This window comes from Delphinus delphis, chromosome X (assembly GCF_949987515.2).
Source record: "Delphinus delphis chromosome X, mDelDel1.2, whole genome shotgun sequence".
NCBI lineage: Eukaryota > Metazoa > Chordata > Mammalia > Artiodactyla > Delphinidae > Delphinus > Delphinus delphis.
The window spans coordinates 63,069,372-63,141,460 of NC_082704.1; the positions used below are offsets into that span (position 1 = coordinate 63,069,372).

The window sequence follows — 72,089 nt, forward strand, 5'->3', positions numbered from 1 at the left end:
TTTGTGCTTTTGGTGTCATCACAAAGAATTCATTGTTAAATACAAGGTCACAAAGAGGAGCCTCTAGGTTTTCTTCTAAGAGTTTTATACATTAGCTCTTACATATAAATCTTTGATGCATTTTGAGTTAAATTTTGTATACAGTGTGAAGTAGGAGTCCTTTGCATTTGGATAGCCATTTGACCCTGTACCATTAATTTAAAAGACTGTTCTTTTATTCATTGAATTGTCATGGCTCACTTATGGAAAATTAATTGACCATAAATATATAAATTTATCTGGAGCTTCAGTTTGTTTACATTAATCTGTGTATTTACTCTTATGCTAATACCACATAGTCTTCATTAAAGTAGCTTTCTTTATAAGTTTTGAAATATGGAAGTGTGAATCTTTTATCTTTGTTCTCCTTGTTTAAGATGGTTTTGGCTATTCTTGGTCCCTTGCATTTCCATATAAGGTTTAGAATCAGCTTGTGAATTTCTGCAAAGATGCCAGCTAGGAATTTAATAAGGACTGTAATGGATCTGTACATCACTTTTGGGAATATTATTATCTTAATAATATTGTCTTCCAATTCCATGAACATGAGTAACTTTGCATTTATTCAGGCCTTCCTTAATTTCTTTTAATAATTTTGTCATTTTGGTGTACGTGTCTTGCACTTATTTTTGTTAAATTTATTCCTAAGTATTTTATTCTTTTAAATACTATAACATATGAAATTGTTCCCTTAATTTTATTTTTAGAATGTTCATCACTATAAGTGAACAATTGTATAAATACAATTGATTTTTGTATATCAATCTTGTATCTTGCAACCTTGATCAACTCATTCATTAGCTTTAATAGTTTTTTTGGTCAATTCTTCAGGATTTTCTATACAAGAGATCACAACATATACAACTAGAGAAAGTTTTAATTTTTTCTTTCCAATATGGATGACATTAATTTTTTTCTGGCCTAATTGCCTTGGCCAGAACTTCCAGTACAATGTTAAATAGAAATAGTAAGAAAATACATTTTTGTCTTGTTCCTGATATTAGGGAGAAAGCATTCAGTCTTTCACTATTAAATATGATATTAGCTGTGGTTTTTACATTCATGCCCCTTATCAGGTTGAGGGAGTTGCCTTCTCTTAAGTTCTTGAAATTTTTTATCATAAAAGGGTGTTGCATTATTTTCAAGTGATGTTTTGACATCTAGTGAGATGATCAAGGTGTTTTTTTCCTTTATTCTATGAATATGGTGTATTACATCGATTAATATTCAGATGTTGAACCAACTTTGCATTCCTAGAATTAATCCCACTTGGTTATACTGTGTGATCTTTTTAATATATTGTTGAATTCCATTTGCTGGTATTGTGTTGAGGATTTTTACATCTATATTCACAAGGGACATTGGATTGCAGTTTTCTTGTGATGTCATTGTAAGATTTAGATAACAGGATAACACTGGCTTTATGTACTGAGTTTGAAAGTGTTCCCTCCTCTTCTATTTTTTGAAGGGTTTGTGAAGAAGTCATGTTAATTATTCTTTAAAATTTGGTAGAATTCACCGTGAGGTCAATTGGTCTTGGGCTTTTCTTTGTAGGAATATTGTTCATTACTAATTGAATCTCTTTATTTGTGATAAGTCTATGCAGATTTTCTATTTCTTCTTCATTAAGATTCAGTAGTTTTTGTGTATTTCTAGGAATTTTTCCATTTTATCTGTTATATAATTTATTGGGGTATAATTGTTCATCGTATTCCCTTATACTCCTTTTATCTCTATAAGGACAACAGTAATGGCCCCTCTTTCACTTGGTTTTAGTAATTTGAGTCTACTTTCTTTTTTGCTATGCCAGTCTAAGCAATAGTTTGTGAATTTTGTTCATCTTTCCAGAGAACCAATATTTGGTTTTGTTGGTTTTCTCTATTGTTTTTCTATTCTCCATTTCATTATTTCCACTGTAGTCTTCATTAATATTTTGGTGCTGTTTGTTGTTGGCTTAGTCTGCTCTTATTTTTCTAGTTTCTTAAGGTGGAAGGAAATTTAGGTTATTGATTTGCAATCTTTCTTCTCTTTAAATGTAGACATTTACAGTTATAAATGTCCCTCTGAGGGGCTGGTTTTGCTGCATCCCATAATTTCTGGCATGTTGTTTATTCATTTTCATTCTTCTCAAAGTAGTTTGTAATTTCATGTGATTTATTATTTGACCCATTTGTTATTTAAGATTGTGTTGTTTAATTTCCACTTATCTGTGAATTTCCCAAATTTCCTCCTGTGATTAATTTCTCATTTCATTCTATGTGGTTGGAAAATATACTTTATGTGATTTAAATCTTCCTAAATATATTGAGACTTGTTTTATGGCCTAAAATATGACCTGTCCTGGAGATTGTTCCATGTGCACCTGAGAAGAATTTATATTCTGCTGTCATTGGATGGAGTGTCCTGTACATGTCTGCTAAGACTAGTTGATTTATAATGTTGTTCAAGTCTTCTATTTCCTTGTTGATTTTATACCTAGTTATACTCTCAATTATTAAAAGTGAGTTATTAAAGTCTCCAGCTATTACTGTTGAATTGTCTATTTCTCCTTCCAATTTTTTCAGTATTCACTTCATGTGTTTTAAGGGTTTGTTGTTAGGTACATATGTGTTTCTAATTGCTATAACTTATTGATGGATTACCTATTTTTATCATTGTAAAATGCACCTATTTTGTCTCTAGTAACAATTTTTGTCTTGAAGTCTATTTTGCCAGATACCAGTATAGCTACTCCAGCTCATATTTGGTTACTATCTTCATAGTATATTTTTCATCCTTTTACTTTCAATCTATTTGTGTTTTTGAATCTAAAGTTTGTTTGTTGTTGACAGCATACAGTTAGGTCATATTTTTTATCCATTCTGCTTATCTTAGCCTTTTAATTGCAGTGTTTAATTCATTTACCTTTACTTTAGTTATTAATAAGCTAGGATTTATGTCTGCCATTTAGCTATTTGGTTTTTATATGCTTTTTTGTTTCTCTTCTCCATTACTTCTTTCTTTTGTGATAAATGGATATTTTCTGCTGTACCATTTTAATTCCCTTATTGTTTCCTTTACTATATTTTTTCAATTTGTTGTCTTAGTGATAACCCTAAGAATTACGTTGTTTTGTTTGTTGTTGTTTACTGAATTTTTGAAACTAATTTTGTAAAGTCTGTATTCTATATCTTATGTGGTCACTGAAGTCTCTGCTCAGTTAGCTTATACGTTAGCTAATGATTGGACAAAGATTTTCAAACACCTAGAACCAATAAGTCTCTCATTCGTTGCCAAGGGGCTATTTGTGTATATGTGTTATGGCCTACTTCACTTTCTGCTTGATCAGAGACTCTGCATAAGTTATAAGTATCAAGGTGATGACTTCTCAAGTCTTTTCTGAGTATGCACACCATCCTGGGAATGCACAAAGCCCAATGCATTCATGTCGTTTTCAAATTCTCAGGAATACATCAAAGCTTCTCAAAACCCCTATGGACATCTTATTCTACAGCTTTTGTTTTTAAGATTTTTTATTAGTCTAATGTTTCTTCTATCTGTTGTGTACCATCTCTGTGAAGTTAAATTATTGCCTTTGAGTCCCTTTGATTGTTTTTAACAAATGTCCCAGAGGGTAAAAAGTCTTTTCCACTGGACAAACTCTGAGTCAAGTCAAATAAAGACAAGTTTGCAAGGAGGGTTTTCCAGGAAACCTTCAAAAAGTTTAAATAGTGAAAATTATCTGGGAATGAAGCTTTGAAAGAGTTTGCTTCCCATTCTTCCACCACTGATGGCTTCCAGGCTAATAGTTTTCACCATAATTGTGATATCTTGGAGCTCAGGAACACTGCAGAGGTGGAAGCAGAGGGTGGAACTAGGGCAAGTTATAATGTCAAGAAACTGAATATTCTTACTGAGAACCAGCTGTTTTCCTTGAGTCTCTTGTATTTCCTCATTGCTTCAATATTTTGATTAATTTACAGAGTTCAGAATAAGTTGATTATGGAAAAATTCCAAGCAGCAGAAGTTGTCTGAGTGTGTCGGTCAGAGGCTGTCTGGCCAGATCCGGTACTCTGTGACTTTATATACATCAGAAATACATCTACACACGGAAAAACTCCTACAGAACACCTACTGAATGCTGGCAGAAGACCTCAGACCTCCCAAAAGGCAAGAAAGTCCCCACATACCTGAGTAGGGCAAAAGAAAATAGAATAAACACAAACAAAAGGATAGGGGCGGGACCCGCACCAGTGGGAGGGAGCTGTGAAGGAGGAAAGGTTTCCACACACTACGAAGACCCTTCGTGGGTGGAGACCGCGGGTGGCGGAGGGGGAAGCTTCAGAGCCACGGAGGAGAACACAGCAACAGAGGTGCGGAGGGCAAAGCAGAGAGATACCCACACAGAGGATCAGTGCTGACTGGCACTCACCAGCCCGAGAGTCTTGTCTGTTCACCCGCCGGGGTGGGCGGGGCTGGGAGCTGAGGCTCAGGCTTCGGTGGTCGTAGCACAGGGAGAGGACAGGGGTTGGCGGCGTGAACACAGCCTGCAGGGGGTTAGTGCACCACAGCTAGCCGGGAGTGAGTCCGGGGAAAACTCTGGACCTGCCGAAGAGGCAAGAGACTTTTTCTTCCCTCTTTGTTTCCTGGTGCACCAGGAGAGGGGATTAAGAGCACTGCTTAAAGGGGCTCCAGAGATGGGCACGAGCCACTGCTAACAGCGTGGACCACAGAGACGGGCATGAGATGCTAAGGCTGCTGCTGCTGCCACCAAGAAGCCTGTGTGCATGCACAGGTCACTATCCACACTCCTCTTCCAGGGAGGCTGTGGAGCCCGCCACTGCCAGGGTCCCGGGATACAGGAGCAATTTCCCCAGGAGAACGCACACGTGCGCCTCAGACTGGTGCAATGTCACACTAGCCTCTGCCGCCGCAGGCTCCCCCACGCTCCATGCCCCTCTGTCCCCTGACCTGTGAGCCAGAGTCCCCAAAGCAGCTGCTCCTATAACCCTGTCCTGTCTGAGTGAAAACCAGATGCCCTCCAGCGACCTACACGCAGAGGCGGGATCAAATCCAGAGCTGAACCCCTGGGAACTGTGAGAACAAAGAAGAGAAAGGGAAATCTCTCCCAGCAGCCTCAGAAGTAGTGGATTAAAGCTCCACAATCAACTTGATGTACCCTGCATCTTTGGAATACATGAATATACAATGAATCATCCCCAATTGAGGAGGAGGACTTTGAGAGCAAGATTTATAATTTTTTCCACTTTTCCTCTTTTGTGAGCGTGTATGTGTATGCTCCTGGGTGAGATTTTGTCTGTATAGTTTTGCTTCCACCATTTGTCCTAGGGTTCCATTCGTCCATTTTTTTGTTTTTTTTATTTTTGTTCCATTTTAAATTTTTTTCTTAATAATTATTTTTTAATTTAATAACTTTATTATATTTTATCTTACTTTATTTTACTTTATTGTCTTTCTTTCTTTCTTTTTTCTTTCCTTCCTTCCTTCCTTCCTTCCTTCCTCCCTCCCTCCCTCGCTCTTTTCTTTCTTTCTTTCTTTCTTTCTTTCTTTCTTTCTTTCTTTCTTTCCTTCCTTCTTTTTACTTCTACTAATTCTTTCTCTCTACTTTTTATCCCTTTTATTCTGAGCCTTGTGGATGAAAGGCTCTTGGTGCTGCAGCCAGGAGTCAGTGCTGTGCCTCTGAGGTGGGAGAGCCAACTTCAGGACACTGGTCCACAAGAGACCTCCCAGCTCCACATAATGTCAAATGGCAAAAACGTCCCAGAGATCTCCACCTCAACACCAACACCCAGGTTCACTCAATGACCAGCAAGCTATGGTGATGGACACCCTAAGCCAAACAACTAGCAAGACAGGAAAACAACCCCACCCATTAGCATAGAGGCTGCCTAACATCATAATAAGCTCACCGACAACCCAAAACAAACCACCAGATGTGGACCTGCCCACCGGAAAGACAACACACAGCCTCATCCACCAGAACACAGGCACTAGTTCCCTCCACCAGGAAGCCTACACCACCCACTGAACCAACTTTAGCCACTGGGGACAGACACCAAAAACAATGGGAACTACGAACGTGCAGCCTGCAAAATGGAGACCCCAAAACACAGTAAGATAAGCAAAATGAGAAGACAGAAAAACACACAGCAGATGAAGGAGCAAGATAAAAACCCACCAAACCTAACAAATGAAGAGGAATTAGGCAGTCCACCTGAAAAGAATTCAGAATAATGATAGTAAAGATGATCCAATATCTTGGAAACAGAATAGAGAAAATGCAAGAAAGATTTAACAAGGACCTAGAAGAACTAAAGATGAAACAAACAACGATGAACAACACAATAAAGGAAATTAAAAATACTCTAGATGAAATCAATAGCAGAATAGCTGACGCAGAAGAACGGATAAGTGACCTGAAAGATAAAATAGTGGAAATAACGACTGCAGAGCAGAATAAAGAAAAAAGAATGTAAAGAACTGAGGACAGTCTCAGAGACCTCTGGGACAACATTAAACGCACCAACATTCAAATTATAGGGGTTCCAGAAGAAGAAGAGAAAAAGAAAGGGACTGAGAAAATATTTGAAGAGATTATAGTTGAAAACTTCCCTAATATGGTAAAGGAAATATTTAATGAAGTCCAGGAAGCACAGAGAGTTCCATACAGGAAATATCAAAGAAGAAATATGCCAAGACACATATGAATCAAACTTTCAAAAATTAAGTACAAAGAAAACATATTAAAAGCAGCAAGGGTGCTTCCCTGGTGGCGCAGTGGTTGGGTGACCGCCTGCCGATGCAGGGGACATGGGTTAATGCCCCAGTCCGGGAAGATCCTACATGCCGTGGAGCAGCTGGGCCCGTGAGCCATGGCCACTGAGCCTGCGTGTCCAGAGCCTGTGCTCTGCAACGGGAGAGGCTACAACACTGAGAGGCCCGTGTACCACAAAAAAAAAAAAAAAAAAGAAGCACGGGAAAAACAACGAATAACACACAAGGGAATCCCCATAAGGTTAACAGCTGATCTTTCAGCAGAAACTCTGCAAGCCAGAAGGGACTGGCAGGACATATTTAAAGTGATGAAGGAGAAAAATCTGCAACGAAGATTTCTCTACCCCGCAAAGATATCATACACATTACAATGAGAAATTAAAACCTTTAGAGAAAAGCAAAAGCTGAGAGAGTTCAACAGCACCAAACCAGCTTTACAACAAGTGCTAAAGGAACTTCTCTAGGCAAGCAACACAAGAGAAGGAAAAGACCTACAGTACTGAACCCAAAACAATTTAGAAAATGGGAATAGGAACATACATATCGATAATTACCTTAAACGTAAATGGATTAAATGCTCCACTAAAAGATACAGATTGGCTGAAAGGATACAAAAACAAGACCCATATATATGCTGTCTACAAGAGACCCACTTCAAATATAGAGACACATACAGACTGAAAGTAAGGGATGGAAAAAGATATTCCATGCAAATGGAAACCAAGAGAAAGCTGGAGTAGCAATTCTCATATCAGACAAAATAGGCTTTAAAATAAAGATTATTAGAAGAGACAAACAAGAACACTACATAATGATCAAGGGATCGATCCCAAGAAGAAGATATAACAATCGTAAAGATTTATGCACCCAACATAGGAGCACCTCAATACATAAGGCAAATACTAACAGCCATAAAAGGGGAAATCAACAGTAACACATTCATAGTAGGGGACTTTAACACCTCACATTCACCAATGGACAGATCATGCAAAATGAAAATAAATAAGGAAACACAAGGTTTAAAAGATATATTGAACAAAATGGACTTAATTGATATTTATAGGACATTCCATCCAAAAACAACAAAATACACATTTTTGTCAAGTGCTCATGGAACATTCTCCAGGACAGATCATATCTTGGGTCATAATTCAAGCCTTGCTATATTTAAGAAAACTGAAATTGGATCAAGTATCTTTTCCAAACAGAACCCTATAAGACTAGATATAAATTGCAGGAAAAGATCGGTAAAAAATACAAGCACATGGAGGCTAAAAAATACACTACTTAATAATGAAGTGATCACTGAAGAAATCACAGAAGAAATAAAAGAATACCTACAAACAAATGACAATGGACACACGACAACCCAAAACCTATGGGATGCAGCAGAAGCAGTTCTACAAGGGAAGTTTATAGCAATACAATCCTACCTTAAGAAACTGGAAACACCTCGAATAAACAACCTAACCTTGCACCTAAAGCAATTAGAGAAAGAAGAAAAAACAAACCCAAAGTTAGCAGAAGGAAATAAATCACAAAGAACAGATCAGAAATAAATGAAAAAGAAATGCAGGAAATGATAGCAAAGATCAATAAAACTAAAAGCTGGTTCTTTGAGAAGATAAATAAAATTGATAAACCATTAGCCAGACTCATCAAGAAAAACAGGGAGAAGACTCGAATCAATAGAATTAGAAACGAAAAAGGAGAAGTAAAAACTGACAATGCAGAAATACAAAAGATCATGAGAGATTACTACACGTGACTCTATGCCAATAAAGGGGAGAACCTGGAAGAAATAGCCAGATTCTTAGAAATGCACAACCTGCCAAGGCGGAATCAGGAAGAAATAGAAAATATGAACACACCAATCATAAGCACTGAAATTGAAACTGTGATTAAAAATTTTCCAACAAACAAAACCCCAGGACCAAATGGCTTCATAGGCGAATACTATCAAACATTTAGAGAAGAGCTAACACCTATCCTTCTCAAACTCTTCCAAAATATAGCAGAGGGAGGAACACCCCAAACTCATTCTATGAGGGCACCATCACATTGATACCAAAACGAGACCAGGAGGTCACAAAGAAAGAAAACTACAGGCCAATATCACTGATGAATATAGATGCAAAAATCCTCAAGAAAATAGTAGCAAACAGAATCTAGCAGCACACTAAAATGATCATACACCATGAACTAGTGGGGTTTATCCCATGAATGCAACGATTCTTCAATATACACAAATCAATCAATGTGATAAACCATATTAATAAATTGAAGGAGATAATCCATATGGTCATCTCTTTAGATGCAGAGAAAGCTTTCAACAAAATTCAACACCCATTTATCATAAAAACCCTCCAGAAAGTAGGCGTAGAGGGAACTTTCCTCAACATAATAAAGGCCATATATGACAAACCCACAACAAACATTGTCCTCAATGGTGAAAAATTGAAAGCATTTCCACTAAGATCAGGAACAAGACAAGGTTGCCCACTCTCACCACTCTTATTCAACATAGTTTTGGAAGTTTTAGCCACAGCAATCAGAGAAGAAAAGGAAATAAAAGGAATCCAAATCGGAAAAGAAGAAGTAAAGCTGTCACTGCAGATGACATGATACTATACATAGAGAATCCTAAAGATGCTACCAGAAAACTAGTACAGCTAATCAATGAATTCAGTAAAGTAGCAGGATACAAAATTAATGCACAGATATCTCTGGCATTCCTATACACTAATGATGAAAAATCTGAAAGAGGAATAAAGAAAAAACTCCCATTTACCATTGCAACAAAAAGAATAAAACATATAAGAATAAGCCTACCTAAGGAGACAAATACCTGTTTGCAGAAAATTATAAGACACTGATGAAAGAAATTAAAGATGATACGAATAGATGTAGAGATATATCATGTTCTTGGATTGGAAGACTCAACATTGTGAAAATGACTCTACTACCCAAAGTAATCTACAGATTCAATACAATCCCTATCAAACTACCACTGACATTTTTCACAGAACTAGAACAAAAAATTCGCAATTTGTATGGAAACACAAAAGACCCCGAATAAACAAAGCAATCTTGAAAGTGAAACACAGTGCTGGAGGAATCAGGCTCCCTGACTTCAGACTATACTACAAAGCTACAGTAATCAAGACAGTATGGTACTGACACAAAAACAGAAAGATCTATCAATGGAACAGGATAGAAAGCCCAGAGATAAACCCATGCACATATGGTCACCTTATCTTTGATAAAGGAGGCAGGAATGTACAGTGGAGAAAGGACAGCCTCTTCAATAAGTGGGGCTGGGAAAACTGGACTGGTACATGTAAAAGTATGAGATTAGATCACTCCCTAACACCATACACAAAAATAAGCTCAAAATGTATTAATGACCTAAATGTAAGGGCAGAAGCTATCAAACTCTTAGAGGAAAACACAGGCAGAACACTCTATGACATAAATCACAGCAAGATCCTTTTTGACCCACCTCCAAGAGAAATGGAAATAAAAACAAAAATAAGCAAATGGGAACTAATGAAACTTCAAAGCTTTTGCACAACAAAGGAAACCATAAAAAAGACAATGCTCAGAATGGGAGAAAATATTTGCAAATGAAGCAACTGACAAAGGATTAATTTCCAAAATTTACAAGCAGCTCATGCAGCTCAATAACAAAAAAACAAACAACCCAATCATAAAATGGGCAGAAGACCGAAGTAGACATTTCTCCAAAGTAGATATACAGACTGCCAACAAACACATGAAAGAATGTTCAACATAATTAATAATTAGGGAAATGCAAATCAAAACTACAATGAGATATCATCTCATGCCAGTCAGAATGACCATCATCAAAAAATCTAGAAAAAATAAATGCTGGAGAGGGTGTGGAGAAAAGGGAACACTCTTGCACTGCTGGTGGGAATGTGAATTGGTACAGCCACTATGGAGAACAGTATGGAGGTTCCTTAAAAACTACAAATAGAACTACCATATGACCCAGCAATCCCAGTATTGGGCATATACCCTGAGAAAACCATAATTCAAAAAGAGTCATGTACCAAAATGTTCATTGCAGCTCTATTTACAATAGCCCAGAGATGGAAACAACCTAAGTGCCCATCACTGGATGAATGGATAAAGAAGGTGTGGCAATATATACAATGGAATATTACTCAGCCATAAAAAGAATCGAAATTGAGCTATTTGTAATGAGTTGAATAGACCTAGAGACTGTCACACAGAGTGAAGTAAGTCAGAAAGAGAGAAACAAATACCGTATGCTACCACATATATATGGAATTTAAGGAAAAAATCTCATGAAGAACCTAGGGGTTAGACAGGAATAAAGACACAGACCCACTGGAGAACAGACTTGAGCATATGGGGTGGGGGAAGGGTGAGCTGTGACAAAGTGAGAGAGAGTCAAGGACATATATACACTACCAAACGTCAGGTAGAGAGCTAGTGGGAAGCAGCCGCATAGCACAGGGATATCTGCTCGGTGCTTTGTGACCGCCTGGAGGGGTGGGATAGGGAGAGTGGGAGGGAGGGGGAAGCAAGAGGGAAGAGATATAGGAACATATGTATATGTATAACTGATTCACTTTGTTATAAAGCAGAAACTAACACACCATTGTAAGGCAATTATACACCAATAAAGATGTTAAACAAACAAACAAAAAAGACAGTATGGGGCTTCCCTGGTGGCGCAGTGGTTGAGAGTCCACCTGCCGATGCAGGGGACACGGGTTCGTGCCCTGGTCCAGGAAGATCCCACATGCCGCAGAGCGGCTAGGCCCATAAGCCATGGCCGCTGAGCCAGCATGTCCGGAGCCTGTGCTCCGCAACGAGAGAGGCCACGACAGTGAGAGGCCCACATAACGCAAAAAAAAAAAAAAAAAAAGACAGTATGGTACTGGCCCAAAAAACAGAAATATAGATCAATGGAACAGGATAGAAAGCCCAGACGTAAACACACGCGCATATTGTCATCTTATCTTTGATAAAGGAGGCAGGAATGTACAGTGGAGAGAGGAGAGCCTCTTCAAGAAGTGGTGCTGGGAAAACTGGACCGATACATATAAAAGTATGAGATTAGATCACTCCATAACACCATACACAAAAATAAGCTCAAAATGGATTAAAGACATAAATGTAAGGCCAGAATCTATCAAACTCTTAGAGGAAAACATAGGCAGAACACTCTATGGCATAAATCACAGCAAGATCCTTTTTGACCCACCTCCTAGATAAATGGAAATAAAAACAAAAATAAACAAATGGGACCAAATGAAACTTCAAAGCTTTTGCACAGCAAAGGAAACCATAAACAAGACCAAAAGACAACCCTCAGAATGGGAGAAAATATTTTCAAATAAAGCAACTGACAAAGGATTCATCTCCAAAATTTATAAGCAGCTCATGCAGCTCAATAACAATTAAACAAACAACCTAATCCAAAATTGTGCAGAAGACCTAAATAGACATTTCTCCAAAGAAGATATACAGACTGCCAACAAACACATGAAAGAATGCTCAACATCATTAATGATTAGAGAAATGCAAATCAAAACTACAATGAGATATCATCTCACACCAGTCAGAATGGCCATCATCAAAATATCTAGAAATAGTAAATGATGGAGAGCGTGTGGAGAAAAGGGAACACTCTTGCACTGCTGGTCGGAATGTGAATTGGTACAGCCACTATGGAGAACAGTATGGAGGTTCCTTTAAAAACTAAAAATAGAACTACCATATGACCCAGCAATCCCACTACTGAGCATATACCCTGAGAAAACCATAATTCAAAAAGAGTCATGTACCAAAACGTTCATTGCAGCTCTATTTACAATAGCCCAGAGATGGAAACAACCTAAGTGTCCATCAACAGATGAATGGATAAAGAAGATGTGGCACATATATACAATGGAATATTACTCAGTCATTAAAAGAAACGAAATTGAGCTATTAGTAATGAGGTGGGTAGACCTAGAGTCTGTCATACAGAGTGAAGTAAGTCAGAAAGAGAAAGACAAATACCGTATGCTAACACATATATATGGAATTTAAGAAAAAAAAGTCATGAAGAACCTAGGGGTATGAGAGGAATAAAGACACAGACCTACTATAGAATGGACCTGAGGATATGGTGAGGGGGAAGGGTAAGCTGTGACAAAGCGAGAAAAAGTCATGGACATATATACACTACCAAACGTAAGGTTGTTAGCTAGTGGGAAGCAGCCGCATAGCACAGGGAGATCAGCTCGGTGCTTTGTGACCACCTGGAGGAGTGGGATAGGGAGGATGGGAGGGAGGTAGATGCAAGAGGGAAGAGATATGGGAACATATGTATATGTATAACTGATTCACTTTGTTATAAAGCAGAAACTAACACACTGTTGTAAAGCAATTATACTCCGATAAAGATGTAAAAAAAATAAAAAATGAAAAATACAAGTTGTTTATGACTTTTTAAAAGATCTGTGATCTCCATTACTTTTATGGAGTAGAGAATTTTCAGAGGTTCTTTGCTCTCCCATTTTCACCAGTGTTACCTTGCTTACATTTTAAACATAGTTAATTGTGCTAAAGATGACCTGAAATTATAAAACCAGTAAATACATCAATAATTCTTATTTGAAAGACACATTTTGATAAAATTATACTATAAAATGATATAAATTAACAAATATTAAAAATTGAATGAATATTTTTGATCTTTATACCTTTGCATTTTTATACTATCTAAATTGACATCTAAGATGAATTTCAGGCAGAGGAATTAAAATTTAATCTCTTCTATTTTAAAATTTGGCACTGTGTTGTTCTTTTTCTCCATGTATTTTCCATAAATAGAAAATATTTTTCACAAATTTAATCCACAGTATTTCACACTGTTACATAAGTGCCTCTCCAATTTTTTTAAATTTAATTTATTTATCTTTCATACAGCAGGTTCATTCTAATTCTCTATTTTAAACATATTAGTGTAGATATCTCAATCTCAACATCCCAATTCATCCCACCACCACCATGTCCCCCTCCGCTTTCCCCCTTGATATCCACACGTTTGTTATCTAAATCTGTGTCTCTACTACTGCCTTGCAAACCGGTTCATCTGTACCATTTTTCTAGATTCCACATATATGCATTAATATATTATATTTGTTTTTTTCTTTCCCACATATTTCACTCTGTATGACAGTCTCTACGTTAGTCCACGTCTCTATAAATGACCCAATTTTGTTCCTTTTTATGGCTGAGTAATATTCCATTATATATATATATACCATTTCTTCTTTACCCATTCATCATTTAATGGGCATTTAGGTCACTTCCATTGACCTAGCTATTGTAAATAGTGCTGCAATGAACATTGGGGTGCATGTGTCTTTTTTTTAACATATTTATTGGAGTAACGTTGCTTTAAAAAGTTGTGTGAGTATCCGCTGTATAACAAAGTGAATCAGCTATATGTATACATATATCCCCATATCCCCTCCCTGTTGCGTCTCCCTCGCACACTCCCTATCCCACCCCTCTAGGTGGTCACAAAGCACCGAGCTGATTTCCCTGTGCTATGCAGCTACTTCCCACTAGCTATCTGGTTTACATTTGGTAGTGCATATATGTCAATGGTACCCTCTCACTTCGTCCCAGCTTACCCTTCCCCCTCACCGTATCTTCAAGTCCATTCTCTACCTATGTGTCTTCATTCCTGTCCTGCCACTTGGTTTGTCAGAACCATTTTTTGGTTTTTTTATTCCATATATATACGTTAGCATATGTTATTTGTTTTCCTCTTTCTGACTTACTTCACTCTGTATGACAGAACCTAGGTCTATCCCCCTCACCAGAAATAACTCAATTTCGTTTCTTTTTATGGCTGAGTAATATTCCATTGTATATATGTGTCACATCTTCTTTATCCATTCATCTGTCAATGGACACTTAGGTTGCTTCCATGTCCTGGATATTGTAAATGGTGCTGCAATGAACATTGTGGTACATGACTATTTTTAAATTATGGTTTTCTTGGGGTGTATGCCCAGTAGTGGGATTGCTGGGTAATATGGTAGTTCTATTTTTAGTTTTTTAAGGAACCTCCATACTCTTCTCCATAGTCACTCTATCAGGTTATATTCCCACCAACAGAGCAAGAGGGTTCCCATTTCTCCACAACCTAGCCAACATTTGTTTTTTGTAGATTTTCTGATGATGCCCATTCTGACCAGTGTGAGGTGATACCTCATTATAGTTTTGATTTGCATTTCTCTAATAATTAGTGACGTTGAGCAACTTTTCATGTGCCTCTTGGCCATCTGTATGTCTTCTTTGGAGAAATGTCTATTTAGGTCTTCTGCCCATGTTTTGATTGGGTTGTTTGTTTTTTTCAATATTGAGCAGCATGAGCTGTTTATATATTTTGGAGATTAATCCTTTGTTCGTTGATTCATTTGCAAATATTTTCTCCCATTCTGCGGGTTGTCTTTTCATCTTGTTTATAGTTTCCTCCTTTGTTGCACAAAAGCTCCTAAGTTTCATTAGTTCCCATTTGTTTAATTTTGTTTTTCTTTCCATTACTCTAGGAGGTGGGTCAAAAAAGTTCTTGCAGTGATTTATGTCAAAGAGTGTTCTGCCTATGTTTTCCTCTAAGAGTTTTATAGTGTCCTGTCTTACATTTAGGTCTTTAATCCATTTTCAGTTAATTTTTGTGTATGGTGTTACGGAGTGTTCTAATTACATGTTTTTACATGTAGCTGTCCAGATTTCCTGACACCATTTATTGAAGAGACTGTCTTTTCACCATTGTATGTCCTTGCCACCTTTGTCATAGATGACTTCACCATAGGTGTGTTGGTTTAACTCTGGGTTTTCTATCCTTTTGCATTGATCTATATTTCTGTTTTTGTGCCAGTAACATATTGTCTTGATTACTGTAGTTTTGTAGTATAGTCTAAAGTCAGGGAGTCTGATTGCTCCAGCTCAGATTTTTTCCCTCATTTGCTTTGGCTACTCAGGGTCTTTTGTGTCTCCATACAAATTTAAGATTTTTTTCTAGTTCTGTAAAAAATGTCATTGGTAATTTGATAGGGATTGCATTTAATCTGTAGATTGCTTTTGGTAGTATAGTCATTTTCACAATTGATTCTTCAAATCTAGGAGCATGGCATATCTCTCCATCTATTTGTGTCATCTTTGATTCCTTTCAACTGTGCTCTATAGTTGTCTGAGTGCAGGTCTTTTATATCCTTAGGTAGGTTTATTCCTAGGTATTTTATTATTTTTGTTGCATTGGTGAATGGGATTGTTTCAGGAATTTCTCTTTCTGAATTTTCATTGTTAGTGTGTAGCAATGGCAGAGATCTCTGTGCATTAATTTTGTATCCTGCAACTTTACCAAATTCATTGATTAGATCTAGTATTTTTCTGGTGACATCTTTCAGATTCTCTATGTATAGTGTCATATCATCTGAAAACAGTGACAGTTATATTTCTCCTTTTCTAAATTGGATTATTTTATTTCTTTTTCTTCCCTGATTGCCATGGTTAGGACTTCCAATACTATGTTGAATAATAGTGGTGAGAGTTGACATTCTTGTCTTGTTCCTGATCTTGGTAGAAATGCTTTCAGTTTTTCACCATTGAGAATGATGTTTGCTATGGGTTTATCATATATGGCCCATATTATGTTTACGTAGGTTCCTCTATGCCCACTTACTGGAGAGTTTTTATCTACATGGGTGTGGAATTTTGTCAAAAGCTTTTTCTGCATCTATTGAGTTGATGATATGTTTTTTTCTTCAATTTGTTAATATGGTGTATCACAATGATTGGTTTGCATATTTTGAAGGATGTTTGCATTCCTGGGATAAGCCCCACTTGAAAATGGTGTATGTTTTTTTAATGTGCTGTTGGATTCTCTTTGCTAGTATTTTCTTGAGGATTTTTGCATCTTTGTTCATCAGTGATATTGGTCTGTAATTTTTTTGTGTGTGATATATTTTTCTGGTTTTGGTATCAGCGTGATGGTGGCCTCATAGAATGAGTTTGGGAATGTTCCTTCCTGTCTAATTTTTTGGAAGACTTTGAGAAGGATGGGTGTTAGCTCTTCTCTAACAGTTTGATAGAATTCACCTGTGAAACCTTCTGGTCCTGGACTTTTGTTTGTTGGAAGATTTTTAATCACAGTTTCAATTTCATTACTTATGTTTGCTCTCTTCCTGTTTTCTATTTCTTCCTGTTGCTTCAGTCTTGGAAGGTTATACCTTTCTAAGAATTTGTCCATTTCTTCCAGGTTGTCAATTTTGTTGGCATAGAGTTTCTTGTAGGAGTCTCTTATGCTGCTTATTATTTCTATGGTGTGCACTGTAACTTCCCCTTTTACATTTCTAATTTTTTTATTTGAATTCCCTCCCTCTTTTTCTTGATGAGCCTGGCTAAAGGTTTATCAATTTTGTTTATCTTCTCAAAGAGCCAGCTTTTAGTTTTATTGATCTTTGTTATTGTTTTCTTTGTTTGTATTCCATTTATTTCTGCTCTGATCTTTGTGATTTCTTTCCTTCTGCTAACTTTGAGTTTTGTTTGTTCTTCTTTCTCTAGTTCTTTTAGGTGTAGGGTTAGATTGTTTATTTGAGATTTTTCTTTTTTCTTGGGTTAGGCTTGTATTGCTATAAACTTCCCTCTTAGAAGTGCTTTTGCTATATCCCATAGGTTTTGGATCATTGTGGTTTTCTTGTCATTTCTCTCTAGGTATTGTTTGATTTTCTCTTTGATTTCTTCAGCGATCTCTTGTTTATTTAGTAACATATTGTTTAGCTTCCATGTGTTTGTGTTTTTTCCCCTGTAATTTATTTCTAATCTCATAGTGTTGTGGTCGGAAAATATACTTGATATGATTTCAGTTTTCTTAAATTTACTGAGGCTTGATTTGTGATGCAAATGTGATCTATCCTGGAGAATATTCCATGCACACTTGAGAAGTGTAATGTGCTATTTTCAGATGGAATGTTCTATAAATATCAATTAAATCTATCTGGTCTATTGTGCGATTTAAATCTTGTGTTTCCTTATTAATTTTCTATCTGGATGATCTGTCCATTGGTGTAAGTGATGTGTTAAATTCCCCCACTGTTATTGTGTTACTGTCAATTTCCTCTTCTATAGCTGTTAGCACTTGTCTTATGTATAGTGGTGCTCCTATGTTGGGTGCATATATATTTGTAATTTTTATACCTTCCTCTTGGATTGATCTCTTGATCATTATGTATTGTCCTTCCTTGTCTCTTGTAATATTCTTTAAGTCTAATTTATCTTATATGGGTATTGCTACTCCAGCTTTCTTTTGATTTCTATTTGCATGGAATTTCTTTTTCCATCCCCTCACTTTAAGTCTGTATGTGTCCCTAGGTCTGCAGTGGGTCTCTTGTGGACAGCATATATACAGGTCTTGTATTTGTATTATTCACTGAGCCTGTGTCTTTTGGTTGGAATATTTAATCCATTCATATATAAGGTAATTATCAATATGTATGTTCCTATTGGTATTTTCTTAATTGTTTGGGGTTTGTTTTTCTAGGTGCTTTTCTTTTCTTGTGTTTCCCACTTAGAGAAGTTTCTTTAGCATTTGTTGTGGAACTGGTTTGGGGGTGCTGAATTCTCTTAGCTTTTGCTTATCTGTAAAGCTTTTGATTTCTCTGTCGAACCTGAATGAGATCATTGCCAGGAAGAGTAATCTTGGTTGTGGGTTCTTTCCTTTCATCAGTTTAAATATACCGTGCCACTCCCTTCTGGCTTGTACAGTTTCTGCTGAGAAATCAGCTGTTAACCTTATGGGAACTCCCTTGTATGTTATTTGTCATTTTTCCCTTGTTGCTTTTAATTATTTTCCTTTGTCATAGTTTTTTGTCAACTTGATTACTATGTGTCTTGGCATGTTTCTCCTTGGGTTTATCCTGCCTGGGACTCTCTGCACTTCCTGGACTTGGGTGGTTATTTCCTTTCCGATGTATGGGACTTTTTTTTAAAATATCATTATTGGACTATAATTGCTTTACAATGGTGTGTTAGTTTCTGCTTTATAACAAAGTAAATCAGTTATAAATATACGTATATCCTCATATCTCTTCCCTATTACATATCCCTCCCTCTCACATTCCATAACCCACCCCTCTGGTGGTCACAAAACACTGAGCTAATCTCCCTGTGCTATGTGGCTGCTTCCCAGTAGCTACCCATTTTACATTTGGTAGTGTATATATGTCCATGCCTCTCTCTCACTTTGTCTCACCTTACCCATCCCCCTCCCCTTATCCTCAAGTCCATTCTCTAGTAGGTGTGAATATTTATTCCTGTCCTGCCACTACGTTCTTCATAAACTTTTTTTTTTAGATTCCATATATATGTGTTAGCATACGGTATTTGTTTTTCTCTTTCTGACTTACTTCACTCTGTATGACAGACCCTAAGTCCACTCACCTCATGACAAATAACAATTTCGTTTCTTTTTATGCTGAGTAATATTCCATTGTATATATGTGCCGCATCTTCTTTATCCATTCATCTCTTGATGGACACATAGGTTGCTCCCATATCCTGGCTATTGTAAATGGAGTTGCAATGAACATTGTGGTACATGACTCTTTTTGAATTCTGCTTTTCTCAGAGTATATGCCCAGTCATGGGATTGCTGGGTCGTATGATAGTTCTAATTTTAGTTTTTTAAGGAACCTCCATACTGTTCTCCATAGTGGCTGTATCAATTTACATTCCCACCAACAGGGCAAGAGGGTTCCCTTTTCTCCACACCCTCTCCAGCATTTATTGTTTCTAGATTTTTTGATGATGGCCATTCTGACTGGTGTGAGATGATATCTCATTGTAATTTTGATTTGCATTTCTCTAATGATTAGTGATGTTGAGCATCCTTTCATGTGTTTGTTGGAAATCTATATATCTTCTTTGGAGAAATGTCTACTTAGGTTTCTGCCCATTTTTGGATTGGGTTGTTTGTTTTTTTCATATTAAGCTGCATGAGCTGCTTGTAAATTTTTGAGAGTAATCCTTTGTCAGTTGCTTCATTTGCAAATATTATCTCCCATTCTGAGGGTTGTCTTTTCATCTTGTTTATGGTTTTATTTGAGGTGCAAACGCTTTTAAGTTTCATTAGGTCCCATTTCTTTATTTTTGTTGTTATTTCCATTTCTCCAGGAGGTGGATCAAAAAGGATCTTGCTGTGATTTATGTCATAGAGTGTTCTTTCTATGTTTTCCTCTAAGAGTTTGACAGTGTCTGGCCTTACATTTAGGTATTTAATCCATTTTGAGCTTATTTTTGTGTATGGTGTTAGGGAGTGTTCTAACTTCACTCTTTTACATATAGCTGTCCAATTTTCCCAGCATCACTTATTGAAAAGGATGTCTTTCCTCCACTGTATATTCTTGCCTCTTTTACCAAACATAAGGTGACCATATGTGCATGTGTTTATCTCTACGTTTTCTATCCTGTTCCTTTGATCTATATTTCTGTTTTTGTGCCAGTACCACATTGTCTTGATGACTGTAGCTTTGCAGTGTAGTCTGAAGTCAGAGAGCCTGATTCTTCCAGCTCTGTTTTTCTTTCTCAAGATTGGTTTGGCTATTTGGGGTCTTTTGTGTTTCCATACAAATTGTGAAATTTTTTGTTCTAGTTATGTGAAAAATTCCAGTGGTAGTTTGATAGGTTGGTTAGGGATTGCATTGAGTCTGCAATTTGCCTTATGTATTGAGGTGCTCCTATGTTGGGGGCATAAATATTTACAATTTTTATATCTTCTTTTTTGATTGATCCTTTTATCATTATGTAGTGTCCTTCTTTGTCTCTTGTAATAGTCTTTTTTTTAAGTCTATTTCTTCTGATATGAGAGTTGCTACTCCAGCTTTCTTTTGATTTCAATTTGTATAGAATATCTTTTCCCATCCCCTAATTTTTGGGCTGTATGTGTCCCTATGTCTGCAGTGGGTGTCTTGTAGACAACATATATACGGGTCTTGTTTTTGTATCCATTCTACCAGTCTGTATCTTTTGGTTGGGGCATTTAATCCATTTACATTTAAGGTAATTATTGATATGTGTGTTCCTATTACCATTTTCTTAATTGTTTTGGGTTTATTATTGTAGGTCTTTTCCTTTTATTGTGTTGCTTGCCTACAAATGTTCCTTTTGCATTTGTTGTAAAACAGGTTTGGTGGTGCTGAATTCTCTTAGCTTTTGCTTGTCTGTAAAGTTTTTAATTTCTCCATCAAATCTGAATGAGATCCTTGCTGGGTAGAGAAATTTTGGTTGTAGGTTTTTCTCCTTCATCGCTTTAAATATGTCCTGCCTCTCCCTTCTGGCTTGCAGAGTTTCTGCTGAAAGATCAGATGTTAACCTTATGGGGATTCCCTTGTGTGTTATTTTTCCCTTGCTGCTTTTATTCTGCTTTCTTTGTATTTAATTTTTGACAGTTTTATTAATATGTGTCTTGGCATGTTTCTGCTTTGCTTTATCCTATATGGGACTCTCTATACTTCCTCTACTTGACTGTTTCCTTTCCCATATTAGGGAAATTTTCAACTATAATTTCTTCAAATATTTTCTCAGTCCCTGTCCTTTTCTCTTCTTCTGGGACCCCTATAATTCGAATGTTTGTGCATTTCATGTTGTCCCAGAGGTGTCTGAGACTGTCCTCAATACTTTTAATTCTTTTTCCTTTATTCTACTCTGCAGTAATTATTTCCACTATATTACCTTCCAGATCCCTTATCAGTTCTTCTGCCTCAGTTATTCTGCTATTGATCCCTTCTAGAGAATCTTTAATTGCATTTATTGTGTTGTTCATCACTGTTTGTTTGCTCTTTAGTTCTTCTAGGTCCTTGTTAAACGATTCTTGTATTTTCTCCATTCTATTTCCAAGACTTTGGATCATCTTTACTATCATTATTCTGAATCCTTTTTCAGGTAAACTGCGTATTTCCTCTTCATTTGTTAGGTCTGATGGGTTTTTACCTTGCTCCTTCATCTGCTGTGTGTTTCTCTGCTTCTCATTTTGCTTAACTTACTGTGTTTGGGGTCTCCTTTTTGCAGGCTGCAGGTTCATATTTCCTGTTGTTTTCGGTGTCTGCCCCAAGGCTCTAAGGTTGGTTCAGTGGGTTGTGTAAGCCTCCTGGTGGAGGAGACTAGTGCCTGTGTTCTGGTGGATGAGGCTGGATCTTGTCTTTCTGTTGGGCAAGTCCACGTCTGGTGTTGTGTTTTGGGGTGTCTGGGGCCTTATCATGATTTTAGACAGCCTCTCTTCTAATGGGTGGGGTTGTGTTCCTGTCTGACTAGTTGTTTGGCATAGGGAGTCCAGCACTGTAGCTTGTTGGTCATTAAGTGGAGCTGGTCTTGGCGTTGAGATGGAGATATCTGGGAGATTTTCACCATTTGATATTTCATGGAGCTGGGAGGTCTCTTGTGGACCAGTGTCCTGAACTTGGCTCTCCCTCCTCAGATGTACAGCCCTGACATCTGGCTGGAGCACCAAGAGCCTGTCATCCACACAGCTCAGAATAAAAGTGAGTAAAAGAAAGAAAGAAAGAACAAAAGAAAGAAGTAAATAAAATAAAATAAAACAAAGTTATTAAAATAAAAATTTATTATTTAAAAAAAATTTAAATATAATGCAAAAAAAGAATGAAAGAAAGAAAGAAGAGAGCAACCAAACCAAAAAACAAATTCACCAGTTATAATAAGCTCTAAAAACTATACTGAAAAAAGAAAAAAAAAAAAAAGGACAGAGAGAACCCTAGGACAAATGGTAAAAGCAAAGTTATACAGACAAAATCACACACAAAAGCATACACATACACACTCACAAAATGAAAAAAATGGAAGGAAATATATATATCGTTGCTCCCAAAGTCCACCTCCTCAATTTGGGATGAGTCATTGTCTATTCAGGTATTCCACAGATCCAGGCTACATCAAGTTGATTGTGGAGATTTAATCCACTGCTCCTGAGGCTGCTGGGAGAAATTTCCCTTTCTCTTCTTTCTTCGCACAGCTCCTGGGTTTCAGCTTTGGATTTGGCCCCGCCTCTGCATGTAGGTCTCCTGAGGGCGTCTGTTCTTCGCTCAGACAGGACGGGGTTAATGGAGCAGCTGATTAGGCAGGTCTCTCACTCAGGCCGTGGGGAGGGAGGGGTAAGGGATGCAGGGCAAGCCTGCGGCGGCAGAGGTCAACAAGACGTTGCAGCAGCCTGAGGTGTGCCGTGTGTTCTCCTGGAGAAGTTGTCCCTGGATCACAGGACCCTGGCAGTGGCAGGCTGCACAGGCTCCTGGGAGGGGAGGTGTGGATAGTGACCTGTGCTTGCACACAGGCTTCTTGGTGGCTGCAGCAGCAGCCTTAGCATCTCATGCCCATCTCTGGGGTCCACGCTGATAGCCGCGGCTTGCGCACGTCTCTGGAGCTCCTTTAAGTGGCACTCTTAATCCCCTCTCTTTGCAAACCAGGAAACAAAGAGGCAAGAAAAAGTGTCTTGCCTCTTCAGCAGCTCCAGACTTTTTCCCAGACTCCCTCCCAGCTAGCTGTGGCACATTAGCTCCCTTCAGGCTGTGTTCATGCCGCCAACCCCAGTCCTCTCCCTGGGATCTAAGCTCCGAAGTCTGAGCCTCAGCTCCCAGCCCTCGCCTGCCCTGGCGGGTAAGCAGAGAAGCCTCTCGGGCTGGTGTGTGCTAGTCGGCACCAATCCTCTGTGTGGGAATGTCTCTGCTTTGCCCTCCGCACCCCTGTTGCTGCTCTCTCCTCCATGGCTCCAAAGCTTCCCCCCTCCACCACCCGCAGTCTCAGCCTGCAAAGGGGCTTCCTATTGTGTGGAAACCTTTCCTCCTTCACAGTTCCCTCCCACTGGTGCAGGTCCCATCCCTATCCTTTTGTCTCTGTTTTTTCTTTTTTTTGGCCCTACCCAGGTATGTGGGGAGTTTCTTGCCTTTTGGGAGGTCTGAGGTCTTCTGCCAGCATTCAGTAGGTGTTCTGCAGGAGTTGTTCCACATGTAAATGTATTTCTGATGTATTTGTGAGGAGGAAGGTGATCTCCATGTCTTATTCTTCCACCATCTTGTTGCTCCTCCAAACGTGGTGATTTTTGTCGCATCTAAATTAGTGAGTGTTTGTTTCATCTAAAAATTAACCACCTGCTGACAGAATGGACCTCGCAGTACCGCCATGTCTGTCCTCTCCGTCCACTCAGCCTGTGCAGCCACAGTTTCCCAGGCTCCCAAGCTGTTGGCGTCTGTGTACTGATGCTCTCGTCTGCTGCTAGAGGGCACTCCTGGCCCAGGCGACCCAGACTACCAGCCTCGGAGGGTAATAATGGGGTGGGGGCGGCCACAGTGACATCTGGGATTTGTGGTCCTGGGGAAAGGATTGCAGAAGCGAAAAGTGCTAAGAGTTGCTTCTTCCCTGCCAGCTTCTCTGGATGGTTTGGACGCCCCAGATTGGCCAACCCCCTATCTTGGGAGACCTTAGGGACGTTTTTGACTGTAATCTCTTCAAATACCTTCTTGGGTCCTTTCTCTCTCTCTTCTCCTTCTCGGACCCCTATAATGTGAATGTGGGTGTGTTTAATGTTGTCACAGATGTCTCTTAGGCTGTCTTCATTTCTTTTCATTCTTTTTTCTTTATTCTGTTCTGTGGCAGTGAATTCCACCTTTCTGTCTTCCAGGTCACTTACCCATTCTTTTGCTTCAGTTATTCTGCTATTGATTCCTTCTAGTGTGTTTTTCATTTCAGTTATTGTATTGTTCATCTCTGTTTGTCAGTTCTTTAATTCTTGTAGGTGTTTGTTCTTTAATTCTTCTAGGTCTTTGTTAAACATTTCTTGCATCTTCTCAATCTTTGCCTCCATTCTTTTTCTGAGGTCCTGGATCATCTTCACTATCATTATTCTGAATTCTTTTTCTAGAAGGTTGCCTATATACACTTTATTTAGTTGTTTTTCTTGGATTTTATCTTGTTCCTTCATCTGGTACAAAGTTCTCTGCCTTTTCACTTTGTCTATCTTTCTGTGAATGTGGTTTTTGTTCCACAGGCTGCAGGATTGTAGTTCTTGCTTCTTCTGTCTGCCCTCTAGTGGATAAAGTTATCTCAGAGGCTTATGCAAGCTTCCTGATGAAAGGGACTGGTGGTGGGTAGAGCTGGTGTTGTTCTGGTGGGAAGAGCTCAATAAAACTTTAATCTTCTTGTCTTCTGATAAGTGGGGTTGAGTTCCCTCCTTGTTGGCTTTGTGGCCTGAGGCATCCCAGCACTGGAGGCTACAGGCTTTTTGGTGGGGCTAATGGTGGACTCCAGGAGGACTTATGCAAAGGAGCACTTCCCAGAGCTTCTGCTGCCTGTGTCCTTGTCCTTGCAGTAAGCCACATCCACCCCATGCCTCAGCAGGAGATCATCTCCTATGTGGTCACTGCTCCTTCCCTCTGGGTCTCATGCACCCACTACTTTGTGTGTGCCCTCCAAGAGTGGAGTCTCTGTTTCCCCCAGTCCTGTTGATGTCTTGCAATCAAATCCCACTAGCCTTCAAAGTCTGATTCTCTGGGAATTCCTCCTCCCGTTGCCAGACCCCCAGGTTGGGAAGCCTGATGTGGGGCTAAGGACCTTCACTCCAGTGGGTGGACTTCTGTGCTGTAATTGTTCTCCAGTTTGTGCATCATCCGCCCAGTGGTTACGGAATTTGATTTTATTGTGATTGAACCCCTCTTACCGTCTCATTGCGGCTTCTCCTTTGTCTTTGGTTGTGGGGTATCTTTTTTTGTGAGTTCCGGTGTCTTCCTGTCAATGATTCTTCAGTAGCTAGCTGTGATTCCAGTCCTCTTGCAAGAGGGAGTGAGTGCACGTCCTTCTACTCCACCATCTTGAACCAATTGCTCCCAGCGTCTCTCCAATTTTATTTCAGTTGTCTCATGTACAAAAATCCCTGCCTCTCACAGGACTAAAAATTGTTAAGTTTCAATCCAAATACTCAAATCTAAGTACTTTCATTTAATTTGTCTTACTCCACAGTCCCTTGGGCCCCAGAATACATAGCAGAATTCTGCATTAAGTAGATAATTGTACCTAACAGTGGCCACAGATGCAATTCTCACCTCTCCATTTGTTGGAAATACTATCAACTGTTTCCAAGGAAATGTTGTTTAACCTGCTCTGAAGTGGAAGTTTAGGGATAATGTGTACTAGGTTTTCCTTGGGAAATTGGTGGGAGGAACAGTGTAACATGGACAGAAACCCTAGAACCCTGGCAGTTTGAGATAGTCAGGTTTGCTTTGTGGAGGTTCTAGAATCCTAGAGTAGGAAATAAAAAGGGGCAATATATGAAACCTTTGAAACTATATCATAATAGGTATTGTCCTCATTCTGATCTCAATAGACATTGTTGTAACTCAATAGTCAGTCACAAACTTTTTCTTAGCTGCCCCCAGTATATTAAGAGACTTGCTGGCTTCAGTAGGGATGAACATCAGGTTAAAGCTGGAAACTAGTACTAGAATTACTACACAAATGCCCTACCAGAATGGTTCCCTAAAAGTCTTATAGCTCAAAATCCTTTTCAATTACTTAGAAAACAGAACAAAAAGAACTGAGTTTGGAGAAAGCAGATTTTTTAAGTATTACATTTATTTCAATATTTATTGAATCTCAATGCACACAGAAATATACCAGGCACAATTGTAGGGTTTAGATAGAAGAAACCGATACAGATGAAATGACGTGGAGTCTCTACCCTCCGGGAACTTACACCTAAGAAAGGGAAATTTAATACAAAAAGCAATCACACACAAGACAAAATGTGGGAATTGCCTATGAAAGGTACCAGCAGAGCACTCCAAAGAGGAAGTGAAGAGTTGAGAGACACAGGATCATTTGAAATAGACCATAAAGTATGGATAGGATTGTCAACTAAGGTGAGTATAGACATTACATGTTGGAAGAAAAAGGAATCCAGAGTGACGTGTGCATTGAGTACCTGCAGGGGAGAAGTGAATAAGACTTGGAAACTAGTTGAGGACAGATGAATAATGACCTAAAAGCAAGAATAGTTTCTATTTTATTCTGTAGGCCATGGGAAATCACTGGCTGATATTTTTAAAGAAGGGAAGTGGCATAAATGAAGTTGCACTTTAGGAAATTTAGTCTTAAGGTCACGTGCAAAAGGAATTACAAAGCTGAGTGGTAGAATGCAGGGGAGACAGCAATGAGACATCTGGTGACACACTGCAAGGGTTTGGACGATAGTAATTTAGGGCAGAGCAACACTGCAAAACAAGAAAAGTTTGGTTTTTGTTCCAGTGTGCCCTAGTCCATCACCTTCCCCAGGCCTCTACTCCTCTATATCTATTGTCATCTCATCACATAGCATCTAGTGAAACCTATCCAAGGTTTCTCTCCTTCTCCTGGAACTGATCTACTCTCAACCCCAGGGCCTTTCTTCATTCCCAGTAGCCCTGGGCCTTTCTTTCTGTTTTTAGCACCTAAACATAGTGTGTTAGACCTCAAGATCATGCAATCAGGCTAATTTGACTCTAGGCTATTTGACTCCAGGCTATTTGACTCCAACTTTTTAAGTTCTGTACACCATGATGAGGAAACTCAGATAGGAAAGTGACTTGCCCAAAGTTGCATGTATAGTTAGGGGTTGAAAAAAAAATTCTGGGGGAAAAAAGACTGAAGGAATTACAATCATTGCAATATTCCTTCCTCTGGATTACACTGTCAGGTCCTCAAGCTGTTACTCACCTCTGAGTAAACTTTAGGCAGCAGCATGTTTGGTTGGTAGCATCTGGTTAGATTCAGCCCTGTTTACCAAGTTGTAGTCAGAACTGCCTCTGCCCTCATCCCCTTCCAGAAAGACTACTCGCTCCCTAGTTAAAATTAGTCCCCAGCTGTCAGAAAGGTGGTACATAGAAACAGCCTCAGAAAGCAGCACTGTTGAGAGAAGAAGGCAAAAATGGCTGGGGTCTGGCGGAAATCAGATTACTGAAAGCAGTGAGTAAAAAGGGGGCTTTTGGAGCCTCTATCAGACATGATATAAGGGAGTAAATGAGTGCCTGGTAAAACATATATTTAAGAAAGCATGAAGGGGTTTGATGAGAGGAAGGATGGGATAGTGGACTGGATGGAAAAGTATGAAGGGCACAATTAGGTGTAGAGAGAAATATGTAGGAGTAGTGTAACTAATAGCTTATGGCAATTATTCTCAGAAGAATCGTATTACCAAACAAATTGTATGCTGAGCCCTTCCAATAAGAATACAAAAAGAGTGGCATTTTACTAATATAAATCTAATCTATAGATGCAAATCTTTAATTAATTAATATTACAAAGTTAATCAAAAGTTAAGGCATTACTGTACTCCAATATGTTAAATTTGATACATAACACCTGTATTTGAGGTTTTTGTTCATTCAAAACTTACAAATTTTTAAAACTGCAAACAAAACCTTTTTAGGTGGTGACGTGGCAGATTGTGTGCTGAGAAAGTTGGTGCAGGGTGCAAGAGAAGGGGGGTTTGCGGGCTTCCCTGGTGGCGCAGTGGTTGGGAGTCTGCCTGCCGATGCAGGGGACACGGGTTCGTGCCCCGGTCTGGGAGGATCCCACATGCCACGGAGTGGCTGGACCCGTGAGCCATGGCCGCTGAGCCTGTGCATCCGGAGCCTGTGCTCCGCAACGGGAGAGGCCACGGCGGTGAGAGGCCCACGTACCGCAAAAAAAAAGAGAAGGGGGGTTTGCACTGTTTTGACTTCATTGGAATCAAACATCAACTGTGTCTGTGGCTCCTCCTGCTCCCACCAGCTATCCTTCAGCTTCTGCTGATTCAGAAGAAAGAGGCTCTATGTTATCATGCTCAGTTGTTGAGAGAGAAAGAAAGCAACAATAATGCCAACTGATGCTGCAGCCATGTGGTTGACAGGGTCTTGGTGCCCCAGACGGGTGAGAGGACTGAGCCTCTGAGGTGGGAGGGCTGAGTTCAAGACACTGGACCACAAGAGACTTCCTGGTCCCATGTAATATCAATCGGCAAGAGCTCTCCCAGAAATCTCCATTTCAATGCTAAGACCCAGCTCCACTCAATGACCAGCAAGCTCCAGTGCTGTACAGCCCATTCCAAACAACTAGTAAGACAGGAACAAAACACCACCCATTAGCAGAGAGGCTGCCTAAAATCATAATAAGGCCACAGACACCCCAAAACGCACCACTGGATGCATTCCTGCCCAACAGAAAGACAAGATCCAGCTTCATCCACCAGAGCACAGGCACCAGTCCCTTCAACCAGGAAGCCTACAAAACCCACTGAACCAACATTACCTACTGGCGGCAGACACTAAAAACAACAGGAATAACAAATATGCAGCCTGTGAAAAGGAAACCCCAAACACAGTAAGTTAAGCAAAATGAGAAGACAGAGAATTACTCACCAGATGAAGGAGCGAGGTAAAAACCCACCAGAACAAACAAATGAGAAGGAAACAGGCAGTCTACCTGAAAAATAATTCAGAGTAATGATAGTTAAGTTGATACAAAATCTTGGAAATAGAATGGAGAAAACACAAGGAACATTTAACAAGGACCTAGAAGAACTAAAGAGGAAACAATCTATGATGAAAAACACAGTAAATGAATTAAAAATTCTCTAGAAAGAATCAATAGCAGAATAACTGAGGCAGAAGAACGAATAAGTGATCTGGAAGATAAAATAGTGGAAACAACTACCACAGTGCAGAATAAAGAGAAAAGAATGAAAAGAATTGAGGACAGTCTCAGAGACCTCTGGGACAACATTAAACGCACCAACATTCGAATTATAGGGGACCCAGAAGAAGAAGAGAAAAAGAAAAGGACTGAGAAAATGTTTGAAGAGATTATAGTTGAAAACTTCCCTAATATAGAAAAGGAAATAGTCAATCAAGCACAGGAAGTGCAGAGAGTCTATACAGGAAAATTCCAAGGAGAAACACGCCAAGATACATATTAATCAAACTATCAAAAATTAAATACAAAGAAAAAATATTAAAAGCAGCAAGGGAAAAACAACAAATAACACACAGGGAATCCCCATAACGGTAACAGCTGACCTTCCAGCAAAACCTCTGCAAGCCAGAAGGGAGTGGCAGGACATATTTAAAGTGATGAAAGGGAAAAACCTACAACCAAGATTACTCTACCCAGCAAAGATCTCATTCATGTTCAATGGAGAAATTAAAACCTTTACAGACAACCAAAAGCTAAGAGAATTCAGCACCACAAAACCAGCTTTACAACAAATGCTAAAGGAACTTCTATAGGCAAGAAACACAAGAGAAGGAAAATACCTATAATAATGAGCTCAAAACAATTAAGAAAATGGGAATAGGAACATGTATATTGATAATTACCTTAAATGTAAATCGATTAAATGCTCCCACCAAATGACATAGACTGGCTGAATGGACACAAAAACAAGATGCATATATATGCTGTCTAGATGAGACTCACTTCAAACCTAGGGACACACACAGACAGAGAGTGAAGGGATGGAAAAAGATATTCAATGCCAAAGAAATCAAAAGAGGGCTGGAGTAGCAATACTCATATCAGATAAACTAAACTTTAAAATAAAGACTATCACAAGAGACAAAGAAGGACACTAAATAATGATCAAGGGATCAAACCAAGAAGAAGATATAACAATTGTAAATATTTATGCACACAACACAGAAGCACCTCAATACATAAGAAAAATTCTAACAGTGATAAAAGGGAAATCAACAGTAACACAATCATAGTAGGGGACTTCAACATCCCATTTTCACAAATGGAAAGATCATCCAAAATGAAAATAAATAAGGAAACACAAGCTTTAAATGATACATTAAATAAGATGGACTTAATTGATATTTATAGGACATTCCATCCAAAAACAACAGAATACATATTTTTCTCAAGTGCTCATGGAACATTCTCCAGGAGAGATAATATCTTGGTCCACAAATAAAGCCTCATCAATATAAGAAAATTGAAATCATATCAAGTACCTTTTCCAACCACAGCACTGTGAGACTAGATATCAATTGCAAGAAAAATCTGTAAAAAATACAAACACATGGAACCTAAACAATATGCTACTAAATAACCAAGAAATCACTGAAAATATCAAAGAGGAAATCAAAAAATACCTAGGACCAAATGACAATGAAAACGCAATCAGCCAAAACATATGGGATGCAGCAAAAGCAGTTCTAAGGGGAAGTTTATAGCAATACAATCCTACCTCAAGAAACAAGAAACATCTCAAAAAAACAACCTACCCTTACATCAAAAACAGTTAGAGAAAGAACAAAAAACCCCCAAAGTTAGCAGAAGGAAAGAAATCATAAAGATCAGATCATAACTAAATGAAAAAGAAATGAAGGAAAGGATAGCAAAGATCAATAAAACTAAAAGCTGGCTCTTTGAGAAGATAAACAAAATTGATAAACCATTAGCCAGACTCATCAAAAAAAAAAAAAAAACAAAAGGGAGAAGACTCAAATAAATAGAATTAGAAATGAAAAGGAAGTAACAACTGACACTGCAGAAATACTAAGGATCATGAGACATTACTACAAGCACATACAGGCCAATAAAATGGACAACATGGAAGAAATGGGCAAATTATTAGAAAAGCAAAACCTTCAGAGACTAAACCAGGGAGAAATGGAAAATATGAACAGACGAATCACAAGCACTGAAATTGAAACTGTGATTAAAATCTTCCAAGAAACAAAAGCCCAAGACCAGATGGCTTCACAGGCGAATTCTATCAAACATTTAGAGAAGAGCTAACACCTATCTTTCTCAAACTCTTCCAACATGTATCAGAGGGAGGAACACTCCCAAACTCATTCTAAGAGGCCACCATCACCCTGATACCAAAACCAGACAAAGATGTCACAAAGAAAGAAAACTACAGGCCAGTATCACTGATGAACATAGATGTTAAAATCCTCAACAAAATACTAGCAAACCAAATCCAACAGCACATTAAATTGATCACACACCATGATCACATGGGGTTTATCCCATGAATGCAAGGAATCTTCACTATACACAAATCAATGTGATAAAACCATATTAAAAAATTGAAGGAGAAAAGCATATGATCTTCTCAATAGATGCAGAAAAAGCTTTTGACAATATTCAACACCCATTTATTCAAAAAGCCCTCCAGAAAAGTAGGCATAGAGGGAATTTTCGTCAACATAATAAAGGCCATATATGACAAACCCACAGCCAACATTGTTCTGAATGGTGAAAAACTGAAACCATATCCACTAAGACCAGAAACAAGACAAGGTTGCCCACTCTCACCACTATTAATCAACATAATTGTGGAAGGTTCAGCCACAGAAATCAGAGAAGAAAAAGAAATAAAAACAATCCAAATATGAAAACAAGAAGTAAAACTGTCACTGTTTGCAGATGCCATGATGCTATACATCCTAAAGATTCTACCAGAAAACTACTAGAGCTATTCAGTGAATTTGGTAAAGTAGCAGGATACAAAATGAATGCACAGAAATGTCTTGCATTCTTATACACTAAAGATGAAATATCTGAAAGAGAAATTAATGAAACACTCCCATTTACCATTTCAACAAAAAGAATAAAATACCTGGGAATAAATCTACCTAAGGAGACCAAAGACCTGTATGCAGAAATCAATAAGACAGTGATGAAGGAATTTTAGGATGATACAAAGTGATGGAGAGCTATACCATGTTCTTGGATTGGAAGAATCAACATTGAGAAAATGACTATACTTCTCAAAGAAATCTAGAGATTCAATGCAATCCCTATCAAACTACCAATGGAATTTTTCACAGAGCTAGGGCAAAAAATATCACAATTTTCATGGAAAAACAAAAGCCTCCTAATAACCAAAACAATCTTGAGAAAGAAAAACGGAGCTGGAGGAATCAGGCTCCCTGACTTCAGACTATACTCCAAAGCTACAGTAATCAAGACAGTATGGTACTGGCACAAAAACAGAACTATAGATCAATGGAACAGAACAGAAAACCAAGAGATAAATCCACACATATATGGTCATCTTATCTTTGATAAAGGAGGCAAGAATATACAATGGAGAAAAGACAGCCTCTTCAGTAAGTGGTGCTGGGAAAACTGGATAGCTACATGTAAAAGAATGAAAGTAGAACACTCCCCAACACCATACACAAAAAAAAACTCAAAATGGATTAAAGACCTAAATGTAAGGCCAGACAGTATAAAACTCTTAGAGGAAAACATAGGCAGAACTCTCTATGACATAAATCACAGCAAGATCCTTTTTGATCCACATCCTAGAAAATGGAAATAAAAACAAAAATAAAGAAACAGGACCTAATGAAAATTAAAATCTTTTGCACAGCAAAGGAAACCATAAACAAGACAAAAAGACAGCCCTCAGAATGGGAGAAAATATTTGCAAATGAAGCAAGAGACAAATGAGTAATCTCCAAAATTTATAAGCAGCTCATGCAGCTCAATATCAAAAAAACAAACAACCCAATCCAGAAATGGGCAGAAGACCTATATAGACATTTCTCCAAAGAAGATATACAGATTGCTCACAAACACATGAACGGATGCTCCACATCACTAATCCTTAGACAAATGCAAGTTAAAACTGCAATGAGGTGTCACCTCACACCAATAAGAATGGCCATCATCAAAAAATCTACAAACAATAAATGCTGGAGAGGGTGTGGAGAAAAGGGAACCCTCTTGCACTGTTAGTGGGAATGTAAATTGGTACCGCCACTATGGAGAACAGTATGGAGGTTCCTTAAAAAATTAGAAATAGAACTACCATACCACCCAGCAATCCCACTACTGGGCATATACCCTGAGAAAACCATAATTCAAAAAGTGTCATGCACCAAAATGGTCATTACAGCTCTATTTACAATAGCTAGGACATGGAAGCAACCTAAGTGTCCATCAACAGATGAATGGATAAAGAAGATGTGACACATATATACAATGGAATATTACTCATCCATAAAAAGAAACAAAATTGAGTTATTTGTAGTGAGGTGGATGGACCTAGAGTCTGTCATACAGAGTGAGATAAGTCAGAAGGAGAAAAACAAATACCGTATGCTAACACATATATATGGAATCTAAAAAAAAATGGTTATGAAGAACCTAGGGGCAAGACTGGAATAAAGAGGCAGGTGTAGAGAATGGACTTGAGGACACAGGGAGGGGGAAAGGGAAGCTGGGACGAAGTGAGAGAGTGTCATGGACTAATACATACTACAAATGTAAAATAGTTAGTGGGGGGCTTCCTTGGTGGCGCAGTGGTTGAGGGTCCGCCTGCCGATGCAGGGGACACGGGTTCATGCCCCGGTCCGGGAGGATCCCGCGTTCCACGGAGCGGCTGGGCCCATGGGCCATGGCTGCTGGGCCTGCGCGTTCGGAGCCTGTGCTCCGCATTGGGAGAGGCCACAACGGTGAGAGACCCGCGTACCGCAAAAAAAAACAATAAAATAGCTAGTAGGAAGCAGCCACATAGCACAGGGAGATCAGCTCGGTGCCCTGTGACCACCTAGAGGGATGGGATAGGGAGGGTTGGCGGGAGATGCAAGAGGGAGTCGATATGGGGATATATGTATATGTATAGCTGATTCACTTTGTTATAATGCAGAAACTAACACACCATTGTAAAACAATTATACTCCAATAAAGAATTTTTTTTTAAAAAGCAAAACCTTTTTAGGCTTTCTAGATCATTTTTATGAGACCCAAGAATCCACAGAATGTACCTTAAACCACCAGCTTAACATGTACTTTTCCTTGGGTAATTCACCATTTAATAGGGAATTCCAAAGAAAAGTCTTCAAGAATTGAATGAATAAATGTTTAAAGGAGAAATTTCAGACAGTAAGCCTCTCAGAAAGTGTCAAAGGCCCTGAGGGTAGTGTAGGTTGCCGATAATTTGATAACAAATGTCATATTAAATATTATAATTTTACATTTAAAAAATAAAATGGATCCTATTGCTTTGTAATATAGAATACAAAAATAAAGTTTGGCAAAATGTTCTTGGCTAGTGGTGTATATGAAAAAGATAGGACATAATCCTTAACATGGAGAGTAATGACCCCTTGTCAAAAAGCCATATCAAAATCCTGGTGGGCATATTAAATTTTTCTCTTTATCAACTAGAAGCATGGGATTTTTAAAGGATGAAAACACTATAGCATACAAACTTCTTAATAATAGCAAAACAATAAGAGGACATATAGACTCCAGATCTCTTTTGTGTAATACAAACTTCTTTTTTACCTAAACTGAAAGAGTTAGATGGGGCTTGGCAAGAGTTTCTACCACTAAAGCAGTTCTTAACATGAGTCGTGGCTTCAGGGCATATCTAAGCTCTTTGAAATTGTATGCAAAGTTTCATGTACATATATGTACATTTTTTTCAGGGAGGAAGGTCCACAGCTTTTGTCAAAGTCACAAAAGGATTTGTGCTCCTCCCCCGCTGAAAATACAGCTTTAGAACCACAGAACTTAAAGATCTCACCTCCAGGAAAGTTACATGTAATTCCAGGGTGTATGGTTTGTAAGAACAAAGGTGGAAGGTTATTTGGAAGGAGGTAAAATATTCTTAACGAAAAAGCATTAAATTTGATAAGGTTTCGAGAGTCCATGATTGCAACATATGACCATCCAAATTAACAGGAGGTGTTAATGTGCCCCTGAGGAAAGGGTTTATATGGAATGTAACTATGTGCAAAGCAGTATTCAGGGAACAAGGTTATGTGCTGGAGGTGAGGGCTCAGATAATAAGATAGACCTGGTACTCCAAGAGCCCACTTAAGGCAACTTTCTTAATATATACATTTTAGCTACATTGGTTTCTGAAACCAACCAAATTTTTAAAATCAGTCTTGACCCAACATTCAATTACTGATGTGCATTACTATAGCACCATCTTGTGGAATATAGTTGAAATTCATGCATGTCTTTAGGTGGCTGCTTAGTCAGTGGTTCTCAAAGTGTGTTCTGTGAACCCCTGGGGGTACTTAAGGCATATTCAGGGAGTCCATAGGGTCCATGTTATTTTCATAATAATACTAAGATGTCATTTGCCATTTTAAATGTGTTGGATTTGTGCTGATGCAAATGGTGGGTAAAACTACGTATACTTGGGCTTCCCTGGTGGCGCAGTGGTTGAGTCTGCCTGCCGATGCAGGGGACACGGGTTCGTGCCTTGGCCCGGGAAGATCCCATATGCCGCGGAGCGGCTGGGCTCGTGAGCCATGGCCACTGAGCCTGCGCATCCGGAGGCTGTGCTCCGCAGCGGGAGAGGCCACAACAGTGAGAGGCCTGCGTAACGCAAAAAAAAAAAAAAAAAAAAAAAAAAAAACTACGTATACTTTAGCATGAATCATGGCAATGGTCCCAAATTATACTATTAGTCATTGTGTTCTTCACTGCTATGCATCTGAAGGAAACCAAAAGCTTGTTATACTTATGAGTATCCTTATGAAGTAGCAAGAAAAAAACTTGGGAGTCCAGGCCAAAGGACTCAATGTACAGGAATTCACTTTGTCAATTTTGCTTGTAAGAAATCCCTCCAAGAACTGAGGAATCTCTGCAAGTAGCAGACATTTGTGAGCATCACAGATAAGAGGCTTGTGTTTTAGTATGCACTCCTCCACCCATTAGCTTAGAGTTTCAAGGGTTTTTATCTCTATAAAGAGGACATTACTAGGAGTTGCTGCACTGAGAAGTTGTGAGGACTAAAAGCTGGATATAATGGCCTGGTAAACACTGCCTCTTCTAGTGTCCTCTCTTCCTCCCTGTGCTAAAGTTTAGCAAAGAATTTAATCTTCACAGAAACCCTATGAAGTTGATATTTTCCTCCTCTTTTTCAGATGGAAAAACTGAGGCCAGGAAAGATTCAAGTCTCTCACCTGAAGTCACACAGCAATGTGAGTGGTAAAGAGGGCTTGAACCCAGGCAATTTCACTCCAGAGGAGTAAAAGTCTCCTGAAATTTCTGACTGTTAGAACATGAAGAAAGCCAGAAAGGAGGAGGAGATTGCACAGTTAGCTGGAGTCTAGAAAATGATGAAGACATGACACAAGATAGAAAGGGATAGTAACTCTTTATGAAAAATGGATATAGAGCCTTAAAACAGAATGTGGACCTAAATACTCAGAATCACACCACTTTGGAAGATTTATAACAAAAATAGTATGAATGTAGTTAATAGTTGTAATGGAGTTGTGAGCTGAAGAGCCATGTTGGTGCTAGCAAAATGGCAGAATTCCTATAGCATAAAAGTTGTCTTGCAAGAGCTTTATTGATGTCTAAGAGTTTAATGATGTCTAAAGAAAATATGATAATTCCTCAGCCACCTGAAGGACAGTGTTATAGCAACTAATCAAAAAGAAAAACCACAGCCTCTCTCCCTCAGTCTTTTTTTTTTTCTTTTTTTTTTTTTGCGCTACGCGGGCCCCTCACTGCTGTGGCCTCCCTCGCAGCGGAGCACAGTCTCCGGACGTGCAGGCCCAGCGGCCATGGCCCACAGGCCCAGCCGCTCCGTGGCATGCTGGATCCTCCTGGACCGGGGCACGAACCCGCGTCCCCCGCATCGGCAGGCGGACGAACTCCCAACCACTGTCCCACCAGGGAAGCCCCGCCTCAGTCTTTTTTTAAGATTTTTTTTATATGGACTATTTTTAAAGTCTTTATTGAATTTGTAACAATACTGCTTCTGTTTTATGTTCTGGTTTTTTGGCTGTGAGGTATGTGGGCTCTTAGCTCCCTGACCAGGGATTGAACCCTCACCCCCTGCATTGGAAGGCAAAGTCTTAATCACTGGACCGCCAGGGTAGTCCCCCACTCAGTCTCTATTTTCCACAATGGTGATTTTTTATAGATACGCTTTGTAGACCTCAAAGTACTGGAAAGGAAGCTCTCATTCAAAGGCAATTTATCTTAAAATAATGTAGATAATACCATTTTTTTGTCCATTTGAAATACATAGCATGTGCTATAACAAAGCATCCTGTCAAGTGTAACAATCAGCAGGAAGAGCCATTTCCTAGAGTGTGCCTGCAGGGCTCAGGGATCTCAGAGCTGGTGTCAGATCACTGGTGGGGTGAGGCCAGTTCCTGACACAGTTGGACATGGGGCCCAGGGTGTCCTCAAACTTGTGTTGGCCTGCTAGTTTGCAGAGCCAGGGCCTAGCTGGTCCCAGGGTAGAGTCTGGACAGCTGTGGGTGATCTGGGTCCACAGGCTACAGATTTGTGGTTTTCTTGCATCTGGTGTCTGCTCCCTAGTGGGTGAGGCTAGTCTAGAGGGTAGTGCAGGATTCCTGTGCCTGCCCATTGGTGGGTGAAGCTTGGTCTTGGCCCTCTGGTGGGAAGAGATGTGTCTAGGGTCACCTGCGGCCTCAGGAATTCTTTAAGCAGCCTATCTGCTGATGGGTGGGGCTTTTGTCCTTGCCCAGTTAGTTGTTTGGCCTGAGGCATCCCAGCACTGGTGCTTATAGGCTGTTGGGTGGGGCCAGGTCTTTGTGATAATGAGCTAGAGCGAGGATCCCATGATGGCACCTGCTGGCACTATTGTACATGTGATGGAAAGCTCCCAAATATGGCTGCTGCCAGTATCTATGTTCCCAGAGTGAGACACATCTGCCCCCTACCTCTCTGGAAGACTCTCCAAGAACAGCAGGTAGGTCTGGTCCAGGCTCCTATAAAATCACTGCTTTTGCCCTTGGTCCTGGTGAACATGAGATTTTGTGTGCGCCCTTTAAGAGTAAAGTCTATTTCCCCCAGTCCTTTGGGATTCCTAAAATTAAACCCCACTGGAGTTCAAAGCCAAATGCTCTAGGGGCTCATCTTCCTGGTGCAGGACTCGAAGGCTGGGGAGCTCTAAGTAGGGCTCAGAACTCTCACACCTGTTGAAGAATCTCTGCAATATCATTATTCTCCAGTTTGTGGGTCACCCTCCCAGGGGTATGGGACTTGATTATATCATGAATCCACTACTCCTACCTGTCATTGTAGTCCCTTCTTTATGTCTTTTCTTTTCTTTTTTTTTTTTTTTGATAGATACCTCAACCTCTCTCTCTTCCTTTTTTTTTTAATTTATTTATTTTTTATTTTTTGCTCTGTTGGGTCTTCGTTTCTGTGCATGGGCTTTCTCTAGTTGTGGCAAGTGGGGGCCACTCTTCATCGCGGTGTGCGGGCCTCTCACTATCGCGGCCTCTCTTGTTGCAGAGCACAGGCTCCAGACACGCAGGCTCAGTAGTTGTGGCTCACGGGCCTAGTTGCTCCGTGGCATGTGGGATCCTCCCAGACCAGGGCTCAAACCCGTGTCCCCTGCATTAGCAGGCAGATTCTCAACCACAGCGCCACCAGGGAAGCCCCCTTCTTTATGTCTTTAGTTATAGATATTTTCTAGTAGCATCCAGTCTTTCTCATCAATGGTAATCCTGAGGATAGTTGTGACTTTGGTGTGCTCATGGGAGGAGGTGAGCTCAGGTTCTTTCTTCTCCATTATCTTCGCAGATCCCTCTGTTTTATTCTTTAGATTCCACGTATGAGATCCAGGACTTCCCCTTTCTAGTCCAGAAGGTAAGGAGCTTGGAAGTCATTATTCTGTCCTAACAACAGGTAAAAAGCTGAAAACTGAAAAATTAAAAACTCTTCTTAGATTCATCAGAGAAGTGAGGAGTGGGAGAACTGCTGACACTAAAATTGGAAAGAAAGACAGGCAGATACAGAGAATCACAATTCACCAATACAGAAAATCATAATCATAAACCTCCATGGGAAGCAGTGCTGGGGTAGAGAAACCAGAAATATACTTAATGAATTGCTTGCGGCTCACTGTGGACAAATTTGAGAGTTAAAAACTCCTGGGGGAGACAGTCATTGTAAGACCCCCACACATTTGTGACTTTTTTTTTAACATCTTTACTGGGGTATAATTGCTTTACAATGGTGTGTTAGTTTCTGCTTTATAACAAAGTGAACCAGTTGTACATACACATATGCTCCCATATCTCTTCCCTCTAGCAATTTCCTCCCTCGCACCCTCCATATCCCACCCCTCTAGGTGGTCACAAAGCACTGAGCTGGTCTCCTTGTGCTATGCGGCTGCTTCCCACTGGCTATCTGTTTAACGTTTGGTAGTGTATATATGTCCATACCACTGTCCCACATTATCACAGCTTACCCGTCCCCCTACCCATATCATTAAGTCCATTCTCTAGTAGGTCTTTGTCTTTATTCCTATCTTACCCCTAGGTTCTTCAATACATTTTTTTTCTTAAATTCCATATATATGTGTTAGCATACGGTATTTCTTTTCTCTTTCTGACATACTTCACTCTGTATGACAGACTCTAGGTCCATCCATCTCACCACAAATAGCTCAATTTCGTTTCTTCTTATAGCTGAGTAATATTCCATTATATATATGTGCCACATCTTCTTTATCCATTCATCCAATGATGGACACTTAGGTTGTTTCCATCTCCGGGCTATTGTAAATAGAGCTGCAATGAACATTTTGGTACATGACTCTTTTTGAATTATGGTTTTCTCAGGGTATATGCCCAGTACTGGGATTGCTGGGTCATATGGTAGATCAATTTGTAGTTTTTTAAGGAACTTACATACTGTTCTCCATAGTGGCTGTACCAATTCACATACCCACCAGCCATGCAAGAGTGTTCCCTTTTCTGCATACCCTCTCCAGCATTTATTGTTTCTAGATTTATTGATGATGGCCATTCAGACTGGTGTGAGATGATATCTCATTGTAGCTTTGATTTGCATTTCTCTAATGATTAATGATGTTGAGCATTCTTTCACGTGTTTGTGGCAGTCTGTATATCTTCTTTGGAGAAATGTCTATTTAGGTCTTCTGCCCATGTTTGGATTGGGTTGTTTGTTTTTTTGTTATTGAGCTGCATGAGTTGCTGGTAAACTTTGAAGATTAATCCTTTGTCAATTGCTTCATTTGCAAATATTTTCTCCCATTCTGAGGGTTGTCTTTTCATCTTGTTTATGGTTTCCTTTGCTGTGCAAAAGCTTTGAAGTTTCATTAGGTCCCATTTGTTTATTGTTTTTTATTTTCATTTCTCTAGGAGGTGGGTCAAAAAGGATCCTGCTGTGATTTATGTCATAGAGTGTTCTGCCTATGTTTTCCTCTAAGAGTTTGATAGTTTCTGGCCTTACACCTAGGTCTCTAATCCATTATGAGCTTACTTTTGTGTATGGTGTTAGGGAGTGATCTAATCTCATACTTTTACATGTAGCTGTCCAGTTTTCCCAGCACCACTTATTGAAGAGGTTGTCCTTTCTCCACTGTACATTCCTGCCTCCTTTATCAAAGATAAGATGACCATATGTGCGTGGGTTTATCTCTGGGCTTTCTATCCTGTTCCATTGATCTATATTTCTGTTTTGGGGCCAGTACCATACTGTCTTGATTACTGTAGCTTTGTAGTATAGTCTGAAGTCAGGAAGCCTGATTCCTCCAGCTCCGTTTTTCTTTCTCAAGATTGCTTTGGCTATTCGGTGTCTTTTGCGTTTCCATACAAATTGTGAAATTTTTTGTTCTAGTTCTATGAAAAATGCCAGTGGTAGTTTGATAGGGATTGCATTGAATCTGTAGATTGCTTTGGGTAGTAGAGTCATTTCAACAATGTTGATTCTTCCAATACAAGAACATGGTATATTCCTCCACCTATTTGTATCATCTTTAATTTCTTTCATCAGTGTCTTACACTTTTCTGCATACAGGTCTTTTGTCTCCTTAGGTAGGTTTATTCCTAGATATTTTATTCTTTTTGTTGCAATGGTAAATGGGAGTTTTTTGTTGATTTCACTTTCAGGTTTTTCATCATTAGTGTATAGGAATGCCAGAGATTTCTGTGCATTATTTTTGTATCCTGCTACTTTACCAAATTCATTGATTAACTCTACTAGTTTTCTGGTAGCATCTTTAGGATTCTCTGTGTATAATATCATGTCATCTGCAAACAGTGACAGCTTTACTTCTTCTTTTCCGATTTGGATTGCTTTTATTTCCTTATCTTCTCTGATTGCTGTGGTTAAAACTTCCAAAACTATGTTGAATAAGAGTGGTGAAACTGGACAACCTTGTCTTGTTCCTGATCTTAGTGGAAATGCTTTCAGTTTTTCACCATTGAGGACCATGTTGGCTGTGGGTTTGTCATATATGTCCTTTATTATGTTGAGGAAAGTTCCCTCTATGCCTACTTTCTGGAGACTTTTTATCATAAATGGGTGTTGCATTTTGTCAAAAGCTTTCTCTGCATCTATTGAGATGATCATATGGTTTTCCTCCTTCAATTTGTTAATATGGTATATCACATTGATTGATTTGCATATACTGAAGATTCCTTGCATCCCTGGAATAAACCCTAGTGGATCATGGTGTATGATCCTTTTAATGTGCTGTTCGATTCTGTTTGCTAGTATTTTGTTGAGGATTTTTGCATCTGTGTTCATCAGTGATATTGGCCTGTAGTTTTCTTTCCTTGTCACATCCTTGTCTTGTTTTGGTATCAGGGTGATGGTGGCCTTGTAGAATGAGTTTGGGAGTGTTCCTCCCTCTGCTATATTTGGAAGAGTTTGAGAAGGATAGGTGTTAGTTCTTCTCTAAATGTTTGATAGAATTCGCCTGTGAAGCCATCTGCTCCTGGGCTTTTGTTTGTTGGAAGATTTTTAATCACAGTTTCAATTTCAGTGCTTGTGATTCAATTTCAGTGCTTGTTCATATTTTCTATTTCTTCCGATTCAGTCTTGGCAGGTTGTGCATTTCTAACAATGTGTCCATTTCTTCCAGGTTGGTCATGTTATAGGCATAGAGTTGCTTGTAGTCATCTCTCATGATCTTTTGTATTTCTGCAGTGTCAGTCGTTACTTCTCATTTTTCATTTCTAATTCTATTGATTTCAGTATTCTCCCCATTTTTCTTGATGAGTCTGGCTAATGGTTTATCAATTTTGTTTATCTTCTCAGAGATAGCTTTTAGTTTTATTGATCTTTGCTATCATTTCCTTCATTTCTTTTTCATTTATTTCGGATCTGATTTTTATGATTTCTTTCCTTCTGCTAACTTTGGGGGTTTTTGTTCTTCTTTCTCTAATTGCTTTAGGTGCAAGGTTAGGAGGTTTCTTCGAGATGTTTCCTGTTTCTTAAGGTAGGATTGTATTGTTAAACTTCTCTCTTAGAACTGCTTTTGCTGCATCTCATAGGTTTTGGGTCGTCGTGTCTCCATTGTCATTTGTTTCTAAGTATTTTTTGATTTCCTCTTTGATTTCTTCAGTGATCACTTCGCTATTAAGTAGTGTATTGTTTAGCCTCCATGTGTTTGTATTTTTTACAGATCTTTTCCTGTAATTGATACCTAGTCTCATAGCGCTGTGGTTGGAAAAGATACTTGATCCAATTTCAATTTTCTTAAATTTACCAAGGCTTGATTTGTGACCCAAGATATGATCTATCCTGGAGAATGTTCCATGAACACTTGAGAAAAATGTGTGTTCTGGTGTTTTTGGATGGAATGTCCTATAAATATCAATTAAGTCCATCTTGTTTAATGTATCATTTAAAACTTGTGTTTCTTTATTTATTTTCATTTTGGATGATCTGTCCATTGGTGAAAGTGGGGTGTTAAAGTCCCCTACTATGAATATGTTACTGTTGATTTCCCCTTTTATGGTTGTTAGTATTTGCCTTATGTATTGAGGTGCTCCTATTGAGGTGTACAAATCTTTACAACTGTTATATCTTCTTCTTGGATTGATCCCTTGATCATTATGTAGTGCCCTTCTTTGTCTTTTCTAATAGTCTTTAAAGTCTATTTTGCCTTATATGAGAATTGCTACTCCAGCTTTCTCTTGGTTTCCATTTGCATGGAATATCTTTTTCCATCCCCTTACTTTCAGTCTATATGTGTCGCTAGGTCTGAAGTGGATCTCTTGTTTAGAGCATATATATGGGTCTTGTTTTTGTATCCCTTCAGCCAGTCTGTATATTTTGGTGGGAGCATTTAATCCATTTACATTTAAGGTAATTATCAATATGTTTGTTCCTATTCCCATTTTCTTAATTGTTTTGGGTTTGTTATTATAGGTCTTTTACTTCTCTGTGTTTCTTACCTAGAGAAGTTCCTTTAGCATTTGTTGTAAAGCTGGTTTGCTGGTGCTGAACTCTCTCAGCTTTTGCTTGTCTGTTAAGTTTTTAATTTCCCCATCAAATATGAATGAGATCCTTGCTGGGTAGAGTGATCTTGGTTGTAAGTTTCTCTCCTTCATCACTTTAAATATGTCCTGCCAGTCTCTTCTGGCTTGCAGAGTTTCTTCTGAAAGATCAGCTGTTCACCTTATGGGGATTCCCTTGTGTGTTATTTCTTGTTTTTCCCTTGCTGCTTTTAATATGTTTTCTTTGTATTTAATTTTTAACAGTTGGATTATTATGTGTCTTGGCGTGTTTCTCCTTGCATTTTTCCTGTATGGCACTCTCTGTGCTTCCTGGACCTGATAAACTATTTCCTTTCCCATATTAGGGAAGTTTTCAACTATGATCTCTTCAAATATTTTCTCAGTCCCTTTATTTTTCTCTTCTTCTTCTGGAACCCCTATAATTCGAATGTTGGTGCGTTTAATGTTGTCCCAGAGGTCTCTGAGACTGTCCTCAGTTCTTTTCATTCTTTTTTCTATATTCTGCTCTGCAGTAGTTATTTCCTCTATTTTATCTTCCAGGCCACTTATTCGTTCTTCTGCTTCAGTTATTCTGCTATTGATCCCATCTATAGTATTCTTCATTTCATTTATTGTGTTGTTCATTGTTGCTTGTTTCATCTTTCATTCTTCTAGGTCCTTGTTAAATGTTTCTTGCATTTTCTCTATTCTATTTCCAAGATTTTGGATCATTTTTACTATCATTATTCTGAATTCTTTTTCAGGTAGACTGCCCATTTCCTCTTCATTTGTTAGGTCTGGTGGGTTTTTATCTTGCTCCTTCATCTGCTGTGTGTTTTTCTGTCTTCTCATTTTGCTTATCTTACTGTGTTTGGGGTCTCCTTTTTGCAGGCTGCCGGTTTGTAGTTCCCATTGTTTTTGGTGTCTGTCGCCAGTGGCTAAAGTTGGTTCAGTGGGTTGTGTATGCTTCCTGGTGGAGGGGACTAGTGCCTGTGTTCTGGTGGAGGAGGTTGGATCTTTTCTTTCTGGTGGGCAGGTCCATGTCTGGTGGTGTGTTTTGTTATGTCTGTGGACTTATTATGATTTTAGGCAGCCTGTCTGCTAATGTGTGGGTTTGTGTTCCTGTCTTGCTAATTGTTTGGCATAGGGTATCCAGTACTGTATCTTGTTGAGTGAAGCTGGGTGCTGGTGTTGAGATGGAGATCTCTGCTAGATTTCACTGTTTTATATTATGTGGATCTGGGAGCTCTCTTGTGGACCAGTGTCCTGAAGTTGGCTCTCCCACCTCAGAGGCACAGCACTAACTCCTGGCTGCAGCACCAAGAGCCTTTCATCCACAAGGCTCAGAATAAAAGGGAGAAAAAGTAGAAAGAAAGAATGAAAGAAAGAAAGAAAGAAAGAAAGAAAGAAAGAAAGAAAGAAAGAAAGGAGAGTGGGAGGGAGCGAGGGGGTGGGCAGGGATGGAGGGAGGGTGGAAGGAAGGAAGGAAGGAAGGAAGGAGGGAAGGAAGGAAGAAAAGAAAGAAGATAAAATAAAGTAAGATAAAATAAACCTATTAAAATAAAAAATAATTATTAACAAAAAAGAATTTTTAAAGAAAAAAAAAAAGGACAGATAGAACCCAAGAGAAATGGTGAAAGCAAAGCTATAAATACAAAATCTCACACAGAAGCTTACACATACACACTCACAAAAAGAGGAAAGGGGGAAAAATAATAAATCTTGCTCTCAAAGTCCACCTCCACAACTGGGGATGATTCATTGTCTATTCATGTATTCCACAGATGCAGGGTACATCAAGTTGATTGTGGAGATTTAATCCTCTTCTTCTGAGGCTGCTTGGAGAGATTTCCCTTTCTCTTCTTTGTTCGCACAGCTCCCGGGGCTCAGCTTTGGATTTGTCCCTGCCTCTGTGTGTAGGTCGCTGGAGGGCGTCTGTTCTTCGCTCAGAGAGGACGGGGTTAAAGGAGCAGCTGCTTCGGGGACTCTGGCTCACTCAATCCAGGGGGAGGAAGGGGTGCGGATGCGGGGCAAGCCTGCGGTGGCAGAGGCCAGTGGGATATTGCACCAGCCTGAGGTGCACCATGCATTCTCCCGGGGAAGTTGTCCCTGGATCCCGGGACCCTGGCAGTTGTGGTCTGCACAGTCTCCCCGGAAGGGAGGTTTGGATAGTGCCCGGTGTTCACACACAGGTTTCACATAGAGATATTTATATAAGAGGTGATTTATTATAGAAATTGGTTCATATGATTATGAAGGTCAAGAAGTCCCATGATCTGCCATCTCCAAGTGGAGGAATGAAGAAAGCCAGTGGTGTAATTCAGTCTAAGTCCAAAGGCCTGAGAATCAGGAGGCCAATGGTTAAGTCCCAGTCCAAGTCCAAAGGCCCAAGAAACAGGAGCTACAATTTAAGCTCCAACAGGAGCTGATGTCCAAGGGCAGGATAACATGGATGTCCCAGTTCCAACAAAAAGAGAGCAAATTTACTCTTCATATTTTATTCTATTCAGGCCCTCAATAGATGGGATGATGCCTACCCACACTGGTGACAGTGATCTGCTTTACTCAGTCTATTGATTCAAATGATAATCTCTTCCAGAAAACCTCTCACAAACACACCTAGAAATAATGTTTTACCAGCTATCTGGGCATCCCTTTGCTCAGTTAAGTTGATATATAAAATTAACGATCACAAGTCCATCCCTTATCAACTTGGCACACACATGATCTCCTTAAACCAAATCTAATATCCAAATAAAGACAATAACAGGGACATAATTTTGCCTAACATGAAACTACCATTATGTTAACAACTTAAATGCACTAATCCCTTCCCCTTGAGTGATGTTTACTCTTCTCCTGATATCATGTAACTTAAATATTATTGTGTAAAATTAACAATACATAAATACCATGATATAAAGTTAATATATCTTATGTTATGGAATATTGGAATAAGAGGGAAAGAAAATAAAGATACTTGCTTAATATATGTATATATACACAGATGTATTTATAACAATGAAAGAAGAAAATTATCATGACAATTACATCTTCTTTTCTATAATTGGTTATCTGATCATAGCTGGTATTTTATCTCTCTTCTTCCACCACCCATTCTGCATTCAATTTTCCTTCAGCAAGCACCTCAGCTGGTCGCGGCTCTTTACATATCAGGGTGACCCAAACCTTCATTCCTGAAGGCACTGGGCCATTAGTAGTCTTTTCTGGATTGAGTTGTAGTTTTCCACTGAGCTTAATCACAGGGCATGGCAATAATAAGATATTTCCTAAGGGATCTACTTTATTCAAGACATACTCTTTATTACCTCCATCATGGAATAGTAGTTCAATTACCCTTTGGTAAGTCAAGACTAATCACCTCAGCCAAAATTGTAACTCCATTTTTGCCTGTTGATTCAGAAGCCATGAGGAGCCCAAGGTAGTTGGATGGCAATCTTAACATCTAGTTCAATGGAATCATTGTTGTGCCTCAAGGTGGAAGTATTCATCTCTCTGGAACAAAGACTTCTAAGCCAACAGAGCAAGTCATGGGACAGAAATAAATTTTTTTGATAATGTGTCATTAAGGGTAAAAGTAAATGGTGCTGCTCCCATTTCCATCCCTTGATTCCTAGAACTGGAAATTCTGCCTATCAGAGAAAGAGCACCATATATTGGACAAAAATTCAGAGCATATATAGCCTTCTGGAGAACCATGCCTCAACTCTACAAGGAATTTCCACTTAGCTGGTGCTCTTACTGAGTCTTTGAAAGGCCATTTCACCAATCTATCAGGCCAACTGTTCAGAATGGTGGGGAACATAAGATCAGTTATTTCCATGAGCATGTGTCCATTGCTGCACTTCTTTTTTTTTTTTTTTTACATCTTTATTGGAGTATAATTGCTTTACAGTGGTGTTAGATTCTCCTTTATAACAAAGTGAATCAGTTATACATATGTTCCTCTATATCTTCCCTCTTGCGTCTCCTTCCCTCCCACCCTCCATATCCCACCCCTCTAGGTGGTCACAAAGCACCGAGCTGATATCCCTGTGCTATGCGGCTGCTTCCCACTAGTTATCTATTTTACGTTTGGTAGTATATATATGTCCATGCCACTGTCTCACTTTGGCACAGCTCACCCTTCCCCCTCCCTATATCCTCAAGTCCATTCTCTACTAGGTCTGTGTCTTTATTCCTGTCTTACGCTTAGGTTCTTCATGACATTTTTTTCTTAAATTCCATATATATATGTTAGCATACGGTATTTGTCTTTCTCTTTCTGACTTACTTCACTCTGTATGACAGACTCTAGGTCCATTCACCTCACTACAAATAGCTCAATTTTGTTTCCTTTTATGGCTGAGTAATATTCCATTGTATATATGTGCCACATCTTCTTTATCCATTCATCAAATGACGGACACTTAAGTTGTTTCCATCTCCTGGCTATGGTAAATAGACCTGCAATGAACATTTTGGTACATGACACTTTTTGAATTATGGTTTTCTCAGGGTATATGCCCAGCAGTGGGATTGCTGGGTCATATGGTAGTTCTATTTATAGTTTTTCAAGGAACCTCCATACTGTTCTCCATAGTGGCTGTACCAATGCACATTCCCACCGGCAGTGCAAGAGTGTTCCCTTTTCTCCACACCCTCTCCAGCATTTATTGTTTCTAGATTTTTTGATGATGGCCATTCTGACTGGCATGAGATGATATCTCATTGTAGTTTTGATTTGCATTTCTCTAATTATTAATGATCTTGAGCATTCTTTCACGTTTTTCATAGTAGTCTGTATATCTTCTTTGGAGAAATGTCTATTTAGGTCTTCTGCCCATTTTTGGAATGGGTTGTTTGTTTTGTTGTTATTGAGCTGATTGTAAATTTTGGCGACTAATCTTTTGTCAGTTGCTTCATTTGCAAATATTTTCTCCCATTCTAAGGGTTGTCTTTTGGTTTTGTTTATGGTTTCCTTTGCTGTGCAAAAGCTTTGAAGTTTCATTAGGTCCCATTTGTTTATTGTTTTTTATATCCATTTCACTAGGAGGTGGGTCAAAAAGGATCCTGCTGTGATTTATGTCATAGAGTGTTCTGCCTATTATTTCCTCTAAGAGTTTGATAGTTTCTGGCCTTACATTTAGGTCTTTAATCCATTTTGAGCTTATTTTTGTGTATGGTGTTATAGAGTGATCTAATCTCATACTTTTACATGTAGCTGTCCAGTTTTCCCAGCACCACTTATTGAAGAGGCTGTCCTTTCTCCACTGTACATTCCTGCCTCCTTTATCAAAGATAAGGTGACCATATGTGCTTGGGTTTATCTCTGGGCTTTCTATCCTGTTCCATTGATCTATATTTCTGTTTTGGGACCAGTGCCATACTGTCTTGATTACTGTAGCTTTGTAGTATAGTCTGAAGTCAGGGAGCCTGATTCCTCCAGCTCCGTTTTTCTTTCTCAAGATTGCTTTGGCTATTCGGGGTCTTTTGTGTTTCCATACACATTGTGAATTTTTTTGGTCTAGTTCTGTGAAAAATGCCAGTAGTAGTTTGATAGGGATTGCATTGAATCTGTAGATTGCTTTGGGTAGTAGAGTCATTTTCACAATGTTGATTCTTCCATTCCAAGAACATGGTATATCTCTCCATCTCTTTGTATCATGTTTAATTACTTTCATCAATGTCTTATAATTTTCTGCATACAGGTCTTTTGTCTCCTTAGGTTGGTTTATTCTTAGATATTTTATTCCTTTTGTTGCCATGGTAAATGGGAGTGTTTCTCGATTTCACTTTCAGATTTTCCATCATTAGTGTATAGGAATGCCAGAGATTTCTGTGCATTATTTTTGTATCCTGCTACTTTACCAAATTCATTGATTAGCTAGCATAGTTTTCTGGAGGCATCTTTAGGATTCTCTATATATAGTGTCATGTCATCTGCAAACAGTGATAGCTTTACTTCTTTTCTGATTTGGATTCCTTTTATTTCCTTTTCTTCTCTGATTGCTGTGGCTAAAATTTCCAAAACTATGTTGAACAAGAGTGGTGAGAGTGGGCAACCTTGCCTTGCTCCTGATCTTACTGGAAATGCTTTCAGTATTTCACCATTGAGAACCATGTTGGCTGTGGGTTCGTCATATATGGCCTTTATTATGCTGAGGAAAGTTCCCTCTATGCCTAATTTCTGTAGGGTTTTTATCATAAATGGGTGTTGAATTTTGTCAAAAGCTTTCTCTGCATCTATTGAGATGACCATACGGTTTTTCTCCTTCAGTTTTCTAATATGGTGTATCACACTGATTGATTTGCGTATATTGAAGAATCCTTGCATTCCTGGAATAAACCCCACTTGATCATGGTGTATGATCCTTTTAATGTGCTGTCGCTTCTTTTGCTAGTATTTTGTTGAGGATTTTTGCATCTATGTTTACCAGTGATATTGGCCTGTAGATTTCTTTCTTTGTGACAGCCTTCTCTGGTTTTGGTATCAGGATGATGGTGGACTCTTAAAATGAGTTTGGGAGTGTTCCGCCCTTGCCTATATTTTGGAAGATTTTGAAAAGAATAGGTCCTAGCCCTTCTCTAAATTTTTGATAGAATTCGCCTGTGAAGCCATCTGGTCCTGGGCTTTTGTTTGTTGGAAGATTTTTTTTTTTTAACATCTTTATTGGAGTATAATTGCTTTACAATGGTATGCTAGTTTCAGCTTCACAACAAAATGAATCAGTTATATATATACATATATTCCCATATCTCTTCCCGCTTGCGTCTCCCTCCCTCCCACCCTCCCTATCCCACCCCTCCAGGCGGTCACAAAGCACTGAGCTGATCTCCCTGTGCTATGCGGCTGCTTCCCACCAGCTATCTACCTTACGTTTGGTAGTGTATATATGTCCATGCCTCTTTATCGCTTTGTCACCGTTTACCCTTCCCCCTCCCCATAGCCTCAAGTCCATTCTCTAGTAAGTCTGTGTCTTTATTCCTGTTTCACCCCTAGGTTTTTCATGACATTTTTTTTTCTTAAATTCCATATATATGTGTTAGCATACGGTATTTGTCTCTCTCTTTCTGACTTACTTCACTCTGTATGACAGACCCTAAGTCCACTCACCTCATGACAAATAACAATTTCGTTTCTTTTTATGCTGAGTAATATTCCATTGTATATATGTGCCACATCTTCTTTATCCATTCATCTCTTGATGGACACATAGGTTGCTCCCATATTCTGGCTATTGTAAATGGAGTTGCAATGAACATTGTGGTACATGACTCTTTTTGAATTCTGCTTTTCTCAGAGTATATGCCCAGTCATGGGATTGCTGGGTCGTATGATAGTTCTAATTTTAGTTTTTTAAGGAACCTCCATACTGTTCTCCATAGTGGCTGTATCAATTTACATTCCCACCAACAGTGTAAGAGGGTTCCCTTTTCTCCACACCCTCTCCAGCATTTATTGTTTCTAGATTTTTTGATGCTGGCCATTCTGACTGGTGTGAGATGATATCTCATTGTAGTTTTGATTTGCATTTCTCTAATGATTAGTGATGTTGAGCATTCTTTCATGTGTTTGTTGGCACTCTGTATATCTTCTTTGGAGAAATGTCTTTTTAGGTCTTCTGCCCATTTTTGGATTGGGTTGTTTGTTTTTTTGTTATTAAGATGCATGAGCTGCTTATAAATTTTGGAGATTAATCCTTTGTCAGTTGCTTCATTTGCAAGTATTTTCTCCCATTCTGAGGGTTGTCTTTTGGTCTTCTTCATGGTTTCCTTTGCTGCGCAAAAGCTTTTAAGTTTCATTAGGTCCCATTTGTTTACTTTTGTTTTTATTTCCATTTGTCTAGGAGATGGGTCAAAAAGGACCTTGCTGTGATTTATGTCATAGAGTGTTCTGCCTATGTTTTCCTCTAAGAGTTTGATAGTTTCTGGCCTTACATTTAGGTCTTTAATTCATTTTGAGCTTATTTTTGTGTATGGTGTTAGGGAGTGATCTAATCTCGTACTTTTACATGTAGCTGTCCAGTTTTCCCAGCACCACTTATTGAATAGGCTGTCCTTTCTCCACTGTACATTCCTGCCTCCTTTGTCAAAGATAAGGTGACCATATGTGCGTGGGTTTATCTCTGGGCTTTCTATCCTGTTCCATTGATCTATATTTCTGTTTTTGTGCCAGTACCATACTGTCTTGATTACTGTAGCTTTGTAGTATAGTCTGACGTCAGGAAGCCTGATTCCTCCAGCTCCGTTTTTCTTTCTCAAGATTGCTTTGGCTATTCGGTGTCTTTTGTGTTTCCATACAAATTGTGAAATTTTTTGTTCTAGTTCTGTGAAAAATGCCAGTGGTAGTTTCATAGGGATTGCATTGAATCTGTAGATTGCTTTGGGTAGTAGAGTCATTTTCACAATGTTGATTCTTCCAATCCAAGAACGTGGTATATCTCTCCATCTATTTGTATCATCTTTAATTTCTTTCATCAGTGTGTTATAATTTTCTGCATACAGGTCTTTTGTCTCCGTAGATAGGTTTATTCCTAGGTATTTTATTCTTTTTGTTGCAATGGTAAATGGGAGTGTTTTCTTGATTTCACTTTCAGATTTTTCATCATTAGTATATAGGAATGCCAGAGATTTCTGTGCATTAATTTTATATCCTGCCACTTTACCAAATTCATTGATTAGCTCTAGTAGTTTTCTGGTAGCATCTTTAGGGTTCTCTATGTATAGGATCATGTCATCTGCAAACAGTGACAGCTTTACTTCTTCTTTTCCGATTTGGATTCCTTTTATGTCCTTTTCTTCTCTGATTGCTGTGGCTAAAATTTCCAAAACTATGTTGAATAAGAGTGGTGAGAGTGGGCAACCTTGTCTTGTTCCTGATCTTAGTGGAAATGCTTTCAGTTTTTCACCATTGAGGACGATGTTGGCTGTGGGTTTGTCATATATGGCCTTTATTATGTTGAGGAAAGTTCCCTCTATGCCTACTTTCTGTAGGGTTTTTATCATAAATGGGTGTTGAATTTTGTCAAAAGCTTTCTCTGCATCTATTGAGATGACCATACAGTTTTTCTCCTTCAGTTTTCTAATATGGTGTATCACACTGATTGATTTGCGTATATTGAAGAATCCTTGCATTCCTGGAATAAACCCCACTTGATCATGGTGTATGATCCTTTTAATGTGCTGTCGCTTCTTTTGCTAGTATTTTGTTGAGGATTTTTGTATCTATGTTTACCAGTGATATTGGCCTGTAGATTTCTTTCTTTGTGACAGCCTTCTCTGGTTTTGGTATCAGGATGATGGTGGACTCTTAAAATGAGTTTGGGAGTGTTCCGCCCTTGCCTATATTTTGGAAGATTTTGAAAAGGATAGGTGCTAGCCCTTCTCTAAATTTTTGATAGAATTCGCCTGTGAAGCCATCTGGTCCTGGGCTTTTGTTTGTTGGAAGATTTTTAATCACAGTTTCAATTTCAGTGCTTGTGATTGGTCTGTTCATATTTTCTATTTCTTCCTGATTCAGTCTTGGCAGGTTGTGCATTTCTAAGAATTTGTCCATTTCTTCCAGATTGTCCATTTTATTGGCACAGAGTTGCTTGTAGTAATCTCTCATGATCTTTTGTATTTCTGCAGTGTCAGTTGTTACTTCTCCTTTTTCATTTCAAATTCTATTGATTTGAGTCTTCTCCCTTTTTTTCTTGATGAGTCTGGCTAATGGTTTATCTATTTTGTTTATCTTCTCAAAGAACCAGCTTTTAGTTTTATTGATCTTTGCTATCATTTCCTTAATATCTTTTTCATTTATTTCTGATCTGATCTTTATGATTTCTTTCCTTCTGCTAACTTTGGGGTTTTTTTGTTCTTCTTTCTCTAATTGCTTTAGGTGCAAGGTTAGGTTGTTTATTCGAGATGTTTCCTGTTTCTTAAGGTAGGATTGTATTGTTATAAACTTCCCTTGTAGAACTGCTTTTGCTGCATCCCATAGGTTTTGGGTCGTCGTGTCCCCATTGTCATTTCTTTCTAGGTATTTTTGATTTCCTCTTTGATTTTTTCAGTGATAACTTCGTTATTAAGTAGTGTATTATTTAGCCTCCACGTGTTCGTTTTTTTTACAGATGTTTTCCTATAATTGATATCTAGTCTCATAGTGTTGTGGTAGGAAAGGATACTTGATAGAATTTCAATTTTCTTAAATTTACCTATGCTTGATTTGTGACCCAAGATATGATCTATCCTGGAGAATGTTTCATGAGCACTTGAGAACAATGTGTATTCTGTTTTTTTGTATGGATTGTCATATAAACATCAATTAAATCCATCTTGTTTAATGTATCACTTAAAGCTTGTGTTTCCTTATTTATTTTCATTTTGGATGATCTGTCCATGGGTGAAAGTGGGGTGTTAAAGTCCCCTACTCTGAATGTGTTACTGTCGATTTCCCCTTTTATGGCTGTTGGTATTTGCCTTATATATTGAGGTGCTGCTATGTTGTGTGCATAAATAATTACAATTGTTATATATTCTTCTTGGATCAATCCCTTGATCATTATGTAGCGCCTTTCTTTGTCTTTTCTAATAGTCTTTAAAGTCTATTTTGCCTTATATGAGAATTGCTACTCCAGCTTTCTTTTGGTTTCCATCTGCATGGAATATCTTTTTCCATCCCCTTACTTTCAGTCTGTATGTGTCTCTAGGTCTGAAGTGGGTCTCTTGTAGACAGCATATATATGGGTCTTGTTTTTGTATCCCTTCAGCCAGTCTGTGTCTTTTGGTGGGAGCATTTAATCCATTAATATTTTAGGTAATTATCGACATGTATGTTTCTATTCCCATTTTCTTAATTCTTTTGTGTTTGTTATTGTAGGTCTTTTCCTTCTCTTGTGTTTCTTGCCTAGAGAAGTTCCTTTAGCATTTGTTGTAATGCTAGTGTGCTGGGGCTGAACTCTCTAAGCTTTTTCTTGTCTGTAAAGGTTTTAATTTCTCCATCAAATCTGAATGAGATCCTTGCTGGGTAGAGTAATCTTGGTTGTAGGTTTCTCTCCTTCATCACTTTAAATATGTCCGGCCAGTCCTTTCTGGCTTGCAGAGTTTCTTCTGAAAGATCAGCTGTTCACCTTATGGGGTCCCTTGTGTGTTATTTCTTGTTTTTCCCTTGCTGCTTTTAATATGTTTTCTTTGTATTTAATTTTTGACAGTTTGATTAATATGTGTCTTGGCGTGTTTCTCCTTGCATTTTCCAGTAGGGGACTCTCTGTGCTTCCTGGACTTGATAAACTATTTCCTTTCCTATATTAGGGGAGTTTTCAACTACAATCTCTTTGAATATTTTCTCAGTCCCTTTATTTTTCTCTTCTTCTTCTGGAACCCCTATACTTCGAATGTTGGTGCATTTCATGTTGTCACAGAGGTCTCTGAGTCTGTCCTCAGTTCTTTTCATTCTTTTTTCTTTATTCTGCTCTGCAGTAGTTATTTCCACTATTTTATCATCAAGGTCACATTTCTGTTCTTCTGCCTCAGTTATTCTGCTATTGATCCCTTCTAGAGTATTTTTAATTTCATTTATTGTGTTGTTCACCATTGCTTGTTTCATCTTTCATTCTTCTAGGTCCTTGTTAAATGTTTCTTGCATTTTCTCTATTCTATTTCCAAGATTTTGGATCATTTTTACTATCATTATTCTGAATTTTTTCAGGTAAACTGCCCATTTCCTCTTCATTTGTTAGGTCTGGTGGGTTTTTATCTTGCTCCTTCACCTGCTGTGTGCTCTTCTGTCTCCTCATTTTGCTTATCTTACTGTGTTTGGGGTCTCCTTTTTGCAGGCTGTACATTCGTAGTTCCCCTTGTTTTTGGTGTCTCTACCTAGTGGCTGAAGTTGTTTCAGTGGGTTGTGTAGGGTTCCTGGTGGATGGGACTACTGCCTGTGTTCTGGTGAATGAGGCTGGATCTTGCATTTCTTGTGGGCAGGTCCATGTCTGGTGGTTTGTTTTGGGGTGTCTGTGGACTTATTATGATTTTAGGCAGCCTCTCTTCTAATGGGTGTGGTTGTCTTCCTGTCTTGCTAGTTGTTTGGCATAGGGTGTCCAGCACTGTAGCTTGCTGGTCGTTAAGTGAATCTGGGTGTTGGTGTTGAGATGGAAATTTCTGGGAGATTTTTGCCATTTGATATTACGTGGAGCTGGGAGGTCTCTTGTGGACCAGTGTCCTGAATTTGGCTCTCCCACCTCAGAGGCACAGCACTGACTCCTGGCTGTAGCACCAAGAGCCTTTCATTCACATGGCTCAGAATAAAAGGGAGAAAATGTAGAAGGAAAGAAAGAAAGAGGATAAAAGAAAATAAAATAAAGTAAGGTAAAATAAAATAAATTATTAAAATAAAAAAATAATTATTAAGAAAGAAAATTTTTAAGTAAAAAAAAAACACTCACTGATAGAACCCTAGGACAAATGGTGAAAGCAAAGCTATACAGACATAATCTTTCACAGAAGCATACACATACACACTCACAAAAAGAGGAAATGGGGAAAAATAATAAATCTTGCTCTCAAAGTCCACCTCCTCAATTTGGGATGATTCGTTATCTATTCAGGTATTCCACAGTTGCAGGGTACATCAAGTTCATTGTGGAGATTTAATCCACTGTTCCTGAGGCTGCTGGGAGAGATTTCCCTTTCCCTTCTTTGTTCACACAGCTCCCAGGTTTCAGCTTTGGATTTGTCCCCGCCTCTGCGTGTAGGTCGCAGGAGGGCATCTGCTCTTTGCTCAGACAGGACGCGCTTAAAGGAGCCACTGATTTGGAGGCTCTGTCTCACTCAGGCCAAGGGGAGGGAATGGTATGGAATGCGGCGTGAGCCTGCAGCGGCAGAAGCCGGCGTGACTTTGCACCAGCCTGAGGCACGCTGTGCGTTCTCCCGGGGAAATTGTCCCTGGATCCCGGGACCTGGCAGTGGCAGGCTGCACAGGCTCCCTGGAAGGGAGGTGTGGAGAGTGACCTGTGCTCGCACACAGGTTTCTTGGTGGTGGCAGCGGCAGCCTTAACGTCTCATGGCCTTCTCTGTATTCCGCGCTGTTAGCCACGGCTTACGCCCATCTCTGGATCTCCTTTAAACAGTGCTCTTAATCTCCTTTCCTCGTGCACCAGGAAACAAAGAGGGAAGAAAAAGTCTCTTAACTCTTCGGCAGGTCCAGACTTTTTCCCGTACTCCCTCGTGGCTAGCCGTGGTGAACTAACCCCCTGCAGGCTGTGTTCATGCTGCCAACCATCTCCCCACGCTCTGACCGAAGCCCGAGCCTCAGCACCCAGCCCCGCCCGCCCCGGCGGCTGAGCAGCCAAGCCTCTCGGGCTGGTGAGTGCTGGTCGGCACAGATCCTCTGCGGAGATTGCTCTGCTTTTCCCTCTGCACTCCTGTTGCTGTACTCTCCTCTGTGGCACCGAATCTCCCCCCTCCACCACCCACAGTCTCCACCTGCGAAGGGGCTTCCTCATGTGTGGAAACGTTTTCTCCTTCACAGCTCCCTCCCACTGGTTCAGGTCCCGTTCCTATTCTTTTGTCTCTGTTTATTCTTTTTTCTTTTGCCCTACCCAGGTACGTGGGGAGTTTCTTGCCTTTTGGAAGGTCTGAGGTCTTCTGCCAGCATTCAGTAGGTGTTCTGTAGGAGATGTTCCACGTGTGGATGTATTTCTGATGTGTCTGTGGGAAGGAAGGTGATCTCCGCGTCTTACTCTCCCACCATCTTCTGGAGTATATCTGCTGCACTTCTTTTGCTGTGAAGTGAGTTCCTTGATCAGAGGCTATGCTATGTGGAATCCCATGATGATGGATAAGGCATTTTATATGTCCACAGATGGTAGTATTGGCAGACGCATTGTGTGCATGGAAAGAAAATCCATATCTAAAGTAAGTGTCTGTTACATTTAGGACAAATTTTTACACCTTCCTTGATGGAAGTGATCCAATGTAATCAACTTACCACCAGGTAGTTGGCTGATAACACCAGGCAATGGAGCCATACTGGGGGCTCAGTATTGGTCTCTCATGCTAACATAATGTGTACTCACTGGTGGCCATAGTGAGGTAAGCCTTGGTGAATGGAAGTCTATGTTGCTTAGCCCATGCATAGATATATATCCCTGCTACCATGGCCAATTTTTTCATGAGCCTATTGAGCAATGACAGGGCTGGCTGGGGAACGAGGCTGACTAGAATGCATAGAACAAGTTATCCTATCCACTTGATTATTTAAATCTTCCTCTGCTGTGGTCACCTTTTGGTGAGCATTCAAATGGGACACAAATATCTTCACATATTTCGTGAATTCAGAGAGATCCATCCACATATCTCTTCTCCAGATTTCTTTGTCACCAATTTTCCAATAATGTTTATTCTAAATCCCTGACCATCTAGCCAAACCATTGACTACATTCCATGAATCAGTACATAGTCACATGTCTGACCACTTCTCCTTCCAAGCAAAGTGAACAAACAAATATCGTATATTAACGCATATATGTGGAACCTAGAAAATGGTACAGATGAACCAGTTTGCAGAGCAGATAATGAGACACAGATGTAGAGAACAAACGTATGGACACAAGGGGATAAAGCAGAGGGGAGTGAGGGTGGTGGTGTGATGAACTGGGAGATTGGGATTGTCATGTATACACTGATGTGTATAAAATGGATGACTGAGTAGGGGCTTCAAGATGGCGGAAGTGTGAGACCTGGAGATCACCTTCCTCCCCACAAGTACATCAGAAATACACGTACATGTGGAACAACTCCTACGGAACACCTACTGAACACTGGCAGAAAACCTCAGACCTCAGAAAAGGCAAGAAATTCCCCCACGTACCTGGGTAGGGTAAAAGAAAATAGAAAAAACTGAGACGAAAGACTAGGGATGGGACCTATACCATTGGGAGGGAGCTGTGAAGGAAGAAAATTTTCCACACACTAGAAGCTCTTTAACAGGCAGAGACAGCGGGTGGTGGAGGGGAAGTTTCAGAGCCACAGAGGAGAGTGCAGCAACAGGGTGCGGAGGGCAAAGCGGTGAGGTTGCTGCACAGAGGATCAGTGCCGAACAGCACTCACCAGCCCAAGAGGCTTGTCTGCTCACCAGCCGGGGTGTTTGGGGTCTGGGAGCTGAGGCTCATGATTCGGTCAGATACCAGGGAGAGGACTGGGGTTGGCTGCATGATCACAGCCTAAAGGGGTTAGTGCGCCACAGCTAGCAGGGAGGGAATCCGGGGAAAAGTCTGGAGCTGCCATAGAGAGCAGAATAAAGAAAAAAGAATGAAAAGATTTGAGGACAGTCTCAGAGACCTCTAGGACAACATGAAACACACCAACATTCGAATTATAGGGATCCAAGAAGAAGAAGAGCAAAAGAAAGGGACTGAGAAAATATTTGAAGAAATTATAGTTGAAAACTTCCCTAATATGGGAAAGAAAATAGATAATGAAGTCCAGGAAGCACAGAGAGTCCCATACAGGATAAACCCAAGGAGAAACTCTCCAAGAAAAATATTAATCAAACTGTCAAAAATTAAACACAAAGAAAACATATTAAAAGCAACAAGGGAAAAACAACAAATAACACACAAGGAAATCCCCATAAGGTTAAGAGCTGATCTTTCAGAAGAAACTCTGTAAGCCAGAAGGGACAGGCAGAACATATTTAAAGTGATGAAAGAGAAAAACCTACAACCAAGATGACTCTACACAGCAAGGATCTCATTCAGATTTGACGGAGAAATTAAAATATTTACAGACAAGCAAAAGCTAAGAGAATTCATCACCAAACCAGCTTTACAACAAATGCTAAAGGAACTTCTCTAGGCAAGAAACACAAGAGAAGGAAAAGACCTACAATAACGAGCCAAAAACAATTAAGAAAATGGGAATAGGAACATACATATTGATAATTACCTTAAATGTAAATGGAATAAATGCTTCCACTAAAAGACACAGATTGGTTGAAAGGATACAAAAACAAGACCCATATATATGCTGTCTACTAGAGACCAACTTCAAACTTAGAGATTCATACAGACTGAAAGTAAGGGGATGGCAAAAGATATTCCATGCAAATGGAAATCAAAAGAAAGCTGGAGTAGCAATTCTCATATCAGATAAAATAGACTTTAAAATAAAGACTATTAGAAGAGACAAAGAAGGACACTACATAATGATCAAGGGATCGATCCAAGAAGAAGATATAACAATTGTAAATATTTATGCACCCAACATAGGAGCACCTCAATACATAAGGCAAATACTAACAGCCATAAAAGGGGAAATCGACAGTAACATATTCATAGTAGGGGACTTTAACACCCCACTTTCACCAATGGACAGATCAACCAAAATGAAAATAAATAAGGAAACACAAGTTTTAAATGATACATTAAACAAGATGGACTTAATTGATATTTATAAGACATTCCATCCAAAAACAACAGAATACACATTTTTCTCAAGTGTTCATGGAACATTCTCCAGGATAGATATATCTTGGGTCACAAATCAAGCCATGGTAGATTTAAGGAAATTGCAATTGTGTCAAGTATCTTTTCCAACAACAACCCTATGACACTAGATGTCAATTAGAGAAAAAGATCTGTAAAAAATACAAATACATGTATGCTAAACAATACACTGCTTAATAACGAAGTTATCACTGAACAAATCAAAGAGGAAACCAAAAAATACCTAGAAACAAATGACAATGGGGACACGATGACCCAAAACCTATGGGATGCAGCAAAAGCAGTTCTACAAGGGAAGTTTATAGCAATACAATCCTACCTTAAGAAACAGGAAACATCTCGAATAAACAACCTAACCTTGTACCTAAAGCAATTAGAGAAAGAAGAACAAAAAAAAAAACCAAAGTTAGCAGAAGGAAAGAAACCATAAAGATCAGATCAGAAATAAATGAAAAAGAAATGGAGGAAATGATAGCAAAGGTCAATAAAACTAAAAGCTGGTTCTTTGAGAAGATAAACAAAATTGATAAACCATTAGCCAGACTCATCGAGAAAAAAAGGGAGAAGACTCAAATCAACAGAATTAGAAATGAAAAAGAAGAAGTAACAACTGACACTGCAGAAATACAAAAGATCATGAGGGATTACTACAAGCAACTCTATGCCAGTAAAATGGACAACCTGGAAAAAGTAGACAAATTCTTAGAAATGCACAACCTGCCAAGACTGAATCAGGAAGAAATAGAAAATATGAACAGACCAATCACAAGCACTGAAATTGAAACTGTGATTAAAAATCTTCCAACAAACAAAAGCCCAGGACCAGATGGCTTCACAGGCGAATTCTATCAAACATTTAGAGAAGAGCTAACACCTATCCTTCTCAAACTCTTCCAAAATATAACAGAGGGAGGAACACTCCCAAACTCATTCTACGAGGGCACCATCACCTTGATACCAAAACAAGACAAGGATGTGACAAAGAAAGAAAATTACAAGCCAATATCACTGATGAACATAGTTGCAAAAATCCTCAAGAAAATACTATCAAACAGAATCCAACAGCACATTAAAAGGATCATACACCATGATCAAGTGTGGTTTATCCCAGGAATGTGAGGATTCTTCAATATATGCAAATCAATCAATGTAATACACCATATTTACAAACTGAAGGAGGAAAACCATAAGATCGTCTCAATAGATGCAGAGAAAACTTTCAACAAAATTCAACACCCAGTTATGATAAAAACCCTGCAGAAAGTAGGCATAGAGGGAACTTTCCTCAACATAATAAAGGTGATATATGACAAACCCACAGCCAACATCGTCCCCAATGGTGAAAAACTGAAAGCATTTCCAATAAGATCAGGAGCAAGACAATGTTGCCAACTCTCACCACTCTTATTCCACATAGTTTTGGAAGTTTTAGCCACAGCAATCAGAGAAGAAAAGGAAATAAAAGGAATCCAAATCAGAAAAGAAGAAGTAAAACTGTCACTGTTTGCAGATGACATGATACTATACATAAAGAATCCTAAAGATGCTACCAAAAAACTACTAGAGCTAATCAATGAATTTGGTAAAGTAGCAAGATACAAAATTAATGCACAGAAATCTCTGGCATTCCTATACACTAATGATGAAAAATCTGAAAATGAAATTAAGAAAACTCTCCCATTTACCATTGCAAGAAAAAGAATAAAATATCTAGGAATAAACCAACCTAAGGAGACAAAAGACCTGGATGCAGAAAACTATAAGTCACGGATGAAAGAAATTAAGGATGATACAAACAGATGGGGAGATATACCATGTTTTTGGATTGGAAGAATCAACACTGTAAAAATGACTATACTACCCAAAGCAACCTACAGATTCAATGCAATCCCTATAAAACTAACACTGGTATTTTTCACAGAACTAGAACAAAAAAATTCACAATTTGTATGGAAACACAGAAGACCCCAAATAGCGATAGCAACACTGAGAACAAAAAACGGAGCTGGAGGAATCAGGCTCCCTGACTTCAGACTATACTACAAAGCTACAGTAATCAACACAGTATGGTACTGGCACAAAAACAGAAATACAGATCAATGGCACAGGATACAAAACCAGAGAAAACCGCACACACCTATGGTCACCTTATCTTTGACAAAGGAGGCAAGAATACACAGGGGGAAAAAGACAGCCTCTTCAATAAGTGGTGCTAGGAAAACTAGACTGCTACATGTACAAGAATGAAATTGGAATACTCCCTAACACCATACACAAAAATAAACTCAAAATGGATTAAAGACCTAAGTGTAAGGCCAGAAAATATCAAACTCTTAGAGGAAATCATAGGCAGAACACTCTATGACATAAATCACAGCAAGATCGTTTTTGAACCACCTCCTAGATAAATGGAAATTAAAAAAAAATAAACAATCGGGGCCTAATGAAACTTCAAAGCTTTTGTACAGCAAAGGAAACCATAAGCAAGATGAAAAGACAACCCTCAGAATGGGAGAAAATATTTGCAAATGAAGCAACTGACAAAGGATTAATCTCCAAAATGTACAAGCAGCTCATGCAGCTCAATATCAAAAAAACAAACCACCCAATCCAAAAATAGGCAGAAGACCTAAACAGACATTTCTCCAAAAAGATATACAGATTGCCAACAAACACATGAAAGAATGCTCAACATCATTAATCATTAGAGAAATGCAAATCAAAACTGCAATGAGATATCATCTCATGCCAGTTAGAATGGCCATCATCAAAAAATCTAGAAAAAATAAATGCTGGAGAGGGTGTGGAGAAAAGGGAACACTGGTGCACGGCTGGTGGTTATGTGAATTGGTACAGCCACTATGGAGAACAGTATGGAGGTTCCTTAAAAAACTACAAATAGAACTACCATATGACCCAGCAATCCCATTACTGGGCATATACCCTGAGAAAACCATAATTCAAAATAGTCATGTACCAAAATGTTCATTGCAGCTCTATTTACAATAGCCCAGAGATGGAAACAACCTAAGTGTCCATCATCGGGTGAATGGATAAAGAAGTTGTGGCACGTATATACAATGGAATATTACTCAGCCATAAAAAGGTAAGAAATTGAGCTATTTGTAATGAGTTGGATGGACATAAAGTCTGTCATACAGAGTGAAGTAAGTCAGAAAGAGAAAGACAAATACTGTATGCTAACACATATGTATGGAATTTAAGAAAAAAAATATGTCATGAAGAACCTAGGGGTAAGACAGGAATAAAGACACAGACCTAGTAGAGAATGGACTTGAGGATATGGGGAGGGGGAAGGGTAAGCTGTGACAAAGTGAGAGAGTGGCATGGACATATATACACTACCAAACGTAAAATAGATAGCTAGTGGGAATCAGCCGCATAGCACAGGGAGATCAGCTCGATGCTTTGTGACCGCCTGGAGGGGTGGGATGGGGAGGGTGGGAGGGAGGGAGACACAAGCGGGAAGAGATATGGGAACATATGTATATATATAACTGATTCATTTTGTTGTGAAGCTGAAACTAATATACCATTGTAAAGCAATTATACTCCAATAAAGATGTTTAAAAAGAAAAAAAATAAAAAATAAAATAAAATACTTTTACTGTATGATTTAGCAACTGCACTCCTCGGTATTTACCCAAACGAGGTGAACACTCATAACCACACCAAAACCTGTACACAGGTGCTTATAGCAGCTTTATTCATAGTTGCCAAAACTTGGAAGCAACCAAGATGTCCTTCAGTAAGTGAATAGATAATCTGTGGTACATCCAGACAATGGAATATTATACACTGCAAAAAGACGTGAGATATAAAGCCATAAAAAGACATAGAGAGGGCCTTCCCTGGCAGTCCAGTGGTTAAGACTTTGCCTTCCAATGCAGGGATGTGCAAGTTCAATCCCTGGTCGGGGAGCTAAGATCCCACATGCCTCCTGGCCAAAAAACAAAAGCCAAAAAAACCCAGAAGCAATATACTAACAAATTCAATAAAGACTTTAAAAAATGGTCCACATCCAAAAAATCTTTTTAAAAAAAGTCATGGAGGGACCCTAAATATATACTACTAAGTGTAGAAAGTCAATCTAAAAAGGTGATATACTGTATGAATCCAACAATACAACATTCCGGAAAGGCAACTGTGGAGACAGTAAAAGGATCAGTGGTTGCCAGGGGTTAAGGGGGAGAAGGGATAAATAGGTGGAGCACAGAGTATTTGTAGGGCAGTGAAAATTTTCTGTATGTTACCCGAGTGGCACATATATATCATTATATCTTTGTGAAGTCCCTTAGAATATACAATACCAAAAGTGAATCCTAGTGTAAACCATGGACTTTGGGTGATAAAGATATGTCAATGTAAGTTCATCAATTATAACAAATGTATCACTCTGGTGCAGGATTTTGATGATGGGGGAGGCTGTTCATATGAGGGACCAGGGGGTATATCAGAAATTTTTGTACCCTCTGTTCAATTTTGCTGTGAACCTAAAAATAGTCTAAAAGATAAAGTTAAGAAAACATTTAACAAATTCAAAAATAGAAATCATAAAATTATGTTCTTAGATCATAATAGAATTGAACTAGATTTAAATAACAGAAGGATTTATAGATTTTTAAGTGTGCCGTTCAATAACATTAAGTGCAATTACATTGTTGTTCAGCCATCACCATTATACACTTCCAGAATTTTTCATCACAAACTGAAGGTCTGTACCCATTAAATAATAACTCCCTGGCCCACACTTCCCCCAGGCCTTGGTAACCACTATACTACGTTCTGCCTCTTTGAACTTGTATATCAGTATATAATAGTAAAATCATAAAATATTTGTCCTTTTATGATTGGTTTATTTCATTTAGCACAATGCCTTTACAGTTCATATATAATGTAGCATGCATGAAAACCTCATTCAGTTTTTTAATAATAAAATTTTTTATTTTAATCATTAAATGTAAAATTCAGTGGCCTAAATACATTCACAATGTTATGCAGCCATCATCACTTTCTATTTCCAAAATTTTTTCATTACCACAGACAGAAACTCTGTAACCATTAAGCAAAACTTCTCAGTCTTTCCTTCCCCCAGCCCCTGGTAACCTCTAATCTACATTCTATGTCTATGAGTTTTCCTATTCCAGTTATTTTTTTAATATAACTTTATTGGAGTATAATTGCTTCACAATACTCTGTTAGTTTCTGTTGTACAGCAAAATGAATCAGCCATATGTATACATATATCCCCATTACCCCTCCGTCTTGAGCCTCCCTCCCACCCTCCCTATCCCACATCTCTAGGTCATCGCAAAGCACCGATCTGATTTCCCTGTGCTATGCTGCTGCTTCCCACTCACTATCTATATTACATTTGGTTGTGTATATATGTCAATGCTACTCTCACTTCACCCCAGCTTCCCCCTCCATCCCCGTGTCCTCAAGTCTGTTCTCTATGTCTAAATCTTTATTCCTGCCCTGTCACTAGGTTCACCAGTACCATTTCTTTTTTTTTAGATTCCATATATATGTGTTAGCATACGGTATTTGTTTTTCTCTTTCTGACTTACTTCACTCTGTATGACAGACTCTAGGTCCATCCACCTAACTATAAATAACTCAGTTTCACTTCTTTTTATGGCTGAGTAATATTCTATTGTATATGTGCCACATTTTCTTTATCCATTCATCTGTCGGTGGACATTTATGTTGCTTCCATGTCCTGGCTATTATAAATAGTGCTGCAAGGAACATTGTGGTACATGTCTCTGAATTATTGTTTACTCAGGGTATATGCCCAGTAGTGGGATTGCTATGTCATATGGTAGTTCTATTTCTAGTTTTTTAAGGAACCTCCATACTGTTAGAAAATATTTGCAAATGAAACAACAGACAAAGGATTAATATCTAAAATATACAAACAGCTCATGGAGCTCAATATCAAGAAAAATAAAAAACCCAATTAAAAAATGGGTAGAAGACCTAAATAGACATTTCACCAAGGAAGACATACAGATGGCCAAGAGGCACATGAAAATATGCTCAACATCACTAATTATTAGAGAAATGCAAATCAAAACTACAATGAGGTATCACTTTACACAGGTCAGAATGGCCATTATCAAAAAATCTGGAAACAATAAATGCTGGAAAGAGAAAGGGTGTGGTGAAAAGGGAACCCTCCTGCACTGTTGGTGGGAATGTAAATTGATACAACCTCATTCATTTGGGTTTTTTTTGGCGGTATGCGGGCCTCTCACTGTTGTGCCCTCTCCCGTTGCAGAGCACAGGCTCCGGACGCGCAGGCTCAGCAGACATGGCTCACGGGCCCAGCCACTCCGCCGCATGTGGAATCTTCCCAGACCGGGGCACGAACCCATGTTCCCTGCATCGGCAGGCGGACTCTCAACCACTGCACCACCAGGGAAGCCCCCTCATTCATTTTTAAAGCTGAAAAATTTCCATTGTATGTATATAACACATTTTTATTATCCATTCAACAGTAAGTGGACACTTGTGTTGTTTCCAACTTTTGGCCATTGTAATAATGTTGCTATGAGCATGGATGTCCAAATATCTGTTCAACTTCCTGCTTTAGTTGTTTGGGTATGTAACAAGGAGTGGAATTTCTGGATTGTATGGTAAACCCATTTTCAATTTTTTGAAGAAGTGCCATATTGTTTTCCACAGTGGCTGCAGGATTTTACATTTCTAACAACCATGCACAGGTTTCTGTCTTAGTCCAGTTGGGCTGCTATAACAAAATACTACAGATTGGATAACTTATAAACAAAAGAAATTTATATCTCACAGTTCTGGAGGGTAAAAGTCCAACATCAGGTTACCAGCATGGTCAGGTAAGGGCTCTTTTCTGAGTGTCACGCTTCTCATTGTATCCTCACATGGTATAAGGCGCTAGGGAACTGTGTGGTGTCTCTTTTATTAGAACACTAATCCAATTCATGAAGACTACACCCTCCTGACTTAAGCACTTCCTAACTTGCCCACCTCCTAATATCATCATCTTTGGGAGTTAGAATTTCAACATATGAATTTGGGGGTACACAAATTTTCAGACCATAGCAGTTCCAGGTTTTTCACATCCTCATTAGATTTAGTTTTTCCTCTTTTTTATATATAATATACATCCTCATAAGTGTGAAGTGGTATTACGTTGTAGTTTTGATTTGCATTTCAGTAATGATTAGTGATGTTCAGAATATTTTCATGTGCCTATTGGCCATTTGTACATTTTCTTTGGAGAAATATTTTGGTTTTGTTCTTGAGATGTAGAAGTTCTTTATATATTCTGGATATTATTTCCATACCAGATATGTGATTTGTGCATATTTTCTCCCATTCAGTGGGTTGTCCCTTTACTGTGTTGATAGTGTCCTCTGGTCCACAAAAGTTTTAAAATTTGACGTAGTTCAAATTATCTGTTTTTTTCTTTAGCTGCCTATGTTCATAGTGTCATATCCAACAAAGTCATTGTTGAATCCAGTATCACAAAGCTTTACCTTATGTTTTCTTCTAGGAGATGTATAGGTTTAGCTCTCATGTTAAGGTCTTTGATCTATTTTTCAGTTAATTTTTGTGTATGTGTAAGACAAGTGTCCAACTTTTGCATGTAAATGTCCAATTTTCCCAGCACCAATTTTTTTAATATTGAAAGCAGTGTTATTTCTTAAAATTTTATCCCAATATTACTGGTATCCCAGTGCTTACATTCTGCTTGGAACATAGTAGGCATACATTCATTAACACAACCATTTAAAAGTTGATTTGATTCATTGAGTACTGGGGGACGGTGGAAGAAAAAAGGAAAACAGAGTAGCTATGCAATGACTTTAGCACCCACTAGGTAGCATGTGGCTTTATTCCTCATGTCTGTAGTAGCCAACAGTCTACCTGCACTAAGAACACTCATGATTCCCAGAACTCCAAGAACATGTTCCCCAGTTATACATAAGCTCTCCTATCTGTACTCTTTTTTTATACTACATAGTCTCTAACACATAGTAGGTGTTCTGTTTTTCCTAGGTTGTTTAACACGACATGCCTTCCGTCTTCTCATCCCTATTTTTCAACATGGTACCCATTCCCAAAGCACAGCTCAAATGTCAACTTCTCCATGATCACTTCTTTGATTTTCCTACCTCAATTCTCACCAAATACTAGGTTTGAACCACTACTCTTAAACTTACCCAGCACCAATTTTTGAAAAGACTGCTCATTCCCCATTGAACGGTCTTGGCACCATTGTGCATAATCATTTTACTATATGCAAGGGTTTATTTCTGGGCTTTCTAGTCTATTCCATGGGTCTATATGTTTTCCTTTATGCCAGCAACACATTTTTAATTGCTGTAGTTTTTTGGGAAGTTTTGAAATAGGAAATTGTGAGTCCTGCAACTTTGTTCTTTTTCAATACTGTTTTAGTTATTTTGTGGTCTACTGGGATTCTAAGTGAATTTTAGAATGGATTTTTCTATTTCTGCAAGAAAAAATGAACCATTTGAGATTTTGATAGGGATTTTATTAAATCTATATATCACTTGGATAGTATGGATATCTTAACAACATTGTCTTCCAAACGATGAGCACAGGCTGTCAGTCCATTTATTTATGTTTTCTTTAGTTTCTATTAGAAATGTTTCAAAGTTTTCAGTATATGCCTTTCACTTCCTTGGGTAAATTAATTTCTAAGTATTTTATTCTTTTTGATGCTATTGTAAATGGAATTGTTTCTTAATTTCCTTTTCAAAATGTTCATCATTTGTGTATACAAACACAACTGATTCTTGTGTGTTGATATTTTACCATGAAACATTTTAAAATTCCTTTATTAGTTCTAACAGAACATTGTGTGGCATCTTTAGGATTTTCTACATATAAGACATTTTCCTCGGGGGGAACACTCCGAAACTCCTTCTACGAGGCCACCATCACCTTGATACCAAAACCAGACAAGGATGTCACAAAGAAAGAAAACTACAGGCCAATATCACTGATGAACATAGATGAAAAAATCCTCAACAAAATACTAGCAAACAGAATCCGAAAGCACATTAAAAGGATCATACACCATGAACAAGTGGGGTTTATTCCAGGAATGCAAGGATTCTTCAATATACGCAAATCAATCAACGTGATAAACCATATTAACAAATTGAAGGAGAAAAACCATATGATCATCTCAATAGATGCAGAGAAAGCTTTTGACAAAATTCAACACCTATTTATGATAAAAACCCTGCAGAAAGTAGGCATAGAGGGAACTTTCCTCAACATAATAAGGGCCATATATGACAAACCCACAGCCAACATCGTCCTCAGTGGTGAAAAACTGAAAGCATTTCCACTAAGATCAGGAACAAGACAAGGTTGCCTACTCTCACCACTCTTATTCAATATAGTTTTGGAAGTTTTAGCCACAGCAATCAGAGAAGAAAAGGAAATAAAAGGAATCCAAATTGGAAAAGAAGAAGTAAAGCTGTCACTGTTTGCAGATGACATGATACTATACATAGAGAATCCTAAAGATGCTACCAGAAAACTACTAGAGCTAATCAATGAATTTGGTAAAGTAGCAGGATACAAAAGTAACGCACAGAAATCTCTGGCATTCCTATACACTAATGATGAAAAATCTGAAAGTGAAATCAAGAAAACACTCTCATTTACCATTGCAACAAAAAGAATAAAATATCTAGGAATAAACCTACCTAAGGAGACAAAAGACCTGTATGCAGAAAATTATAAGACACTGATGAAAGAAATTAAAGATGATACAAATAGATGGAGAGATATACCATGCTCTTGGATTGGAAGAATCAACATTGTGAAAATGACTCTACTACCCAAAGCAATCTACAGATTCAATGCAATCCCTATCAAACTACCACTGGCATTTTTCACAGAACTAGAACAAAAAAATTCACAATTTGTATGGAAACACAAAAGTCCCCAAATAGCCAAAGCAATCTTGAGAACGAAACATGGAGCTGGAGGAATCAGGCTCCCTGACTTCAGACTATACTACAAAGCTACAGTAATCAAGACAGTATGGTACTGGCCCCAAAACAGAAATATAGATCAATGGAACAGGATAGAAAGCCCAGATATAAACCCACGCACATATGGTCACCTTATCTTTGATAAAGGAGGCAGGAATGTACAGTGGAGAAAGGACAGCCTCTTCAATAAGTGGTGCTGGGAAAACTGGACAGGTACATGTAAAAGTATGAGATTAGATCACTCCCTAACACCATACACAAAAATAAGCTCAAAATGGATTAAAGACCTAAATGTAAGACCAGAAACTATCAAACTCTTAGAGGCAAATATAGGCAGAACACTCTATGACATAAATCACAGAAAGATCCTTTTTGATCCACCTCCTAGAGAAATGAAAATAAAAAACAATAAACAAATGTGACCTAATGAAACTTCAAAGCTTTTGCACAGCAAAGGAAACCATAAACAAGATGAAAAGACAACCCTCAGAATGGGAGAAAATATTTGCAAATGAAGCCACTGACAAAGGATTAATCTCCAAAATTTACAAGCAGTTCATGCAGCTCAATAACAATAAAACAAACAACCCAATCCAAAAATGGGCAGAAGGCCTAAATAGACATTTCTCCAAAGAAGATATACAGACTGCCAACAAACATGTGAAAGAATGCTCAACATCATTAATCATTAGAGAAATGCAAATCCAAACTACAATGAGATATCATCTCACACCAGTCAGAATGGCCATCATCAAAAGATCTAGAAACAATAAATGCTGGAGAGGGTGTGGAGAAAAGGGAACACTCTTGCACTGCTGGTGGCAATGTGAATTGGTACAGCCTCTATGGAGCACTATATGGAGGTTCCTTAAAAACCTACAAATAAAACTACCATATGACCCAGCATCCCACTACTGGGCATATACCCTGAGAAAACCATAATTCAAAAATAGTCATGTACCAAAATGTTCTTTGCAGCTCTATTTACAATGGCCCAGAGATGGAAACAACCTAAGTGTTCATCATCGGATGAATGGATCGAGAAGCTGTGGCATATATATGCAGTGGAATATTGCTCAGCCATGGGAGGAAACGAAATTGAGCTATTTGTGGTGAGGTGGATGGACCTAGAGTCTGTCATACAGAGTGAAGTAAGTCAGAAAGAGAAAACAAATACCGTATGCTAACACATATATATGGAATTTAAGAAAAAATAATGTCATGAAGAACCTAGGGGTAAGATAGGAATAAAGACACAGACCTACTAGAGAATGGACTTGAGGATATGGGGAGGGGGAAGAGTAAGCTGTGACAAAGCGAGAGAGAGACATGGACATATATACACTACCAAACTTAAGGTAGATAGCTAGTGGGAAGCAGCCGCATAGCACAGGGAGGTCAGCTTGGTGCTTTGTGACCGCCTGGAGGGGTGAGATAGGGCGGGTGGG

At 38.8% G+C, this 72,089-nt stretch overlaps 1 pseudogene; it reads left to right on the forward strand.

Annotated features, from left to right (window-relative positions):
• Positions 1-27,955: 27,955 nt before the first annotated feature.
• Positions 27,956-37,306, forward strand: LOC132418155 (ubiquitin-conjugating enzyme E2 variant 1 pseudogene; annotated as a pseudogene).
• The last annotated feature ends 34,783 nt before the right edge of the window (positions 37,307-72,089 follow it).